Raw genomic sequence first — 72,089 nt, forward strand, 5'->3', positions numbered from 1 at the left:
AAGGGCTGGAAAATGAGATTTCTCTTAACTCTACTCCAGGGCTTTGAGGGGCTTTACTTATGAATGATTTAACATAGATAGAATTGACCAAATGTTGGATTTTTGATTATTTTTGCTTGATTCAGATTCTTGTGTAACCCCGTGATTTTGAACAGCTATTGTACTCCAAAAATGAGAATGGATTTAAAGGAATATTCATATTGATTTATTGTTGGTTGTTGAAATGTAAATAGCCCTGAATGTGCCACTCACTGGGAAAGGACAGTGCTTTTCATAATGGACAAAATAGCCTTGTTTCACTTTAATAACCTGCTTGTGGTCACACCAGTCATGGGGTCCCTTAAACATAGCAGAATGCCTGCTATTGTCATTTACATATCAATGAGCAGACATCTCTCTGCTAGTTGCTGTTACATAGCACTGCCTCTTCCCTAACTTGGGGACTGTGCTGAGTTTATATGTGAAATGAACAAACCTTTCATACAGACACGCATATCCCAAGCCTCGGCAACAGCTGCTAAGGCAGTTATACAACTTATCTATTGTTTATTTGTAGAAGTTGGAAGGGTAAGAAATAAATTGCCTACTCTAGAATTTTATGGACATATGTGTGTATTTCTTTTACAGAAGTATGCCATGAACAATCATTCTGGGTTTCCAAAGTTGAGTGCATCAGATGAAGTAGGCTTAAATAAGGAAAAACAAACAAACAAACACCCCGGAACACGGCATTGCTTACACAGGAAACTCTGACTTTAAAATTCAGAGGAGGAAAAAACCCAAATTTGTTTTCTCTACTTATTGCCTCATTCTCGCCAATGCATTTTCTGAGTTGGAAATAGCCCTTCTACTTCATCGACTTAGAAATAAATGGCATATTAGTCTCTCCCCCAAAGGCCACCCAGGGAATGGAGGTTGAATGCAGAGTTGTGTGATTCTAGAGTGATGCCCAGGGCAGCCCAGGAAGTCATGACTGTTAGCTTAGAAATCATCGCTAGCCCTCTTTAATGAGCCCTAGCATCATGCTCCTAATAATCTTTTTAGGTGACCTTAATCGCCACTGCAGCGTTAAAACAGCAGTTTTACCACAGAGCCACAATTTGGCCATGGATTTATTATTCAGACCAAGTCAGGAAGAACCCAAAGCTGAGGAAACAGAGTCTCCACGACCCTGTCATGGTAGTGGCAGCTGTACTTCCACATTGTGAAAGAACTGATTAGGTTCCATGTGTTCCCAGATTTTTTTTTAATTGAAAATTAGTTATCAATATCATACTCATCTTTAGAAAAACTGTGAGGAACACACACTCACACCCCCGCCCCCAACACACACATATATGAAATCACAATAATCATGCTTGTTATCTGCTTGGCACTGCTCTAGATTCTACCTGGGAATTAACTCATATAATTCTCTTCTCCAACAGTACAACGAGACACATCCTATTATTATCCAATTTTCCTGTTGAGCAACTGAGGTAGGGAGAGGTTCAGAAATTTGCCTGTGGTAGGAGTGCAGATATGAAATGCACATGTCTGTCTCTTTCGTGCAGACGTGTGTACTAACCAGAGGCAACCACTGCTGAGGCAGTTAACCAACTTCCTCACTGTGTATTTGTAGAAGTTGTGATGGCAGGAGATAAATTGCCCACCCCTTCTGTCTTACTACATAGATAGTATGTCAAGTAGATATTAAGGAAAATAATAATAATTAGCATTAATTGAGTGTTTCCTAGGCCAAGCTAGCATTTTTATACAGGCTTTATATGTATTGTCTTGTTTTATCCTCACATTAGCCCAAAGAGAGAGTTATGATGATGCTCATATCAGGGTGACAGTATCTAAAGCCTATGGGATTTAAATACTTTGCCTAAGTCATACATCTAAGAAGCAGGAGAGCAGGGATTTGAACTCCTGAGCTTGTGTGATTAATCGGTGGTGCCTCTAGATGGCAAAACTCTTCCTCCAGGTCCCGGGGAGAATGGTGGGGGCCTCCGTGCTGCGCTGGCTGGCAAGGACACGAGCACCTATTGGGTGCCTTCTCCCTCTGCCAAACCTCAGGATCTTTCTAGTCTCTCTTCTCGTATCTCATTTCCTCCATCCCATACTTTCCTTTCTAGCATTCCATTTCTTTAAGAGCTGGCTGGCCTTGTTGGCAGAGGTCCAGTCTGAGAACCTACTTCACAACCACATATAGTGGGAACAAATAAGTTAATATATTCCAGATACTTACATATTTTTGGCATAGACTCTAACCAACATAATCACAGCTTATTACCCTTCACAGGCAACAATCAGTCTTTTATTCGTTCAATAAACATTGAGTGACTATGATGGCCTGGGCCCTGTGCTAGGTCTGCATTAGCATCTGTGACAGGAGCATTTTGGAAATGCGATGTCTTATTCATCGGAGTGACTATAATGGTGGAGCCTTCGGCACCTTGGCAAGCCGGCTTTTAGGCCCCTCTCAAATCTCATTAACTCATTGGCCACGGATTCGGCTCATCTCAGCCACTAGTCTTGCTGTCTTGCAGGCACCACCTCTGAAAAAAGTGACAGAGTTTGGTTCCATTGTGAAAAAAAAGAAGAAAATGGCTTGTCTGGGTTTACGTGAATTTTTATTTTTTTTAGACCTAAAGGATGCCATTTTTGGACTGGGAACATAAAATTTATGGAATGGAACTTCAGTGACTTGGAATTAAGCTTCAGAAGAGAAGTTTACATCAATCTCCATGATGGGATTCAGACAATGTCTTTAGTATTATTATTATTATTATCATCATTATTACTTCTTTTTGGTTAGTTTATTTAAAAATAACTGAATTTTTCTTTGGTCTATTTCCAGCCTGTTAGCAAGCCTATTTCTGTGGCCAGGCCTTGCCACTGCTACACTGTTTTTGATTTTGTTTTTTTTTCTAATAGAACCTTGTCTTTATCTCTCATACAGGATGACCATCATCTGCAAGTTGTTTGTTGAGAGTCCCCTCTGACTTCAGAACAACCAATTTATGGTGACATGAACAAGTCAAGGGACTCAGAGCTAAAACAGGCACGATTTCCAGATCTAATGAAGGCTCTGTCAGGCCTCATTTGGATCTAGTTAATGAGGATCTGATTGAATTTGCCATCTTTATAACACTGTGAGGTCTTTGGGGCTAGTGAATGATTTCTCTTATTTTTCTACACAGAAGCAAGAGTGAGGTCGAGTTGTCAGTGTAAACATTTGTATGTTATACGTCATCAGACATCATGTCTTTGGTGGATGATTTGCTAGGTCATCTTAGACAGGCCACTTAATCTTTTTGTGTTTTAGCTTTTCTATCTGTCAAAGCATGGTCACACATATAGGACCTCTACAGAAAGTGCGATTAGGAAGAATAAATAAGGTGTGTTAACTTGAGGGGCTTTTGCAACAGAACCTTGTATCACTTTTTGCTAGAGGGAGTGTTACCTTGAGGTGATATAACATTTTTATGGCAAGATAGTCTGAGAAAAAGTGCTTGCCAAGCAAGCATCAGATCTGAGGGAAGGGACGGGTCATTCCTGCTGTTTCAGGCATTTGGAGGTAACTTCTGATGAGGGCTTTTCGGTCCTGTAATTTCTCCAAGGAAAAATTGAAATCATGAGACCACTGTTTGGCAGTCGAAATGAAATGTACTCACAATTTAAAAAGACAAATTCTTATGTGCTCAGCTTCAAATTATAAATTATCAATAACATCTTGTGGTTCTGTTGTTTTGCTGTGGAGGGACTTTGGTGCTGAAGGCAGTCCTGTAGCTGCTTTTCACACACAGTTTGCAAACCACGGCAAGCCTTGGACGGTGCCGTCAGTCTTTGAGGATGTGGCGGTCAGCACACTCTGATGTGGCTGTCTTCTGTTACGATCCAGATTGCCCCAGATCTCCCAGACCAGATATGCTTCTATAAATACACACAGAACCTATCAGCCTTTACTTTGGGGTCGCTATAACTGTTCCAGTAAATTCCTTAATAAAAACCCTGGATGAAAATACATCTGAAATCAGAGAACAGTTTTGCTTCCAGGACTTCCAATTGCTGTATTTTAAAAGACTGGTTTAAACTTTTTCATACGTACAAGGGAAACTCAGTGGAACCCTTTACTTCACGTCACCTTCTTGCATGCCCACTCCCTGCCCCCACTTCCCCCTTCTTGAAACTGCTAGCATGAGACCTGTTGCTTTCCTCTGTTTGAATTTCCCATTGGCCCTGCCCCAACTCTCAGAATCACTCTCTTTCCCCCAAGGGAATCGCCAGATGCTCAGTGTGTGATCAACGTGCCCTGTGCTGCTCAGCTTTGCCTGGGCTTGCCTGTATGTCCTCCAGAAATGTAAACAGAGACACCCAACTCTGCCTCAGGGTGGAGGGAAGGACTTCAAATCAGTCACAAACCCAAACAAACAAGGCAGGAAATGCTGCTTCTTCCCCCAGTGGGTGCAGGAGGATGGGCACTCTCATTATACAGGGCTAGTGGTGTCTGAAAATGAGGGTTCTGTGCGATAAAAAGCTACCTGTTAAGAGCTGTGACAAGTTGTCAATCTGTGTTACACCACACTTTAAACATTCCCAGCAATGTCATTTCTGCCAGTATCATAGGGAAATAGTTATGTAGTTAAAGCTTTAAGTCAATAGTTAAGTGCACTGCATATTGTTTGTAATAGCTCAAAACTGGAATGGACTTAAATGTCCAATAAGACGAATTTGATTAAATAAGTTGTACTATCTACCTGTCTGTCTGTCTCTCTTTTCCAAATATATCTATTTCTACCATTTAAAATGAGGGTGTAAATGGTCTATTTAAAATTTAGATTAGAGACACCCTTGGAGAGCTTAATAAAAGGTATAAACCAGGAGAAAATGTCTATTTGTTCAACATTATCATGTAATCAAGAGATTTCAACAAAAACTTGTCTATCACTTAAAGGTTAGGAATACTCAATCTAAAGAATTTACTAGAAATAATAATTCAGATGTAGGGAGTAGTAGAACAAGCAGGTTAGAGAAGAGTATAATCCCATTTTTGTAAAACAAAAACACACAAAGCAAAATATCCACTATATACGTAAAGCAAAGCCTTTGAAAGGATGAACAAGAAGGCCCTAACAATGGCTTCTCTGGGGGGTGGTATGTTTTCTCTGCAAGTCTTCCTTTCGCCTTCCCTTCCTCCCTCCCTCTCTTCTTCCTTCCTTTCTTCATTCTTCTCTCTCTCCCCCTCCTCCTTCTCTTCTTTTTTTTTGGCCTATTTGTATCTTCTGACTTTTCTACAACTAAACATAAATTGCTTTTATAAGAAGAAATATACCACACAAGTTTGTTTTAATTTTTTTTTAAAAGAGCTGTAATCAATTTTGGCAGGTATGTTAGAACACCTGGGGACATTTCTAGCACCTTTCTGATGAAATACCGGAAGAAGCAATAATTAGGATGAAGGGATATTATTTCTGAGTGAGAGGTAATTAGAGCCATATGAAAAGCAAATAGTTTGATGGACTTATTTTTCACATGAAATACAGATGAAACATGCTAAAACAATTCCAAATGAATCAGAATAAAGTCACTAGTGCCCAAACCATTCGTGGCAACCAGGAAAAGCCAGTCTACCTGTGCCCTTTAACTTGACATCAAGAATAGTATTTCCATTCTTGGAATGTCCTTTGGGGGTGTCTCTGGCAACTCAATGTCTTGAAGGATTATGAGTCTGACATTCCTATTTCTCTCGCCTAAGAAGGGGTCTGGGAGAAGTTGTTCTATCTTTGCAGACCTTGTTCTCTCAATTTGAAGGTGATGTTCGTATTTCTTCTATTTCCTGGCAAGTGTCTTTAAGGAAAGTGAAGTTAATTTTCAGACTCTGCGGATATCTGCTCAACATTCATGGCCCCTTTCTTGAGTAACAGGGTACCCCGTCTTCCTTCGGGGAACTTCCTTCTCCTACTCTCAACTGCTGTGGCTTTAGTGAAGCTGCCATCACCGTCCAGCTCCAGGCTGAGCATGCAACTCAAGCTTGGTCAATTACAGTCTCTCTCTGTCTCTCCCTTTCTGCCACAGGGAGAGGTGTAGGGATGGGCATGTGATCCAGTCAGTGAGATAGAGCCAAGGTTTCTCAGCTGGGAGAATATAAGCTTGGAATTGTTCTGGGAAAAGCCTGTAGAGAATAATGGCAAAAGAACAAAGTAGAGCCACAGGATAGAAGAAGATGGGAAATGGGGGGTTGATCATCACATCCTGGGGCTTCATTTGAGCTCCCAGGTCCCTATGTCCCTGAAACAAACTTGCCACTGAAGTTTTCAATTACCTGTGGCAATAATTTCCTTTTTGTTAAAAGCCAGTTTAAATTAGATCTGTTTTACTTACAACCAACTGAGTCCTTATTAATACACTGATTTAATAATCATAATACTTATTGAGTGCTTCTTAAGTGGCAGATCGTGTACAAATTCTTTATATGCATTCTCTTATTTAATTCTCACAACAGTTCTTTTTAAGAAAGGAAACAGGTTCAGAAAGATTAAGTAACTTCCATAAGATCTCTTGCCAAGTAGTAGTGGATCCAGATTCAAACCCAGATAAGCCTGATTCTAAAATTCCATGCTCAACCAGCATGCTATGAACTAGGCAGTGATACTTGATGAAAAGCATGACAGCTAGTGGACTGTACCTCTCAACCATTCATTTTTCATAGCAATTTACAAAGGGACACACTGAAGTTAATAAATGAGTATTTACTAAGCATGGCCAATTTTAGGGGTTAACTCTCTTCACCTCCCGTTTCCTTGTGGGTGCCTCCTGTCAGTATTTTATTTTGTTTTCAGTACCAGACAATGCTTAACAGAAGAATCCCAAATGACGTCTGTGCCTTCATTTTACAGTCTAAGAGTCTAGCAAAACCTCTAATTTATCTGATGCACACCCTACAACTTCTCAGGGGCTCACTTCGGCTGCAAACAAGCAAACGTGGAGGTAAAGCTTGGGTCCTTTCAGAATCAGTGAAGAGCAACAAGGCTGCTTTGGTGGTATGTTGGTATAAACCCAGAGTGAGCTTTCTTTTTGTTAATAAAATGAAAATAAGGAGGTTTATCCCTTCTGCACTCCTCCTCTCTCAGGTAGGGTTTGCTTACATTTTATAGAACAGCGCAGTTCTCTCTTGAAGACTGAAGAAAAAGGTAAACACTTGCCTGGGAGATACGGTTTTGAGTCTAGCTTTGAGGTTCGTGCTGTACTCATAACATCCTGTTCTTCTCAGCTGGCTGTGATGTGGTACATAGCGGTTCCTCCCCGGGCTGTTAACAGCTGAGCTCATTTTTCATACAGATGCTGCTCGGTGGGACTGAGGAAATGGGCCACTGCTGCCTCCTCCTTTGTCACTCTTATGGTTACGGACAGGTATTCCAGTTGCTTTGAGAATGCACTTTCCATCTGCTCTAAATTTAGGTCTTTAATTTCTTTGAGATATTTTGCCAACTTAGATGTTATTGGGAGCCCACAGAGTATTTAGTGAGCGGAAACGAAGTCTCAGAAAAAAAAAAATCATTTGTTTAGCATAGGAGAAAGCTACTCTGTTGAACTCGGCAGCGAGGGAGTCAGGAAAGGAAGAGTGGCTATTAGGGAAAGGTGTGATAAGCCTGATACTGAGAAAAAACAGTGTAAGTGAAATCATCTGCTTTCCTAGGCACAGGGATTTCTGACTTCTTATCTACCCCTTCAGTAGGAGCTGGAGGAGTGGGAAGTAGTTTTTTGTATAGTATATTTATTAGCTTTCAAATGAACTTGTGTCTAGAAATCACATCTATTGCAAAGATATAAATGAAATATAATAAGGAATAAAATCTTACTTCTGCCATCAGGGAGCCAACCCCAAATGAGTTTATTGCATTTGGAGAATCTGAAGGCATAAGTAGGTTAGGGATGACTTCTGCTTACCCGCAAAGGAAGATGTTTCCCTTCTGTCTTCTACACCAGGTTGCAAAGTCACTGCCTTGCCCAATTCAGAAGATGGACAACAGCAGGGGGTGTTGTTTGGATCACTTTTGTTAGAGAGTATAACGGGTGTCCTGTAATTGTGCTTCTCATAGGGTAGTTCCAAAACTTGCCTTATCACCGGGGTCACAAAAAGGCTCTAAAAGGATTATGGGATCCTTTGTCAAACCCAGACCTACTGAACAGGAATACATAAGAACAAGCCTTAGCCATCTATAATTTTACAAAGATTATTCCTATGGTCAACCAGGGAGCTACCACTCTAGTTTTCCCTCAGTGGGAGTAATTAATCAGATCGGCAACTCTTGCCACTCATTCATTGGGATCTGTAGACATGACCCCAGGGCAGTCTAGTCTTCAGTTAGGGTCGGGGGCAGGGAATGGAAGCAATGATTAGAGGGATCTAGCAGAAACGAAGGTGGGCTGATGCGGGCAGTATTGAGGCATCCTGTAGCAAGGCCCAACAGAAAGTGAAGAGGATTCCTGGAACCGTTGTCTGCAGGGGTTTTGAAGATTGAATTGTTAAAAGAACAGAGAGTGGCAAAGCCCTTACTGCCTCCTTCAAGGTAAAAAAAAAAAAAAAAAATCTTATTTCTTTCTGGCTGTAGTGCCTACCATTTTTATTTTATTCATCATGGCCAAAAGTCAGAGCTATGTGTTAAAACCAATTCCTTCTAAACAGAGACATGAAACAGGAAATCTGAATGCAGACACTTCAACACAACATACATGCAGGTGGTAGTGTAGTTTCCCTTTTACACCTAGGAGAGCACAGCACACGCTCATTTACTCATTCAGTCATTTAATGAACAATCATTTATTGAGCAAAACCAGCACTAATGAGGCATGGTGCCAGGTGGTGGGGGAGAAATAAACAAAACACAATCTTTGCCCTTTAGATAGTCACAGTTCCATGAGTATGTAAGAACTCATGTAGGAGAGGGAATGATCATTTCCCTCTGGGCAGGAGAAGGTGGACCAGGAGGTCTTCCTAGAGAAGGTGATGCCTGAACAAGGTGTTTAAGAATGAAAGGGAGATTCACGTGGAAAACAGGCACAGTCTTCTTAGACAGAGGCTAGTTTGAACAAAGTACAGAATGGCCTGGTGGGTCAGGGGAAGTCTGTGTAATCTGCTGTTACAGCGTAAGATGGAAAAGTGGTGAGGTGTGATCTGGGGATTTGGCGACATCCAAATCATGCAGGGTCTTGAATGTCTCTACTTCTAAGAAAAAGAACTTGGCATAACCCAAACACCTGAACTCATAAACATGCAGTAGAAGAGAACAGAGGCTGCTCAGGTAAAGACACAGATGAGTATGAACAAACTCTTGCTTTTCTTATGCACATGCCTTGGGATTGGGTTTGTAGGCGTCTACCTCTCAGATAAGCTGGGGATAATAATATAGCGACTCATAACTTTTAGAGAATTGCTATATTTTTTCCTTAACTTCAGAATGTTTTGAAAAAATGAAAACCACTTCTAGCTTCAGTTTTAAAATGCCTTAATTTGAGAGACCATTAGTCATGAAGGTGTTTCCATAGCAAATGTGTGTGGGATGTCCTAGCATTGTTGGCAGTGGTTCAAGGGAACTTATATCATTAAATTAGGACAAGGCCTGGCATGATGGCTAGAAAATTCATGGCACTCTTCCCATAGCACGAGGCCTCCATTTAAGGGCAAGATAAAGGCAAGGCAAAGACCAAGAGGAGAAATGCTGGAATGAAAACAAGTAACAAAGGGGAGATAAAAATGGAAATCACAGTTCAGTGTGAATAATAGGAATGCAAATGGTGCTACTAAAATAGGAAGGAACATTACTTTTCAAAAAGGCAAAGCAAAGGAAAATTGTAGTAGCAAAAGCGTTTTGCATGGTAAAATTGTACACTGTGTATGCCTTTCAGAAGCAAAGCCACCTACTCTAATTTTTCCCAGCACGATGCTGTGAATTTGGTGAGTCATTTTATGAAGGTTTACTACAAAGCCCCAATCTGCATATTTTTTTTTTTATAATACATTTGGATTAAATCTTCCTTTTCCCAGCAGCTGCCTACTAATGGTCACATTTTATAGCCAAAATTTTTCACCTGGGATAGAAAGTAACATACTTTTTAAAAAATCAAAAAGTTTATGGAATGATCTATAGGGTTTATTGTTAAGTTAAAAAAAATTATGATTAAAAAATTTATATAGTGTGCTACTAAGAAGAAGGTAATCTGAATATAATTTGCTTATATTAAAAAAATGCAGGAAAAGATTATTTATGGGGGAGTGAGGAAACAGGTTGGAGGAAGTAGGATTAGATGCTAAATGTCTCTGAATCTATTTTGTTTTTATGTTGAATTCAAAAGCATATAAATGTTTAACACGATTATAAAAAATTAGTCATGAAACAAAGCCATCTCTAGAAATTGAAAACAAAATGACCTAAATGAACTTAAGTCTCAAATTAGTGGCATAATCACAGAGAGGAATTATTTCAAGTGACACAGCCTGTAGATATACCGTAAGAAAAAAGAATTGCCAAAAAAAAAAAAAATTAAACTGTTTTTCCTAATCTTACTGTTTGGTGATAGTGTTGTTACTGCCTTGGTTTCCCTTTCTTCCTTCCTTCCCTCCTAACCACTTCCTTTCTTCCCTTCCTTCCTACCTCCCTCCCTCCCTTCCTTCCTTCCTTCTTCTCTCACTCTCTTTTTTTTTCTTTTTGGGACTGTTGTGTGTACTATGGGTTAAAGCAAGTGAAAAATTGTGTTGGTATTGGTAACTAGGTTTTTTGGCATAGAAGAAAGGTAATTCAGATTTAACATCAAAGAGGTTAAGTAAAAACCTTATTGTCTCAAATTTATATTGTCATTATCAATTGAAATTGTGATATATTTTAATATAAAAACAAAGATTCCCTAGGTTTATTCACTGAAAAGACTTACAAATAATGGCCAGTTAGGTAGAATGCATGCCCCTAGTGTTCACTTACTCAATTGAAAACCTAATGCTCAGACTGGTCTCTTAGTACTACCCCTGTTAAAAGAAACCTGGGCCTCTTAGGAGAGAACTGATCATAGGTCTGGGTTAGAAATTGTGTAAAATGAACTGGAATAATTTATCATACCAAAGAGTATGATAGTTATCAATGATTTTTGCTGTTATGAGGAAGGCTTTTGCTAGGCAAAGGTGGGACAATTTGAGCCTCAATAAAATAATGAGTACAATGATTGAAACACATCAATTATGTTTAAACCTATTGTGATACACAAACACACACACACACACATATGCACGCAGCCAAAAATATCCCCTTAAAACCCTAGGACCATTGGTTATCTTTGGATGATGGTAAGTAACCAACTCAAGATTTCAAAACTAGTAAATGAAGGGAAAAAAATCAAACATTTATCCTCTCTTTTCTATAAACACTATACCATTGGGTAACCAAATAGTAAATAGCTCCTGATTCAAACTATCAAAATTAAAACAAAATTATTAGACAGTTAAGGAAATGTGAATACCAATTGAATGGTTAGCAATACTATGTACTTACTGTTATTTGCCTTCAGTTATGATAATGAATTGTGGTTACATTTAAGAAAAAGCTCATATATATGAAGATGAAATGATATAATCTCTTGGTTTTACTTCAGAATAATCCAGTGGTGTGGAAGAGAGGGGAATTAGATGGTGGTATAAATAAAACGAGATTGGCCATGAGTTGATAATTATTGAAGCTGAGTGCATAAAGTTTATTGTATTATTATTCTTTTTCTTTTTGTATATATTTGAAGTTTGCCATATAAAAAATTTTAAATAAATCAATTGCTTTGCTCATCTCTCTTTCCCTGTAACCTCATCATCTCACTTTCCAATGTATTATTATGCTCACATGGCAAGTACGCCGTTAATGTTTGGAAACAATCACACTGCTGTTGTCCAAGGTGTCTTTCTAGCTTCATTCAAGTTTCTCACTCTTGATGAAAAAAATGAACAGATAGAGAAATAAATTCTAGGTGTTATTCAAGCGGGTTAGTGGGCAACTCCTTTTGGGCAGTCATGAGCTTTCAGACTTAATCATCTGATGTTTGGAGTTCTAAAGAGACTTGTCTCAAAGTGAAAGACATAGACTCTTTCATCTAGGAGCAATATTTCTCTGAACCACAAGAAAACAAAGTTTCTCAACTCAACTGCTCGTGAAAATTGGCATGATGTGGTCTCATGATGGATCAAATCCCCAACTGCAGAAAGATCTAATCGCTAATTATTTTACCTTAAAGTATTTGGGCTTATGACTATCTCTGTTCAGTTAGCGTGCATAATTCTTCGCCAGCAAAACCTATGTTTCAACGCATTGCATTAAGTCACTCTGGGATATTTGCTGTCATTCTGAAGGTTTTAATCTGTATAATCTTTCAATTATGTGCTAAATTTTCTTGTATTAGTTCATTGATATTTTTTCCCCTCACTTTATTTTTTCTGAAACAATAATTCAGATCTCTGACCTCTTGCATTGATCCTATAATTGTTTTTTTTTCCCCTCTCTTCTGTCCTATTTTCCATCTCTATTATTTTGATCTAGTTTCTGGGCAACTTGTAGAACTTCATGTTTCTGATCCTATTTACTTAAAAAAATGTCTGTTCATGCATAAAGAATTCTTTCTTATATTTCTAATGGTTTCTGTTAAAAAAATAGTATCCCACTCTTGTTTTCTGTCTTTCGTGGATACATTATCTTTTCATGTTTCTCTGAAAGTACAACTTTTTCAAAGTTTTCTTTTGCTCTCCAAATTATCTCTGTTTCCTTTCCAAGTTTTGTTTGTTTATTATTGTTTTTTGTCTTTGCTTTCCATGTTGGAGACTTCCTTTAAAACCGTGGCTGACTGTTCACATTTAAAGATGACGATGGAAATAGCTGATTGAATGTGCTATGCATAGGGCTAAGTCTCACCAAGTAGCTTCCTAGCAATTAAGAGTAGAAACAGTTATTGAATGGGGGCCTGCAAGGGTGATATTTACAATACTTAACAATTGATATGGCATGGGTGTCATAAATCAGAGAAAGTACCCAGACGCTCAGAATGTACCAGCCATGAACAACTCATTCAAGAACACTGTGTGTACAAGCCTGATTCAACCTCATTAGATCTTTCTCTTGGACAGGATGGTTTCCTCAGAGAGGACGTCCCCAGTCTCTTGTCTTAGGTGGGATAGGGATAATATTAATAATCCTGCTGCCAAGGTTGGAGGGGCCTGGGAGTTCTTTACATAGGCTTTCATTTAATCCAGCAGCTATGCTTATGTCCCTGGAGCTCAGAGCTTCTCAGATTTAATTTCTTCAGAATCATTACTTTCCTGTCTTCTCAAGTAGGTTAGAGGTAATCATCTAACTATTGATATAGGAGAGGACATTGGGAGTCTGATTGCTTCTTATTTAGATGTCCTTCTCAGAGTTCATTCTTCAGTGCCACTCTTTACCCTCACCTTCAGAGACACTTGGAACCTCCAATTCCTAACCCATTCTGGGTTTCTTCTACCTAAACTGTCTGGCTTTCTGTTGGCATCCCTCTCTTCAGGCATACAGTTTAGCCTTTTCTGGTCTATTAAATTAGCTACCACTTATCTAGCTGCTTTCTTTGTTCTTTCTTTTATTTTTTTATAAAATTGTTTTTTTTTGTTTGTTTGTTTGTTTTTTGAGATGCAGTCTCACTCTGTCACCTGGGCTAGGGTGCCGTGGTGTCAGCCTAGCTTATAGCAACCTCACAAACTTCTGGGCTCAAGGGATCCTCCTGCCTCAGCCTCCCAAGTAGCTGGGACTACAGGTGCATACCACCATGCCTGGCTAATTTTTCCTGTTTTTAGTAAAGACGGGGTCTTGCTCTTGCTCAGGCTGGTCTCGATCTGCTGACCTCAAGCGATCCTCTTGCGTCGGCCTCCCAGAGTGCTAGGATTACAGGCGTGAGCCACCAGCACGGCTCAGCCATATTTTTTTAAATACCTTTTGCTGTCATTCCCTTTCCAATTCTCTTTGCTCTATTGGTTTAAAATGTCTGTGTGTGCATGTCTGTGTACATGCTTAATTTCTTTTTAACTTTTTAGTAGCATTCTAAAATAAAATAAAATAAACATGTATACTTAATCCATTAAGTTTGACCAGAAGTTTTACTTTTAAATTCTTAAGATGTGTCTTTAAACATAATTAGTTTTTGACCACAATTAAAGTTCACCAGGATTTATATGTTCCCAGAATACAGCATGAGAGTGTTAATGTTTTTTCATTTCCTTGAGTTGTACCACCTCCCAATTTGGGATGATCTGAAATTTTAACTCCAAATTATAATAAAACTAATACTTTTTAATATTATGCATCAAAAATGATTTAAACTTGATAATACATTTTTATAGTTTTTTTTCCTTTCTCATGCTTTCTTATATCCTGTATCTTTCCTTATATTGGCTTCTTACTTTCATTGGTTTACATATTAGAATAACTTGCTCACATTTTAGTAGAGGGTGATTTGGATTATAGGAGCTTGTCTGCAGTGATTGTGAAGACAGGACACGACATCCTCCTAGGAGGAGGTTTGAGCTGGTTTCCCGGGTATCTCTAGCTACTGGTGACAATGAATTGTCTCATCTCTTTGGGCTTGGATTCCACACTCATCTGTTTTAGCCTCTGGGCAATCGCTGCTCTCTTGCTCAGCTTCCTCAGAAGGTCGGGGGCTATGTGACCAGCCAACTCCCTCTAAGTGCTCTGCCCCAAATACTCACTGTGACCATTGCTCCTTGACCTACTTCTACCTGGAGTTCCCATAATCATCTTCATCCCACACTACTTCTCTCCTATATATTTTCCTCTGGTCTTGTTTCACCAAGAATTCAGTCCTATCTTTTCTATATCTTTTATGATTATCTCCACATCTTTGATGTTGACATCACCCTTTCTCATTTTCCAGTGCTGTTACAAATGTATTTATTTATTTGATCATATCACAGTAATCTGGGTGGGAGAGAATGTGTGTTCAGTCTGACATTTTGCTCCTATTTCTGGATACACACACACACACACACACACACACACACACACACAGAGTATATAATGTCCCTGCTCACCAACTTGCCTACTGTTGTTTATTGTTGCAAAAAGAAAATTTGATTTGGTTTTCCTTCCTTCGGTCTTGTCTTTTATTTGCTAAATCTGCTTTATTTCACTTTTTGTTTAGTATAATCCAGTCTGAAGGTTAAAGGCTGTCTTTTTAGCCAGCCACAGATAAAACACCACCAACAAAATCCCAACTATGGTATTCATTTACTATGTATATTCTGTCAAGCGGCAAAGAATGCATTTCCAGTATAGATTTCCCCACTGGTACTAAAAGCATTTGTAAAGACATAGTAACATGAAAGAAAGCCAAAAACCTACAATGGAAGCAGTGTTGTCCTTAACAGTTTTCTTTAAATGTACTTATCTTAAAAGGACTCTGTATGTTCCTTCAGGGAGATGGATACTTTCTCTTCCCACATTTTTAACTGGCACAAAATCACCCTGTTTTCTGGAACTGCATTACAAAATTTCTTCTTCAATACTTTAATCAGTACAAAGAATAATTAACTTTTTATTAGAAATTTGTTTTCTATAAAATATATGATGTTTAGAGAGGTGTTTCTGTGCTTTTTAAGGTAAATTGTTGTCATTTATGGATGCCAATTATTGCTTTCACCATGAACTCCATTTCTTAAGTTATAATGTAAAACCTAAAAATATAAGTTAATTTATAAAATTTTATTTCAGGCATTTTCCACATTAGGGCTAAGGGTGGGTTTAGTATTATTACATTGCATGCAATAAATGCATGTCATAAAATATAGTTTACTTGCATTAATGCAGTGCTCTTAGATTGAAGGAATGATGACTCCTTTCTTTCAGACCCATCTGGAAGGAATCATATTCACAGTTCCAATATCGTTGCTCATGTAAATTTAGGAAAATGGATCAGTATATACACAATAATAATTTATAAAAAGAAAAAGATCGCTACATGTTTAATATTTTTAACAAGTTGAAATCTATATTTATTGGGAGGATGATTATACTGAGCTCTCAGGAAATATCTGATTTCTAGGCTCTCAGCTAGACCATTTCTCTCTTATCTTAATGCACATGATTTGCATACTAATACACATGTGAGTCATGCATACTTTTGGAGGTTATTAATACTCAGATCTTCCTTTGCTATGCATATCATCATCGTGACTGTCCCTGGAACTATGTTGGGTCTTATTTAGATTGTGGGGCAAGTAATAAAAACAGGAACCAAAAGGCACAGGGTAATTTGATGCTGCAATAGATTTACAGGGTAACTTATCCCATGTTTTTTATTGTTCACATGAGAAAACTTAGGCCTAGAAAAAGAAATGCCTAGTTAAAATTTCATAACCGGCTAGCACTATGCAGCAGCCAGGGAGGGCTGTATGTTGTTGGTAGGTGGAGTAGGTTTTCCAGCATCTGTCATGCTTGTCTCTGCTTCATGCCAGATGATTCAAGTTAAGATGATATCAAATTTCAGGAGATCTAAAAATATTCTTAGCTCTAGAACATAGATAGTACGTATCAAATTTCTGCCTTACTTTTGAAGAAATTTACACTTAAATTTCATTTTTTCATGTTTTTTTTCCTCAATCAACTATAACCTGAGCTTATGCTATTTAAGTGCATAAAATACATTAAGTTGCTCAAGTAAACCCTGAATAACCACAATGTGGAATGTACACGAATGTCATCTTGGAAAAAAGTGTTTATTGCCAAAGACTAAGTATAATAGTATAATATTTATTCTGAGTCCTTGAAAGAGTTCTAGTCTGCTCAGCTTGGGCTTTTATGTTTAAATATTAAACTGTTTTCTGGATAAAATCAACCCCACAAGTACACGGGGCAAAGTATATTGAGTAATCAATTGTGCTTTGTTTAAAAGCCTTTTTTAGAGATTCAATTAACAAACAACAGACATTTTTTTCTGGTTGCCATACAACAGTTAATAGTGGAAAGCTAGATTACTATATGGTTGATGCTTTTGTCTTAAGTATTTTCTTTTATTGCTTTTGTGTGTATATGTTTATGTGTGTGTGTGTGTGTCTGAAAGAGAGAGGGAAAAAGTTTAAAAGCAAACTGCGACCTCTTTTGTAAATTAGCATGCTTAAAAAAATTAAGGGCTCATTGCAACTTGATTTGGAGGAAAGAGCACTGAATTCAGAAACTTGAGTTCCACTTTCAGCTCTTACATTTCTACTTGTGTGATGTGAAGCAAGTCATTTGCCTTCTCTGGGTCTTGGTTTCCTCATCTGTAAGATGAGAGAGAATAAGGTTGCATTTCAAACCCTCTTTCCAACTCTAAAGCTTCATAATTCTCTGCAATCAAATGAGTATTCTTACTTCACTGATCCTCACAAAATAAATAGATATTGTTTAGTAGCCATAAGTGTCAGGATGATTTGTTGTCATTTTCTTTATCATTTTCTTCTCATACATCAAGTGCATGAAAAAGTGTTCCATCTTACAGGACACAGCCTACATTTAGAAATAATTTTTTCTTCAACGACCCAGCAAGCTTTATTTTTTGGGGAATTATTGGTAACTTTTTGATTATTATAGCCAAAATTTCAATTAGACCTCTTTACCAAAATCAGTACATTACGCAATAAAGATTTTTTTGATTGATTATTTTCTCTGAAAGGAATATTATACTTTATACTCAATCACATATTTCTGTAACTATTTGATTATCCGTCTTCACACCAGACTATAGGTTCCATGATGTAGGGACTATGTCTGTTTAGTTCGCAGTTTAACCCAAGAGTTTAGCACAGTGCCTGGCACCTGGTGTGTTTTCAATGAAAAAATAAGTTTGGTTAAATAGGCTGAGCGGGATGGTTCTACGTCTGATGCCATACATATACCATCTTGGAGTCATCCATGAAAACGTCCCTAAAGAACAGCTGTGGCTCACATACTGTTTTCCTGAGTTCTCTCAATTGTATTGCTCATGCGGAAGCTCTTTCTTAGCTATGAGTTTTCTCTTTTTGGAGGAGAAGAGAGATGGCATTGATCTGACAGGGTACATTTTCCACAGCCACTAGGTGTGAAGAGAATGTTCCGATGTTACCCGTTTTTGCTGTTTGTTATCTGTACAGAAAGGCTGTTTGTAAACCAGGCTCAAGAAGCCAATTTGTGAGGCCTCCTCAGCCACCTCCTTGTAAACTCTTAGGACTCTCCACATTGACCCTTAACCCTAATTTGCTGAAGTACTTGGCCTAGCATCTGACTCAGCATCCTCCACAGGGATGGCGTGACTCACACCGCAAGCCCCAGCAAGGCCAAGATCAGGACACAGCTAACGGATGCTGGACGTGACTGAGGCCACTGTGGCCAGAGGGGCGGTGTGGATGGAGCTTTTGTCTGGACAAGCTGTGGTGTCAAGTCCAGGTGATGTGGCAGCTTGATTGGACCAGAGATTTTGATTGTTTGCTTTTATAACTTTCTCTCGTGAATCATACCTATAACAGTTGAAGCTTGGATGCTATATGAAAAGCAATACAATGATACTTATTTGAAAAATTTTGCAAGAATTAGAGTTGAGAGAGTTGAAAGAAAAATAATCTCAATCCTCCTTCCTTTCTTCCTTTTTAAATTCCTCCTTCGTTCTATTCCTCCCTCTCTTCCTCCCTGCCCTCCCTCCATTCTTCTTTCTTCCCTTCCTTCCTTCCTTCCTTCCTTCCTTCCTCCTTCCTTCCTTCTCTTATTTCCTTCTTTCAGTCTTTTCTTTCATCCATTTTGCAGAGAGTCAGGGTGCTATAGTAAAAGAGCTTGGATTTTAGAGTCAAGCAGTTTTCATTTAGAATCTTGACTTTGCCATTTCCTATCAGATCACTTTAGCCTCTCTGAGGCTCAGTTTCCCCGTGTGTTAAAAGGCGGGTCATAATACTGACCTCACAGGGTTGTGGTGAGGCTTCAGTAAAACAGTAACATTAGCTGCTACATATTAAACACTAAATATGTGCACTGTCTAATCTTCACAGTAACTTTGCAGGTAAAGTGCATGGTACATGGGCTTACCACATGCAGGTAACACAAATAACAAGGTGATGGGAAGAGTGTGTGCTCTTTGTAGTGTGTTTTTGAGTATGTGTTTACTTACTGAATTATCAGATGTCATTTGCCTCCACAGTTCCTGCTACCAAAGTGAAATGGGTCATTCCTTCATATAATCATTCCACACATGTTTCTCAAGTACCTGCTATGTACCAGGTGTTGTATGTGTTACTCAGGGGAAAAGGGGGGACAAAGAACAAAAGATAGTTCCTAACTTCAAAGTGCTTATAATTTAGTAGGAGTTACAGGCAAGCAAACAGACGGTTATAACCGAATGTGATGAGTCCTTTGACAGCAGGAAATACAGAGTGGGTGTTTTAGGAGGGGCCCTAATTCCAACTTGGGGGTTCAGGGAAGATTCCCCAGAGGGAATAAATAATGGGCATTAGGGGTTGGACTGTGTCCTAAAGAACGACATGTGCTAAGCACTAAGATGACTAAGATGACGGTGACACATGAGAGAAACCAGTTCATTGTGGAACTTGGAGAGCTGAGGCTAGGAATAAACTGCACTGCTAAATCAGGAGAAGCCTTGGGACCCAACTAGTAGACATTGTTTAATCTCAAAATACTTATAGCTGTTAGTGAGTTCTCAGTCCCTCTCCTCCTCAGCTGGGCTTTGGAACAAGATACCTGCTCCACTGCTGAGCCCCTGGACTCCTGCCCTGAGTGGGCATACGCCTATGTTGCTCACCCCTAATCCTTGTGCAATCTATCGAGCCATGCTGTTGGTCCTGAAAGAGAAAGGCCTGTCTTTGACCAGGGCATCCTTGGTCAGTTGGCTGTTTCGGTATTATCCCTACCCTACTCTGAGGAGTACTGGGTGATGGGACAATGACACTCCTCTCAAAGGTCTCTTCTGGACACCACTTTGCAGTCTGGAAGGCCCTTCAGCAGGCCCAGGAATCAAAGGCCAGCCTCTTCCAAAGGCAGCTCTAATACCACTTGGCCTCTCTGAATCCAAAAGCCTTCTGGAAAACCTAAGCAAGCCAGACTGTTGACGTAACAGCGTAGTTACCATTCCACTCTTCTTGGGAGTGGGGAGAAAAATGATACACAGATCAATAAGCTGGGTGGAAGACTGATTCATTTATCAATGTGCAGATAATCATCTTTGAGCTTGTGCTACAGAAAAGACTGTCCTCGTAGCTAGGTCAGCCACAGAGTGCTGACAAAGGTCTGAGGTGTGCCTAAGGCTCGGAGACAGGAAAGCAAACAGCAGTTCCTGACAAATCTCTCTCTGTTCACCCACCTTTTGTGCAGGCAGTCCAATGCTAATTAACATGGAATAAGGTGATCATATACTCTATTGTCCAAACCTGGACATTTTGAGAGTGAGAGGGGCTGCTATTAATTAGTGTACTGGGACAGCAGGCATAAATCGAGAAGGTTCTAGGTAAACCCAGACATATAGTTGCTCTAACCATGAGCTCTGTGTTGGTTGAATGACTACTCGTAGCTAGGGGCATCTGTGCTTCCAGGGAGAACCTGGGGCTGAGTCATTTCAGACACTTTTTCTGGCATTTTTTTTTTTCATGCTCCAAAAAGCAATTTTTGGAACATTCTCCATTTTATGAGATCTTATGTTTCTAAACGATCAATATTAGCCATTTTAATACAACACAATTGATTTCTATTTAAAGCAAAGGCATGGAGTGGTAAAAATGGAAACTCTGAAAACATAATCCTAAGGAGGAAAACTTCAGCTGCATCTCTTGGCTCTTTATAATCCTTCATTAATTAGAATATGGAGGCCAAGATTTTATTTTCTTTCAAGCGTTGGCCTGTAAAATGTCTGTCATACCTTATTAGCTTCGCTGATACAAGACTAAATGGATAGGGATCATTATTTTTGTTATTATTGTTTGTTCAGAGAGGTGACAAAAAAGAAAATATTTCACATTCAATGAACAGACAAGAAGCCAAGGAGGCACCTTCTTGATTTATGAGCTGTTTCTTTCTAAACTTGTTTCTAAGTCAAACGATAAGTAAAATGTCAGTTTTCTGTGAAGCCAACACCCTCATAGCAGCAGTATTTTCCTCCAGCTCAAATTAAGCAGGTTGTGGAAGAATTTGGTGACCAAATGTTACTTTTGTTTTGTATTCCTTCTTCTGTTACAATAATATGAAAAACTACCATTTTTAGCACTGATTCTGCAGCAGAGGTTCTCAATCCAAGACAGCGTTGCCCCTCCGTGGGTCTTTGGCAACGTTTGGACACAAGTTGGCTTGTCACAACTGAGGGCAGGGTGCTGTGGGCACCGTGGTTAGAGGCCAGGGATGGTGCCAAGCATCCACAAGGTAAAGAACACCACATCCCTCCTCCCCCACCACCCAAACAAATTAATTATCCAATGTCTATAGTGCCAAAGCTGAGAAACTGAGAGCATCCTAATGATTAATTAATTAATTTATGCAGCAATTATTTATTGAGAATCTACTGTGTGCTAGGCACTGTAATGCTGAGGATATAGCAGTGAACAAAACAGGAAAACATCCTATCTTACTCTTGCTTGGTTTGCATTCTAATAGGAGAGACAGATCCTAAATGAGATAAATAACTAAAATATTGAGAGCGTCAGAAAGTTATAGGTGCTGGGGGAAAAGTAAATCTGGGAAGGGAGCAGGGATGTCAGCAGGGAGCAGTGAGATAGAAACCTTCACATTACTCCTTAAGGCAGGTGGATTTATCACTATTTACGGATGAGGAAACAGCCTTAGAGAGGTGAGGCACTGGCCAGGGAGGACGCTGCTGCTGCGAGATAAGCCTGGGATTTGACTTTGGATGTGTCTGACTCCTTAGGGTCTAGTCTTATGTCCACTGTGCTATTTCATACGTGACAACCAGAAACGTGATGCAATTCTCCTTTCTCAACTCGCTGGTAACCACCTCCCTCCCCACCCAAGCGATCATTTCAAGCTTCTGTGTTTCCATTGGTCAGATATCCCCAGGCTAAATCCTTATCTTAGGCTCATTACCATCATTAAACATGCTCAAAGCTCTCTACTGTTTAAAAAAGAACATGAAAAAGTTCCTACCTTCATTCTACATGCCCCTCCGGCTCCAGCCCCTCTCTTTCCTTCCTTTTATAGCTCAACTTCTTAAAAAGATGCTCCATACCTGCCATTTCTCCCCCTTATCCTCCCCGATTTACTTATAACAGGATCTCTGGACTCTTCCTCCGTATGAACTGTTCTGTTAGGATCAACAATGGCCCCCAAACTCTGTTTTTATAGACTTTGTTCTGTTTGTCTCCAGTTTCTCACTTGGCCTCCTCCCAGCATTTGTTGCCTGTGTCCTTTCGTTCCCTGCGTCTGATCTGCTTCTCTTCTCGTGACTTCCACCTTTCGGCTCTCTGGGATTTCCTTCTTCTTTGGCTTTTCCTTCTGAGAAGCCTCAATGGATTTCTCTTCTCTGTCAGCCTTTTATTAACAGGTGTCCTCCAGGACCCTGTTGTCAGCTTTCCTTTCCGATCATGGCTCGTACAGACCTGTCATTTAGAGTAGTCCCAAAGATACATGACATCTTTGTAATCTGCTGAGACATGAACGTGATTTAGATGCGGGAAGAGTGGGACGTGCAGTGTGAGGACCACCTCTGAGGATCATTTCCAGAGTCCACATGGCTCGACTCAGTTGAATGACTGTTACAGCACGGACTCCCTCTACCCCCTTGATGATGATAAGAGCCCCCATCTGGTCTCTTTGGTCCCTATTTTAGCTCCATCCTTTACTCTTCCCATATGCATCTTTCCAATAGGCAAACTTGATCATGACCTAACTTCTAGCACCTTTATCATTCACAGCTTAACCTGTCTACACTCATATTTTCATGCCAAGTCACAGTCTGCCATCTGCCTGGAATGCCTTCCCCCAAACCCCTGTTCCATGGCATTGACCTTGGAAAGCCCAACTTGTTCTGGAAGGCTCAACCTTAAGCATCACTTCTGTGCCCCTTCCCAGATTTCTAGGCCCAGTTCCATTTTACATATGCACCACTGCCTCCCACATCCAGTTAGGTTGTGCATTCCTTCAGGGCAGAGAGGAACACTCAAAAAAAAGCAAGGTTTCTGTCCTCAAACAAGCTGCTCTTCCCAGAACATTATCTATTGTTTTCTCTTTTTAAAGTTTCACCGCTCTCTCGATTTCAAATTTTAAAATTTCTGACATTGCTTTGCTGTGTGACTCTGTGTGTTCTACTCAACCTCTCTGAGCTGCCATTTTATCAACTCAAATTCTGTGAAATCTTCTCACTCTAACTCTAGAAAATACATCAAATTCTTTGTGTTCTCTAGGGAAAAAGATGTCATAAACCAAAGATGAAATAAACTGTCATTTATTAAAGAATATCATATATAACTTTTTGTCATCAAACATTTCATTATAACAGAGTTTTGCCATGCAATTTTTTTGTGTGTGCATGAGATCACCCTTTGTCTTTTTCTCCAATTTCTTCTGAAATTTTTGAAAAGCTTAAAGATTTGCCTTTTGCTGTTTTTTTTAAATCTCGGTTTCCCCTAAAGTGAAAGGAAATTTTCATGTCAGAGGAATGAAAAGATAAAAGTTTAAAGTTGTATGTCCTTGACCTTGATCCAAAGTGTTCTTAGACTATCAGCAGCACTTACTGTCACAACCCGGAAAAAAGAAGCGCAGCAATAAAGGAGGAATTAGAAGAAAAGAGACACAGAGATGAATGCCGGGTACCTTCATTCACATCATTATTCCAAGTTTTTTAATTAAAATCATCTTTTAAATATATCATTTTGGTGATATGGGTAAATGTGTGGCAATGAATAACTGTAAGAGAAAACACAAGAGGAAGCGTTTCAGTCTGGCCATCTTTTGTTCAAAATGCTTTAGTGTTTTATTTGACACTATTGTCACTTCCATGGAATAGCTCCATGCATGGAGAATTGATGCTTAAATACTGGAGGTGGAATAGGTGGGAGAGAAAGAGAACTGGAATTTATTGATTACTTTACCTGTGCAATGTGTTTATATAATTTATTTCATCTGATGTCTTTGACACCTCTATGAAGTATATTTACCCACTTTTGTGTTAAGCAAACTAGAGCTCACTACTGTTAGTGGTAAGTAGAGCCAAGATTGTAACTTAAAATTTCTTGAGTCAAACATTATAGCACACTGATGTCCTGTTATGTAGAAAATAAATGTTCTGGCTTCAAGCACTTTATAATCCAGAGAACTGCAAATGTCTCTGTAAAAGGCAGAATTGGTAGACTACTTATTTATCCTATCTTAAGTACTGTAAAAATAACTTCATCTACACGAGTGTGAATGTTTGGCCTTACTGCTAGTAGAGTATCCACTTTGAGTTGTTTATCCCTTGACAGTAATGCAGAAACAGACACTATTGTGCTAACACGTATTTTCAGCAGATAATGCAACATGCCACACAGATTTTGAAGTTATTCAGACGCAAGCTATTCACTTGCTGTGCAAATTTGGCAAGATATATAATCTCTAGTAGACTCAGTTTCCACCTGTAAAATAAGGATGATGATAACTACCTTGGAGGGTTGCTAGAAGGATTAAAGACACACCTGAATCATACTCTTTGAGGACAGAAACCACTCCATTTGCTGGGTGGTCTGGCTGAGACACTAGGTAGGGCCTCTGCACTCACTGGCCACTGCTGCAGGTCCCCGTGGTACGTGCACCAAAGCGCTGAGTACTTGGGTGTGGGAGGAGGGATGCCAGGGTAGGGGAGGTACTGAAAAGAAGGAACCAAGAGCTTTACTAAAAGCACTTTGCAAAATCAAGGCAAGGAAATGGCAGGACTCTACAGAAAGAAAGCAGGGAAAGGCCTGGGGCTGGGGTGGGTGATGAATATTTGTTTCTCTCCAGTGAAACACTTCCTAGGCTGGAATCACAACACTCTACTCTTAGTGGGGAATTCTCTTCTGAAAGACTAGCCTCACAAACACAAGTTGGAAAATGATGGCGCACATTTCCTCTCCCTTATTTCATTCTGTAATGCAATACATTTAAAAAAGAAGTTGTTTCACATAAACCCGATTAACTCTGAAGAGAGTCGTAATCCATCCAAACCAATCCAAATGAAGGTAACAGGAATAATCAGGCTCTCATTATGCATCATGCTGCTCCGTTAATTTATTGTGCCGCACTAAATAATAAGCTGGTAGGCTGCACATTGCTTTTTCCACGTTAGATCGAATAGCTTATTGCTCCTGGAGCTTATTTCATATCGCATAAAATTTGGATATATTATAATGGAGTAGATATTAGTCCATTATAAGAGACAGGCTTAAGCACTTCATTTATAGGATCTCTCCATTTGGAAAATGGTGAGGGAGAAGACGAAATGCAAACAGGATAATGGACGGAGGGGATTTGCTTGCATCGCCCGATGGGCTGGCCCTGCCGCGGTGCCAGCTGGTTGCCACGCACAGGGCCGGGTGCCTTGGAGAAAAGCAACATTTCCAGTGGGAAGAAAATCCAAAGAGAGTTTATGTTCTTTTTCAGGGAAGTGTTGACATTTTAATTACTTTCTGTTTTCTTTGGAGCTACATTTGAGAATTGGAAACGAGTTAGAAAAATAAGAATTGGCTTTATTAGAAATAAGATGAATTGACGGGCAGACATGGGCTGGAGAGAGTCCAGGTTCAGCTCTTGAAGTCTCCAGCAGGACCCAGGGAGCCAAAAAAACTCAGCCATTGAAAAACTAACCAGAAGAATAACTCTTCGGGGCTTATCATCTCTGAGAGCAGACTGTGTCTCAGCAATCTAATCTTTTCTGGCCTCGGGGTCCCCGGACTTTACTTTTGAATTTTTTTTCTTTTAAACGTTGATCTTTTGTAAACAGGGGGTTGTGAGCATAAGTAGCACAGGAATGCGAAGGAAAAAGAGAACAATTAGGGAAAGTTGGAATGACTTGAGGAAATTGGCAAGTCTAGAATTATTTAGTTTTGAAGATAATCTGATACTGTTGGTATTTCATAAAAGAAAAATGCCTGTGGAAGTGAGGGAGGGGCCGGAGTAAATGGCTTTGGCAGATATAATATATCTGTACCTTCTCTCCCTGCACCTGCAGTTGCCTGGACTTGAATAAATATTTAGCAAATCCAGGGTGCCTACATTCATGTTCCAGGATCAGGAAATCTAAAAATAGTGAGTAAATCTTGCAAGATTGAAATTTAAGAAAAAATAAACAAAACCAAACCAAAACAAAAAACCCCAAATCTCCAACCAGCATCTTTGAGGTGCCTGAAAGGGTGACACCTGTGGATGTAAGCCCTCCTTGTCCCTTGACTGCTTCCCAGCCTGGCTATGACCCAGGGACAGTGCAGAAACTCCACTGACTTCAGACCAGTCAATTCAGTAATAAGAGGATCAAACTGAATCCCTAAGAGATTATCTAATACCTACTGTGTGTCAGGTTCTTTAAATACATTATTTAAGTTTTCAGACAAACCTATAAGGAGATATTATCTCTACTGCGGATATTATTATTTCTGTTTTACAAATGAGGAAACTGAGGCTCAGGCAGGTTAAGTAAATTTCCAAGTCATATACACTTTTATTGTAAAACATTTCAGATATATACAAAAGAAGATGAAGTTAGTGTAATGAACTTCCATGCTCATTTTACTGCACTTATTTAGGGTCAGTTTGATTCATTTACACCTACCTGCCCATTATGAATTTTTATTTAAAAAACAACTTTTAAAAAATGTAATTAACACAATAATTGTATGTGGTGAACAATTATATCATTATGGGGTATATAGTCATATTTTGATAAATATGATGTGTGATGTTGTGATACATATAATGTATAGTGACCGGATCAGGGTAATTGAGATATCTATCATCTCAAATATTTATCATTTCTTTGTGTTGAAAACAGTCAATATCCTCCTTCTAGCTATTTGAAACCATATAATATATTATTGTTAACTACAGCCGTGGTACAGTGCTTAGAACTGCGGTTCCCAAGCCCTGGGCCGGGAACCCGACCGCGCAGCAGGAGGCCAGAGGCAAGCAAAGCCTCACCTGCACCCACATCCATTCCCCATCGCTCACATTACCATCCCCCATCAGATCAGTAGTGGCATCAGATCCTCGTAGGAGCAGCAACCCCACTGCAAACTGTGTTTGTGAGGGATCCAGGTTGCACGCCTCCCATGAGAATCCAACACCCACTGATCTGATGTGGAGCCCAGGCGGGGACATGGCTGCCCCCTCCCCACCCCCAGGTCCATGGAAAGACTGTCTTCCAGGAAACTAGTCCCTGATGTCAAAAAGGTTGGGGACCGCTGCTATGGAACACTAAAATTTATTCTTCCTATCTGTCTGTAAGTTTGTGTTATTCAACAAATCTCTCCCTGTGTCTCCCTCCCACTACCCTTCCCAGCCTCTAGTACCCTCTGTCCTACTTTTTACTTTTATGAGATCAACTTTTTTTTAGCTTTCACATATGAGAGAGAACAGGGGGTGTTTAACTTTCTGTGTCTGGCTTATTTCACTTAATATAGTGTCCTCTAGTTCCATCCATGTTGCTGCAAATAATAGGGTTTTATTCTTTTTTATGGCTGAATACGGTTCCATTGCATGTATGCATTAAGACCACCTTGTCTATATTCATTCATCTGGAGTTGGATATCTACGTTGATTCCATGTCTTAGCTATTGTGAATAGTGCTGCAATAAACATGGGGGTGCAGGTGTCTCTTCAATATACTGATTTTCTTTCCTTTGGATAAATGCCCAGTAGTGGCATAGCTGGATCATATGGTACTTCTATTTGTAGTTTTTTGAGGAACCTCATACTGTTCTACATAATGGCTGTACTAATTTAAATTCCCACCAACAGTGTATATGTTTCTTTTTCTTCACATCCTTACCAATATTTATTTTTTTTCTTTTTGATAATAGCTATCTTGGGCTGAGATGATGCTTCATTGTGGTTTTGATTTGCATTTCCCTGATTATTGATGTTGAGCATTTTTTAATCTATTTTTTGGCCATTTGTATGTCTTCTTTTGAGAAATGTCTGTTCAGATCATTTGCCCAGTTTTTAATTGGATTTTTTTTCTTTTTTGCTGTTGAGATGTTTGAGTTCCTTATATATTCTGGTTGTTAATCCCCTGTTGAATGGATAGTTTGCAAATATTTTCTCCCATTCTGCAGGTTGTCTTTTTCTCTGTTGATTGTTTCCTTTGCTGTTCAGGAGCTCTTTAGTTTAATATAATTACAATCCCATTTGTTTATTTTTGCTTTTGTTGCCTGAAGTACTTCTATGTTTTCTTCTAGTAGTTTTATCATTTTGGGTCTTATATTTAGGTCTTTGACCCATTTTGAGTCGATTTTTATATAGACTGAGAGGTAGAGGTCTAATTTCATTCTTCTGCATTTAGATATTCAATATTTCCAGCACCATTTGTTGAAGAGAATATCCTTTCCCAAATGTATGTTCTTGGCACATTTGTCAAAAATCAGTTGGCTATAGACACATGGATTAATTTCTGTCTTCTGTATTCTGTTCCATTGGTCTGTGTTTCTGGTTTTATGCCAATATCCTGATGTTTTGGTTACTACAGGTTTGTAGTATATTTTGAAGTTTGGTAGTGTGATGCCTCCAGCATTGTTCTTTCTACTAAGGATTGCTTTGGCTATTCTGGGTCTTTTGATTCCATACAAATTTTAGGATTTTTTTTTCTGTTTCCATGAAAAATGTCATTAGTGTTTTGATAGGGATTGCATTGAATCTGTAGATTGCTTTAGGTACTATGGTCATTTTAATAATATTATTAATAATTCTTCTGAACCGTGAGCATGGATGTTTTCTATTTGTATCCTCTTCAATTTCTTCATCAGTGTTTTGTAGTTTTCCTTGTAGAGATCTTTTATCTCCTTGGTTAAATTTTTTCCTAGGTTGGTTGCTTATTTATTTATTTGTTGCTACCTTAAATGGGATTGCCCTCTTGATTTTTGTTCAGCTAGTTCATCCTTTGTGTATAGAAATGCTAGTTATTTTTTAATATTGAGTTTATATTCTGCAACTTTACTGAATTCACTTATCAGTTCTAAGAGTTTTTTCATAGAGTTGTTAGACTTTTCTATATAAAAGATCATGTCATATGCAAACAGGGAAAATCCTTTCTAATTTGTGTGCCTTTCATTTCTTTTTCGTGCCTAATCAGTCTGGATAGAACTTCTAGTACTATGTTGAAAAAGAGTGGTAAGAGTGGACATCCCTTTCTTGTTCCAATTTTGGAGGAAAAGCTTTCATCTTTTTCCCCATTCAGTATGATGTTAGCTGTGAATTTGTCAAATATATGGTCTTTATTATGTTGAGGTACTTTTCTTCCATACCTAATTTATTAAGGTTTTTATCATGAAGGGATGTTGAACTTTATCAAATGTTTTTTCTGCATCTATTGAGAAGATCATATGGGTTTTTGTCCTTTATTCTGTTGATATGATGTATCTTGTTTATTGATTTGCATATGTTGAACCATCCTTGCACTCCTGAGATAAATCTCACTTGTTCATGGTATATTATAATTTTGATGGGTTGTTGGATTCTGTTTGCTAATATTTTGTTGAGAATTTCTGTATCCATGTTCATCAGGAATATTGGCCTGTGGTTTTCTTTTTTGCTGTATCCTTGTCTGATTTTGGTATTACGATTATGCTGGCCTCATAAAGTGATTTAGACAGAATTCTCTCTGCTTCATTTTTTTTTTTTTGGAGTAGTTTGATAAGAATTGGTATTTATTCTTCTTCAAAGGTTCAGTAAAATTCAGTGGTGAAGTCACCCAGGTCTGGACTTTTCTTTTTTAGAGACAATTTTTGTTACTGATTTAATCTCTTTTCTTGTTATTGGTCTGTTCAAGTTTTCTGTTTCTTCTTGGTTCAATCTTAGTAGGTTGTATGTGTCCAGGAATTTATCCATTTCCTGTAGGTTTTTTAATTTATTGGCATATGGTGTTCACAGTAGTCTCTAATGATCCTTTGTATTTCTGTGGCATCTGTTCTGACATCTCATTTTTCCTTTCTGATTTTATATTTGAGCCTTCTCAATTTTTTCTTAGTTTGGCTAACATTTTCTTAATTTTATTTATCTTTCCAGAAAACCAACTTTTTGTTTTGTTGATCTTTTGTATTTTTTTAGTCTCAATATCATTTATTTCTGCTCTAATGTTATTGTTTCTTTTCTTATACTAATTTTGGGGTTGGCTTGTTCTTGCTTTTCTAGTTCCTTGAGAATTATTAGGTTACTTATTTGAAATCTTTCTAGTTTTTTATGTAGGTATTTATTGCTGTAAAATGCCTACTAATACTGCTTTTGCTGTGTCTCATAGGTTTTGATATGTTATGTTTCTATTTTCATTTGTTTCAAGGAATTTTTAAAATTTAATTATCAATACCTTGCTTCACCTATTGGTCTCTCAGGAGTAAGTTGCTTAATTTCCATGTATTTGTATAGTTTCAAATGTTACTCTTGTTACTGATTTCTAGTTTTATTGGTGTCCGATAAGATATTTGGTATGATTTTGATTTTCTGAGATTTGTTTTTTGTTCTAACATATGACCAAGCTTGAAGAATATTTCATGTGCTGATGAAAAGAATGTATATTCTTCAACTGCTGAGTGAAATGTTCTGTAAATGTTCATTAGGTCCATTTGGTCTATGGTGTAGTTTAAATCTTGTGTTTATTTGTTGATTTTCTGTCTAGATGATTTTTCCAGTGCTGAGAGTGGGGTGTTGAATTCCTCAACTACTTTTGTATTGGAGTCTACCTCTTCCTTTAGATCTAATAATATTTGCTTAATAAATTTGGGTGCTCTGGTGTTATGGGTATATATATTTACAATTATTATGTTCTCTTGCTTAATTAATCCTTTTATCATTATAAAATGTCCTTCTTTGTCTCTTTTTACTGCTTTTAACTCAAAATCTATCTTATCTGATATAAAATATAGCTACTCCTGCTCACTTTTGGTTTCCATTTGAATGGAATATCTTTTTCCAGCCCTTTTCTTCAGCCTTTACATATGAGATAAATTTCCTGTAGTCAGCATATATTTGGGTCTTCTTCCCATTATTTTCAAACAAATCTCAGGCATCAATTTTTTTTCCTCTATATATCCTTCAATATGTGTTTCTAAGAGATAGGGATTCTTTAAAATAAAATAGTCACATTATCTTCACTAAACCTAAAAACATTACCAATAATTCCTAATATCAAGAAATGTACAGTCAGTATTTTCTTATCTTCAATTGTCTTACAATCTATTTTTTTTAAACAGTTGAATCCAAATCTAAACAAGGTCCACACATTGTGATTGCTTGATGTGTCTTTAGGATCTCTTTTTATCTGTAGCTTCCTTCTTCATCTGTATTGTTTTTCTTAGAATTTTTGATTGAAGAAATGGGATTGCTTTCCCTGAAGATTTTCTAACAATATGAATTTTCTTTATTTCATTCCTGAGATGTTCTCAGACATATTTATCATCTTGTACTTTGTGCTTCCTATAAACTAACAGTTAAGGCTAGAGATTTTATCAGATTCTGTTTCCATGTTTTTGGCAAAACTACTTCATAAATAATGGTATATATTTCCATAAGTGGAAATTTGCATGTATGTAATGTTACTAACTTCTAAAGACTTTTGCCTGGATCTGTTAATTAATTAGTTATTTCAAAGTGGTGATATATTAATTTTATGATTTTTAAAAAGACTTTATTTTTTAGAGCAGTTTTTGTTTCAAAACAAATTTTAGTGGAAAGTACTCAAAATTCCCATATACCTCCTCCTCTCCCACACACATAGCCTCCCCCATTATCAATAACCCTCACCAGAGTGGTATTGGTTACAATTGGTGAACCTACATTGACACATCATGATCACCCAAAGTCCATCCTTTCATTAGGATTCACTCTTAATGTTGTACATTCTATGGGTTTTGACAAATGTATAATGACATGTATACACCAATGATTTCTTTTTCATTTACTGAGCAGGATACTTCTATAAGAAGAAACTTTTCCCCCTCCCAATTACCGATTTGGATATCTAAAGTAAGGAAACACAAAATAAATGCTTTGTTCTTTTCCTCATCTACCAGATTGCAGAATAATGAGTTGGTTCTCTCCTCTAAAGTGAACATGAATTGTTGTTTTTGTTATTATTGTTGATATTACCAAGAACTCACATATTTAAACATATTTTATGTGTTCCAAAGCTCTATTTTACAGAGATATATGTATGTGTATATATATGCATATACATATCTATATACACACACATATATATATGCTAAGAACTCAATAGTAAACTTCTGTGTCACCAAGGTCTATATATCTACATTATTTTGCTTTCTTGATTTTAAGAAAGTAATTCTTTTTATTTATTTTTTTCTAAGACTATTATAAAACAGCAAGACAATTTAAAATTTTATCTTAAAACACTCTTTTCTACTTACTGACTCTCATAAAGATTCCTCTGAGTCTCTGAGGATGGTAGAAAACCTTGATTTATTGCTAGAAAAATAGAAGCAGCTATTTGTGTAGACATAAGAACAGGAATGAAAGAAGGAATGAGGGAGAAAGGAAGGAGGAAGAAAGGAAAAAAGAGTAAACAAATGAGTATTGAAAGATAAGCCAATTAATCAATGGGCTTTGGCACAGTTGAGAAAAGTTATTGCAATTAATTTACTTATATGGTCTCATGTGACATTATTATTGGGAAGTGGTTAATCTTGAGGGCTTGAGATTCAGACTGCTTCGGTCAAATCTCCAGTTCTGATGCTTCCTGGTTGTATCAGTGTGGGCAAGGTACTTCTCTAGGCCTTATCTTCCTAAACAGTACAACAGTGATAAAAAGCATAGGTTTGTAAGGATAAAATAAATGAATACATATAAAGTGCTTAGATGATCGATAGTAAATGCTTAATATTAATAAATGTTAGTTGATTTTTTTGTCATTGTTATGATGATGATGATGATGATGAAATGGTGTAAATCTCTGGATGGCAAAGTAGTGTCTTTCTGGACATAGAAAAAGAGTAAAAATGATATTTGTCGAGTAACTGCTAGGAACAGGTACTGAACTAGTATCTGTTTTGTATTATGTAATTTTTTATAAATTTTAATATTTCTAAAATCTATCATCATTATATATTATTTATTTTAGCATAGTAGCTGGCAAAGGGAAGGGGTACAATATACTTTTTTTTTTTTATAAATTGAGTGATATTGTTAGGTGTGTTTGACATATATTAGGTTTTGCTATACCTGCAAAGAACTTTTATAAGACAAAGAATGATACAGCCCCAGCAAATAATGGAACTTGGCAATTCTATAAGTAGAAGTTAAAGGAAAAATCCCAGTAAATGTGATCAAGTACTAATGTGATAGCAAGGCACTCGTGGATCACAGAATTATACCATTGCCCATAGCAAATCCATATCAATATTCACCAAAGTATTTTTTTCCTCTGTATAAGAAAGAAAGAAAAGAGGAACAATTTCCAAATCACTCCTCCAACCAGGGAAATGATTTTAATTACCAATTCATCTGTTGGCAGACTCTTCTGGCAGATGTACCTGCAACTTGGAAAGATAACAAATGAACCAGTTCCTTGCTCCAGAGTTGACACTGATAGTGCTTACTGAATTTGCTCTCGGAAAAGAATCCTGGGCAACAATACATCTGGCACTCTGCTCGAGGAATTTGTCATGTCATTGACATGTTCAGCCTCCATTGTCCATACCACCCCGACAGCAGGTCCTTTATATTTCAAAGAAATTGCAGTCTGAATTAATATAATTAGAATGTAACTGCTATGCACTGCACAAACTCCTTATTTCCAAGAGTACAGATCTGATAGCATGTCTGTGCTTAAAATCTTTCCAGTGATGGCTAGGGGGTAGCAAGCAGATAATAAAATGACAGAACACACACCATTTCATCATCTTTTTAAAGTATTAACTAATGGAAATATAGGAGAAGAAAACTGTCCTATCCTTAGTATGTCTAAATAGAAATACCTCTCAAGTTTACTAGCCCATATAGCACTTTTATAAAATATGTACTGTAGAGTATCTGAATTAAGAGAAAGAAATGAAATAGGCAAGCTTACGTATCTTTTAAAAGATATGCAATGAAGTATAAAGTAGAGTGACTGATTCGCAGATTGAATTACAGAATTAAAAGGTGGTTAGATAACATCAGTAAATCTTTCCTGCTTCACTTTGAATAGTTATATCACTAACCAAGACATTGTCATCAAGTTAAAAACTTGGGTGCTAGATTCTTGAATTTCATTCTTTGTTATTTTTCTGTTTCTGCAAATACTTGATTATGGATATAGTGAAAGCTGAAATCAGCATCTTTCTTTTAAAAATAAGATTAATTTACATTCTCTCAAATAAGTTAAGCTTCTCATTTGGAATAACTCACTTGAGGAGAATAGTGGCCTGACGTGTCAATGTGTGGGCTGGTACTTGTGGCCTCTGCTTTGAAGAATATAAAGTTTGTCCTTGTGTATGTTACAGACTGTTTTTGTCCTCCCAAAATTTATATATTGAAGCCCCAACTCCCAATATAGTGGGATTTGAAGGTGGGGACTGTGGAAGGTAATTAAATTTAGATGAATCCTTGAGGGTGGGGCTCCCATGATGGGATTAGTGTTCTATAAGAAGAGGAAGAGACCAGAGTGCTTTCTCTTTCCTCCTCCTCTCCCCACCCCACCCCCTGACCCCAACCCCATGGTGGTCACGTGAGGACACAGGGAGAAGGTGGTTGCTTGCAAGCCAGGAAGAGAGCCTTCGCTGAGGAACTGAATCAGCTGGCACCTTAATCTTGGATTTTCCAACCTTGAGAACACTGAGAAATAAATGTCTGTTGCTTAGGCCACTCAGTCTATGGTATTTTACTGGACAGCCCAACTTGACTGAGATAGCGCCTATGAGCAAGCTGATTTCATGAGTATTAAGAAGAGATACTGTTGTACATTTTTTAATTTTTCATAGAAGCATCTATTGATCTCCATCTGAAATTCTGTGTCAGAAATTGCTGTAATAGAAATACAGATAATGGGCAGGGTGGTGCAAGAAGAGGGCCAAGGTTGTGCACATGAGAGATGGTTTCAAGACATGAATTCCAGTGGCCCTTTTAATTTTAAACCAAATACACTTTATGAACCAAACGCATTATGTTAAAGAGCTGCAGCCTTTAGTTTCTCCTTATAAAGGTTGGGTACCCCTTCCAGTTAGCATCTTGAACAAGTCAGGAATAGTTCCCTGCCTCCTTGACGTCCTGTTGAGTGTCTTCCTTGTCTCCTTCAGCCTGGGGAAACTGTGCACCATTTTCCAGTGTTTTTCAGAATTGGGTGTTTCAGAGTCACATGTATGTGTGTGTGTGGTGGTCAGAGTTGGGCGTTCGGGGAATTGGAAAAGGACTTTTAAAAATGCTGTTGCCTGAATTTCCCCCAGACCCACTAAATCATCACTTTCAGCTGTGGTGTCCAAATTACATATGTTGAAACCCACTCCAAGTGCTTCTGATGCATACCAAACTTGACACCTATGGACCAGTGCTCTCTTTCACTGATGCAAATATTCAAGTTTACTATCTAGGCAGATCTTTCTATAGGTGACGTATGTGATTTAATTCAAGACATTTTGCGCCATAGGTTTTGAGAGGGGCATATCAGAACACTTGCTGGGCTTCTCTGCCCCTCATTGCACACTTTTCCTCCCCACTTTGCCATGGGTTGTTTAGTTCCCCAGTCTGCATGTCTGGTCTGGGTTAGAAAGAAAAATTGTCATCTCACGGTTTCAGGAAATTTATTTTTGCAAATGAAGGCAAAGAGATTTATATTCTGATGTGAAAATATCCTTTAAGAGAGCAAATTATTGTCCCTCCTTCCAATATATTTGCCTTATTATTCTGGATGTTTAATAATAGGATTATATATTATAAACACATGTTTAGAAATCCAAATATATGCACAGATGGAATACATCAAGCTTGCCAAAAGGGTCCATTCCCCCAAACACAGACACACAAGGGATTTTGCCTCTGTTTTCTCTAAGGAATATGAAAGTCAGACTGGAACAAAGGAGGTTTAGGGAATTCTTGTCACTAGTCTCCTAGCTCCCACCAAATGCTAGCTCTGATGTTGTCTTTTTTATTTTTAGTGGCCATCAGAGAATTCTCAGGGGGTTAAGTAGGAAGTAGACTGAGGATGACGGAGAATTTCTATCCACTGTTTGAGCAATTAAGTGTTGGATAAACTAATCTTGTAGAAGACAGCTTGATTTATCCACAAGAGGTAATAGTCACTCCCAGAACCCAGCCTGCCCCATAACACCCAAGAGAACTTTATTCTGAGTTTTACAGAATAAACTGATTGGGGAAACAACTGGATGTAGGAAACATATAACAATTACAGCCCACAAAAGAGTTTTTTTTTAATTGTGAAAGAAGAATATACTCCTAGAAGAAAATATGGGGGAAAAGATGAACATAGGGGTCATAAGGAATAGAGAAAGTATGAGCTAGAGTGCTGATTTTAGAATCAGAGACATGGGGATTAGTCCATGAGAGCATATGGGTTGTATGCTTTTGGGTAAACCTGTCTTCTCACCTATAAAATGGGAATAATATTTTTCTTACACTACTATGGTAAGGGTTTGCTAAAGTACATTCTTTAACAGCACTTAGCAAAATGCCTGGTATAGAAGAACAATTAACACAATACACCTGAGATAACAGTATTGTTATTTCTGGTAGCTGAAAGCGGTGGTTACTAAGTACATTCTTTCTCAGCAAGCAGACTTTGAACTCCTTTTGCTTTTAGGCAGAATTACTACTATTGTCATTTCTAGCACTAAGCCTACATCATATTTTTAGGAATTTGTTGAGATCTCTTAAATTAATACTATTATTATCAAAAAATAGGTTTCACTTAGCCTGTTTTCATGATTTATTAACTGAAATCCTGTAATCCTTGCCTTAAGCTTACAAACATTCTTCCTAGTTTCTAAGAATAATTAAAAAAAAATACCCTCAGAAACAATTGATGTTCACAAGAAAGTAAGAAATATTTGCAGTAATGTTTCATTTTACCATATTTTTTTCTTTCCTGAAAAACCAATGAAGAATGGCAGTTTTATATGTAAAACACTAGTTAGCCTTTATATGGATGACATTTTCCTAAAAGCCTAGAAATATTTCACATTTGCAGAAAAACACCCTGTTCCTACGTTGGATCTGATTAAAATTCAAATCTATATTAACATCTCATTACTTTTTGAAAAAAGCGAATGCCACGCTTAATGGAAAATGCTCAGTGCCTGCCAGCTCTGCTTCTGCCAGTTCCCTAGCAAGGCTGTCCTGGGACCCGGGAGGGCTGGACCACAGCTACATCCTTGTTAAAACAGTCCCCCAGTGTGAATGCTGGCCCTTATAGTCTTTCCTTCCTTTTACCTTTCCCATCCCTAGATTGTTTCAGCTGCCAATCCCTTAATATTTTCTCTGAACTAAGGGAAAGGGAAGGGCAAAAATGACTTTGAAAGAATAACATTTCTTTTTATGGACTTAAATAGAACTCTCAACACAAAACATCCTGTGTTTTCTTTTAATTGATGACACACTGACTGTAGGAATGAGTGAACTAAAAAGTAGACTTGATGTTCAAATGGACATTGTTTCAGCTGCGCACTGTTTGATTGAGGGAAAGTTGTTCCATTATTTTAAATTACAACCTTCCCTCTTACCCTAGACACTCCGGATCTCCTTATACTCCTACTGTGCCTTTTCTTTTCTCCATTGTGTGTATCACCTTCTAACATGTGTTTATCATGTGTTTGGCTTATTCTCTGACTTTCCTGGTCCTAATGGGAGTCCATGAGAGCAAGCATCTTTGTCTATTTTGCTCACCATTGGATTCCTGATCTAAAAAGAGTACCTAGCACAGAGGAGGTGCTCAATAAATATTTGCAGGCCCGGCGCGGTGGCTCACGCCTGTAATCCTAGCCCTCTGGGAGGCCGAGGTGGGTGGATCACTGGAGGTCAGGAGTTCAAGACCAGCCTGAGTGAGACCCCGTCTCTACTAAAAATAGAAATAAAAATTATCTGGACAACTAAAAATATATATAGAAAAAATTAGCCGGGCATGGTAGCGCATGCCTGTAGTCCCAGCTACTCGGGAGGCTGAGGTGGTAGGTAGGATCGCTTAAGTCCAGGAGTTTGAGGTTGCTGTGAGCTAGGCTGACGCCACGGCACTCTAGCCTGGGCAACAGAGTGAGACTCTGTCTCAAAAAATAAATAAATAAATAAATAGATAGATAGATAGATAAATAAATAAATATTTGCAGCATGTTCTTTCCTATATAGTTATGGAGGAAATAACTGGTAAAAATATGGTAGAAAAATATTCTATAGATATACACTTATACCTAGTAGGTGCATTTGAAAGTGTAGCTCTATTTGGAGTTTACATATCTTAGTTGGTGAAGAAGAGATAAAAGAGTTGAATGAAAGAGAATTATCTCCTTGTTTCTCTCTATTCTCTTGCTCTGCTTTATTTTTCTTCAAACCCTGACTCCCATATAACCAACATAACACATATTTATTTTGTTTTCTGCTTATTTATTTATTTATTATTTCAGAGTATTATGGGGGTACAAATGCTTTGGTTACATAAATTGCCTTTGCACCAACCAAAAAGCATGCCCATCTCCCAGATAACATGCACCGTTTCCATTAGGTGTGGATTTACCCATCCCCTCCTCCCCGCTCCCACCTGCCTAACACCCTATGAATGTTACTTCCCATATGTGCACATCAGTACCAATCTAATGCTGCACATTAGTACCAATTTAATGGTGAGTATATGTGGTGTTTGTTTTTCCATTCCTATGATACTTCACTTAGAAGAATGGACTCCAGCTTGACCCAGGATAACACAATAGGTAGTTCATCATTTTTTATGGCTGAGTAGTACTCTATGGTTTACATATACCACATTTTATTAATCCACTAATGTATTGATGGGCACTTAGGTTGTTTCCACATCTTTGCAGTTGTAAATTGTGCTGCTATAAACATTCAAGTGCAGATGTACCCAAAGTGATCTACAGATTGAATGCAATCCCTATTAAAATACCAACATCATTTTTCACAGATCTAGAAACAATAATTCTATGCTTCCTATGGAAACAGAGAAGACCCTGTATAGCTAAAGCAACCTTGAGCAAAAAGAACAAATTGGGAGGCATCAATTTACCATACTTCAAGCTATACTACAAAGATATAGTAACTGAAACAGCACGGTACTGGCACAAGAACAGAGACATAGACCAATGGAACAGGACTGAGAACCCAGATATAAAACCATCTTCATATAGCCATCAGATTCTTGACAAAACAGATAAAAACATACACTGGGGAAAAGAATTCCTATTCAATAAATGGTGCTGGGAAAATTGGGTAGCCACATGTAGAAGACTGAAACAGGATCTGCACCTTTCACCTCTCACACAAATCAACTCATGGTGGGTAATAGACTTAAACCTAAGGCATGAAACCATAAGAATTGTAGAAGAAAATGTTGGAAAAACTCTTATAGACATTGGCCTGGGCAAAGGATTTATGAAGAAGACCCCAAAAGCAATCACAGCAGCAACAAAAATAAATGAGACCTGATCAAATTAAAAAGTTTCTGCACAGCCAAAGAAACTATCACTAGAGAGAACAGACAGCATACAGAATGGGAGAAAATATATATTTCTTTGCTTATTGTCTACCTCCCCTTGCTAGAATATAAGTTTTGTAAGAATAGGATCTTGTGTGTTTTGTTCACTGCTTTAGGCTCATTGCTTAGACTAGTGTCTGACACAGAGTAAGCTCTCAACACATATTTGTCGAATAAGTAAACATTTGCATTAATATGGATATATTTGTGCCTGACCTTGACTCCACAAGGACCCTTGAGCAGGACTGTTCGCTAAGACCTTGGTACTGCTGAGGTTGATGATGGGTGGAGAAATGAGAAAGGGAAGAAGATGGCCAAGATGACACTAATATTTTAATATTTTTGTTCATGGTGAAAAATATACCCCCCTTGTTTTATATTTATGCTATGGTATGAGCCTAGGGATTGCAGTTTTCAGAATAAACTGAAATAATGTCTTAATTTCTTGATGTCACATTTTCATTATCTGAAAAATTAAAAGAGTGTTACCTAACCCATGGGTATAGTGGGAAAATAGGGAGGGATTGACAGGTTGTAGCTGGTCAGTAAATGTTAGCTACAATTATCATCAACATCATCATCCAAGGGTTGGCAAACCACAGCTTGTGGGCCAAATCCAACCTGTGATCTGTTTTTATAAATAAAGTTTTTTGAACATAGCCCATTCATTTTTTTGTATTGCCTATGGTTGCTTTCACACTGCAATAACAGAATTGAGTAGTTACAAGAGGCTGTATGGTTTGCAAAACCTAAAATATTTATCTCCTGCTTCTTTACAGAGACAGTTTGTGAACCTTCATCTAGACTGTGATCTACTAGCAATATGACTAAACCTGTGGTCCAGCAAAGTGTGGTCCATGGACCAGTTTGATCCACAAACTGCTTGTTACTGGTTCATGACAAGGTAAGTACAGAACTAAGAGTAAATATTTAGACACGTCTATAAAAATTTGTTGTGCTATTGACATCTAAGTGAATGATTTTTGGTTTATACAAAAGTGTTGTTTCATGACAGATTGGAAATAAAAATAAAACCTGTCCTTTCCCACTGGAATAGAATCTGATGTTTTGTAAAGGGATTCTGTTGTATTGGTAACTTAGACACATTCATGTGGTTTCGGATGGAAACATCTGGGGGCCCATCAGGTGGGAGTGACAAGCATGTCCTGAGATTGCAAGTGACCTAGGAAGGTTGATGAGCAAGCGCATTAATAACGTCATGCAAATGGATTTTATATGCAGATGGATGGGCCAGCCACAGTTCACTTATCAGCTAATACAGTTGTAATGTGTTGCTTCGTATCTGAGACAAGGCAGCCGCCTTAGGATATTAAGTGGGTCTCACGTACATACATAAATGAATTCCCTTTTGAGGTAAATGTATTTTAAGTTGATAAGTCATCTTCTCTGAATAGTAAGCCAACAACTTTCCTGGAAATCTGGCAAAACAACAGTTCTATGGCCAGCCTTATGTTTTGTTGCATGTGTGCGTAAAAAAAAAAAAAAATGCAGATTGATTTTTTCCTTTTCTGTTTTAGAATCAGTTCCAAACAGTAAAGCCTGCCAGAAAAAACAGACAAACTCTCAGGAACAACAATGCCCATTATATGTGGGGTAGAAGCTGCCAGACTTTGATTACTGGCCAGACATTAACCCCTTTGGTGTCTTATGGGGGAAATGCCAAGTCTGAATCCAGACATTTCCAGGGTTTTACAGTCACTGGTGGTGTGAGACCAGGTGATTTATAATGACTTGTGCACAAGAGGACTATTGGGAGAAGGAAGTGCAAGTTAAAGGCCACATCTCCTTACTTTCTGAATTCTGCCGTGACTCATTCTGGCAAGTGAACATAGACTCTATCATCTCTGCTTTTCCCTTTGAGGGCCTGACTGGTGGTGGTTGAAAAGCACCCTGCTCTTGCCACCTGCCCCCCACCTGTGTTATGCAGATGGATGTGTTTCTGTCTTGATGGCAGAAGGAGATGGCAAATTTGGCACTCGCAGAGGAAAACTTTTGGATTCTCTGAGGCCCCCACTTACAGTAAAGCTGCTAGAAAGAAGAATCTCTGCAAACCCTTTTGTGATCAGTTTCTTCCCCTCTCATATACCCTCTGTAAGTCAACAGATTGTCTTGCATTTTGAGAGCTCATCTAAGCAGAGAGCAATGTAATTTATAGTGGGAGGGTGATAGTGTGTGTATATGTACTGTCATGTGTATGTATATACAGTATGTGCCTATGTACTGTAGATATGTGTGTGTATTTCTTTTGTTCTTTTGCTGTACTCTTCATATACATTTATTGATGGTCTACTGTGGGAGGGGCTGAGGATACCAAGTTCATGATAATTAACTATTAATATAATAATAGATACCATTTATCAAGAGCTTATTGCATGTCAGCAGCGTGCTAAACATTTTACATACACATACTTTAATTCACTTAATCCTTTAAGAAAACTTTGTGAAAATAGCTCCATTTTATATGTCAGTATACTGAGTCCCAGAAAACTCAAGGGCATGCAGCTAGTTACCCTCAGAGCTAGAATTCATGCCCAGAGCTGTCCGATGCAAAACCTATTTCCTTACTCATTTTGCTAAATTGCCTTTCCAAAGATGAATGAATAGATAAAAAAGCATTTACCTACTTTCTTGGAGTTTGCATTCTGGTTGGCAAGAAAGACGTGATGTGGAACAAAAAAGGGTATAATATAGCTATGTACAAAATACCATGATTAGCTCATTCTGTTGGAGGGCGGGAGAAGGTAGAGGAGGCCTAGAGAAAGCAGTATTTGATTATGGCCCTGGGCAATGGGACATGCACTCAGCAAAGAGAGAGAAGGCGAGGGGAGAGAGGAAGAAAGAGAGAAACAGAAGGAGGGAGGGAGAGATCCTTTAGCTGGGCGTGCCTTTGTTGTGTAGAAAGAGACCTGGGGTTGTTCAGATGCAGAGACATCTGGCTCACAGAGTAATCCTATCGTACAAAACGGAGGAACCAGTCAGTGCGAAACACTTGAAGGTTGTTTCTCCACTTACCACGTCCATATCTTTTCCCTCTTTGTTCTTTGGCCATTGCCATGCCTGACTAAAAGGGGACACAGGAAGAAAGGGAGCTCAGCCTGGGTAAATTGGAGGTGATGATGACTTCTGGGGAAGTCACAGAAAAGAGAGGCAAAGGCAACCCTGACCTTCTGCTCCCTGCAATGGTGGGACCCTTACAGTACAATTGTTTCAGGGATGAAGGGGTCTGTTCTCTCTGGAAATGAACAGGCAAATTTTGACTATGGTTTTACACTGCATGGAGGGGAAAAAGGAATTGCCCTATTTGGTTCTGTTTTATTGTTTACTTCACCCTGAAGGCCGTGGCTGTCTAGTTCTTCCCCCAGAAATAGGTGGGCAGATAATGAAAGAAAAGTAACATCCACAGAGACCCCTACGTGAAGATGACAGCAATAAAGAGAAAGCTCGATCTGAATGCTGGTAAATAAAGTGACCACATATTCAGTTAAGGGAGATCTTTCTCCAGCCACGAGAACAATCTGGTGCAAAGCAAAGGAGAACAATGACGTTATTGCCAGGCTACTGCTAAGCCTGTGGCTGTTCTGTTCAGGACAAATGAAAAGCAGTGAACATAGATGTGACCTTCATTGTTGGCGACCGCTATATCACAGTTCTCTGGGGTTTCACTTTGAGAAATGGAGACCTACTTTTCAAAATTTAGGGGTTAAGATTTCAGACCGGAATGATTACTGAACTACTCATTTGCAGTAATTCTGGGTTTTGTGCATATTTTAAAAAGGAATACTGGGCTTTCCTATATTCATTACAAAGTCCTCCCAGGCTTCAAATCTTCCTATGAAATGCCTCTTCTCTAGTCCTTTTAAGTATATCCTGTGACTGAATATGATTATGGGATATTTATGTGCATCCTTGTCTATTGTATCAAAAGATCAGGGGAAAAATGCCCATCATTAAAGCCCCAAAGTGATTGGGTTGGCATGAGGAACAGGGATGGGGCTGGCTTGGGAGAGAGGATCTGACACTGAGATTTCATGAAATCCAGAACAATAGGACAGCTGCTCTTCCATAAACAGATTATTATTATTATTTCTACCTAGACAGCTTGATAGCAGCCATTATCTTCTTTCTGGGTGTCTTATCAAGTTCCGGCTGTGTGCAGCATGGGTGATAAGGAATGAGAAATGTCACCCATGGGATTGCCAAGGATTATTTCTATGCACTGCTGTTCAGCATCAGCCAATCCCTCAGAACTGAGAAGTGGTCCTATTGTTCCCGCTGGGCAGCTGCAATTCTAACTACACCAAGAGAGCAGGAAAAGGATGTAGTCACCATTGTGTGCAAGATTGAAATTTCATTACTCTCAGCTAAAGTTCAAGCAGTCTTGATTTTGAAAAGCAGAATCATCACGGAATATCTTTGAAGACAAGGAAAGGAAAGAAGAATGAAATGAGTTCAGAGCTTTTCAGAAGTATGAGGGAGTGTGAAAAAAGAAAGGTATAGAACTTTCAAACACTGGGACTTAAAATTCCAGGCATAGAAACCTCAGAGGAATTGAGTTGCATCACCTAACCACGACTTGGGATCCAATTGCTTAATGTAAAGACTCCAGCTCACATTAGTCATCTGAAAATCATTGATTTACTGGATTTATGTTTAATTTTCTGTTTCATGCTAAGTTTGTGAATGAAAATAATCTGTTGATATTGAACATTTTTCCTTTTCTCTTCAATGAAAAATGTAAACGTTTTATTATGGCTGTAGATGTGCCAGCTTTACAAATTTCAGAAAAAAAATACAATTTCTTTGTATTTTTGTGCTAGCAACCTTTTATCTTTCTAGAGAAAAGACTGAGTTAGGAAATAATGAAAACTAAAGTGTATGACTAACGTGTACTGTATTCACAGAGAATTCCCCCCAAAGTGTTCTGAGTGCTTTTGTCTTCTTTATACACAGTTTTAGGGTCGTGCTGATATTATAATGTAAGCTGCTTGGAAGTGAGCCAAATCAAATTTTTCCAACATTTGAAATCACTATTCTGAAATTGGAATTTCAAATGAATCAAATACTTTGCTCTTAAAGCAACGATTTCAGAAATGAGATCCTAGTCATGGAATTATTAAGATGGGGAGTGGGAGGAGGTTGGGAAGGTAAAGAGCAAGGAGAGGGCAGAGAGGGAGAAAAGGACATGGGAAAAGAGAAAGGGGCTTTGTGAGCTCGAGGAGGGCAAGGACCTGCTATCTCTGTTTCTACAACACCACACAAAGGGTGAGTGCTCAGGAGGTATTTGTTAAATGAATTAGCGAGAGGTGTGTCGAAGAAATGGTTTCAGTGTTAAGATATCCAAAGGAACATTTCCTTAACTAAACAGATTATTTTACTTTTTCAGCCCTTAAGAATTTATTAGGAAGCCTAGAAATTCTTCAACTTTAATGCACATATGAATTATCTGGAGGTCTTGTTAAAAATCCAGATTCTGATTTAGTAGGCGTGGGATAGGGTCTGAGATTCTGCATTTCTGTCAAGCTCCCAGGGGATATGATACCGATGCTAGTGGTTCATGGAATATTCTTGAAGTAGCAATGTGCTCCAGTAACCCACAGGGGCTGAGCTGGGAGTCATGAGCTCTGAGTTCCACGCTCTGACATTAATCATGTATACTTCTAAGCCCTGTGGTCAGCTTTCCTAGCCTCAGTCTCCCCATATATCTAATGGGTGTGTTGAATCTACACATGTTCTCAAGTTCGTAGAGCCTTAATATTTTAAAATTAAAGAAGAAAAGAAAGAACCTAGAGAATGCCCAGTTTAACTCTGTCTTTTGAAATCCCAGGGAGGCACAATCACTCCTTTCCACATTATACAGGTAATTTGGCATAACCGAATTATGCTCCAGCTGATTCTCTGATTTCTAGTAATTTTTCCACTATTTTTTCTTTTATCATTATTATAATCTTTGTGGAATACCTACAGTTTGCCTGATGTAATGCTAAGTACTGGGAACATGAAGATGAGTAAATTATTACTATTTATTACGAAATCCCTTCCTTGCTTAACATGCTGTAAGATGTAAGATGACAACCAACTAAGCCATGCAAATGTATAATATGTATATAGATATGCTAGGCTTCCTTCTTATGATATAACATGATAATGACTACAGTAAAATGCTTGCAGAGGTGATCTCAATTCTCCAACTCTTCCCATATCTATATATCCCCTTATCATATTGGAAGGTGGAGTTTCTTTCCTCAACCCTTTACTCTAGGCTAGTTTTGTGACTTGCTTTGGCCACTAGAATGCAGTGGGGAGAAAAAGATGCCAGCTCTAAGCCCAGGTCTCAAGAGGCCTTGCCCACTTTTGTTTCTTCTCTCAGACTCCTTCTGCTTCCATAAGAACAGCCCTGGAATAGCCTCCTGGAGGATGAAGGATCACAAGAAATGACCAATTGTCCCAGCTGGGGCCAACCCAGACCAGCCTACAGCTGGCCATCCCCAAATGTGTGTGAAATCCAACCCAAAGTCACAGAGTTGCTAACCCAATCCATAGCTGACCACAGATGCACAAGTGAGCTCAGCTGAGACCAGAACTGCCCAGCTGAACCACAAACTTGTGAGCAATAATAAATGCTTATTAGAGCCACTTAGTTTCGGGGTGCTTTGTTATGCAGCATAGCTTAATTGGTATCATGGCCTTCTGGATACAAAGCTTGAATCCAATAAACGGTTCTAGTTTGGGTTCTCCCTGGAAGATAGTAGATGAGATATTATGGGGGTGGCATAGGCTTTGCTACCTCTTCCATATTTTTGAGCTGTTTACCTCTCACAAAAGAGGAAGATTAACTTATATTATTTTTATTTTACTGATAAAAGAAAGATGTGCACAATAAAGGGAGGAAATGCTAAGTTGAGAGAATAAAGCTCAAGGTAGCATACATGCATATTCCTTTTCTAAAGAAGTATAAAAGACAAGAGCCAAGATATGAGATCACAAAGGAAAATGAACATTCAAGTCCTGGTTTTGTCACGTGTGTATGTTCTCTTGATCTTCAGTCTTATTCTTGGTAAATAGATATAACTATGGCTGCCTGCATTCCTTCAAAGATGGTATGAGAATGAACAGATGTAGTAAATATAAAAATATTCTGTAAAATCTTAAGTGGCATACAAATATTACTTCTTTTGAATGTTGGGCTATATTTTATTTTTACATAATAGCATCTAGTATTTATCTAGAAGTTATAACTCCTTTTATAAGTATAGTAATAGCTACTATATATACATTTAACAGTTTTCAAATTGCTTTTATATAAATTATCTCATTTTTATTCTTCAATATGCCTTTCAAAATGTATTTTGATTTTCTCATTTCACAGTCACAGAACCTTTGCTGTCTTTTACATGGTGGAATTTATAAAACTGAGATCACGGATGGGTTTTGGAAAGATAGGAGCCGTATTGCGTTAGAGGGTTTTTTTTCTTTTTTAAACAGTCAAACTTAGTAAATAAATCAGATCTTCATCTTTTAGTATCTAGTATAAGCCCAAGCTAGCATTACAAATTTTAATTTATCCCAATTCTTTTCATAACAGCTATTGTCTATGAGGTATATTCTTTTTCTCCCCAAGACATTTTTAAAATGAGAAAAAAATAATGGTTACTCTGAAATTGCATCTTGGCCGGCTATTTATATTCTTAAGCAATCAGATTGTCTATTTGATGATGTTAATGGACTAAACATGTAATTAAGTTATTGTCATCAGAGGCTTGAGCCAAGAATTTTTATTTATGAGTATGTAGTTGCCTTGGCTGATGACGTAGAGATTAGCAACAGGCAGTTTTTATCTGAAATATGTACAGCGGCATAAATGTCTGATGAATATTGCCTGGCCCCTGACCAATGATTTAAGCTTCGTCCAATGGTTGAAATGAGTCTTGCAAGCAAAGCATTTCCTTTCTTGTACTTAATTTTAAGTGCTGTACCTTTTAAAAGCATATCTTGTAACTGTCCCACTTGTATCACATTTTGATAGTGTGAAAGACAGTTGCTGTTGTGACAATACTATAATAGCTGCTATTTATTGAGTGCTTACCATGTGAGAGCCAGCATTCTAAGTGTTTTACTTGATTCAACTCCTTTAATTTTCACAATAGTCCATTGAGATGAGATCTATTATTATCCCCACTTAACAGACAAGGAAACTGAGGCACAGAAAGATCAAATAAATTTCCCAAAGACATACAACTAGTAAATGCTAGAGTTAGATTTTTAGCTCAAGCCATTTGAGCAGAAAATTTCTATACTGTACAACATTTATACAATATAGTGTATTTCCTGTACTACCAGTCTTTCTTTAAGTCAGATGCCAAGGAAATTATACGTATCAATCAGCCATTGCAGTGCTACATCATCGAAAATTGTGTTTTCACAAGCAGTCCAGGCACTGTGAACTCCCCTGAAGAAATCTTCTAGTAATCAGTGTCCAGGAAGCTATTTCCTTATGTGCTAGACATATTGAAGGATGTAAAAGAAGTAGTAGAAATACTCCCTTTTAATGGACCTAAAGATTTACAAGAGTAGCTGATTTTTTTAGGAGGTTGAGAGGATAGAGTTGGTTCTATACAGTCTTAAGGTGATAGTGGAGAATCAATTGATAGTGGCCCTTGCATTTACTTTATTTCAAGACATTGTTATCCAGAGTTTAGCTGCATCTGTCCATTTTGTGCTGCTACAACAGAATGCCTGAGACTAGGTAATTTATAAAGAACATAAATTTATTTGTCATAGTTCTGGGGTCTGGGAAGTCTAAGATCAAGGCACTGGTAGGTTTGGTGTCAAGTGAGAGTCCAGTCTTCACTTTCAAGATGGCATCTTGAATGTTGCATCCTGTGTGTGTGAGACTGTGTGTGTGCGTGTGTGTATAGAGGGACAGATGCTGTTTCTTACATGGCAGAAGTGCAGGAAGGGAGAAAACTCTCTACCCAAAGCCATTTTTATTGCAGCATGACCTAAACAACCCCCATTAGGCTCTACCTCCCTGTTGCATTGGGGATTAAGTTTCCAGTGCATGAGTTTTAGAGGAGACAAACATTCAAACCGTAGCAGTCTCTCCCCTTGAGCCATGGGTATACTTGTTTGTAATCACAATTTCTCAACTTGATAAAGCTCTAGGCCACTTCACTTATCTCACAGGACTCACAGCCCTGTTGTCCACATCTACTGGTAGATAAATGGTCTCTGTTTGTTACCACATCAACTCAGATATAGAAACCAAGTCCTTCACAGATTTCCTTAAAATACTCCAATCTGCATTGGTTATGAACTGAATTGTGCACCACAACAATTTATATGGTGAGGTCCTAACTTCCAGTGCCTAAGAATATAACCTTCTTTGGAAATAAAGTTGTTTCAGATGTAAGTAGTTAGGATGAATTCATACTAGGATAGTATAGGCTTCTAATCCAGAAAGACTATTGTCTTTTTATAAGGAGTGGAAATTTGGACACAGGGACAGACTCAGGGAGAATGCCATCTGAAGGTAAATGCAGAGATCACACCAAGGAGTATGAAAGATTGCCAGGAAACCACCAGAAGCTAGAAGAGAGGCATGAAACTGATTCTTCCCTCACCACCTTCAGAAGGACCAACCTTGCCAACACCTTGGTCTTGAACTTCTAGCCTCTAGAACTGTGGCAATAATTTTTCATTGTTTAAGCCACTTTGTAGTACTTTGTTATGGCATCCCAAACAAGTGAATACAATGTCAAACATTTTCTGACTTGGGTAGATTTTACTGAAGATATTTGGGGGGGATGCATGTCATAGGAAGGAATCATATCACGCAACCCACAACATTCCCCCAATTAAATTGCCCCACCTCTCACCTCTTCCTTCACTCTCTCTCTTTCTCCTCTCCTTCATCCTCTCCTCCCCAAATACCCAGACTCAAATTTGTCCTGCTTTTTTTTTGTTTTTATTTTTCAGAGTAGTTTTTCCCTTTCTTTGAAGTTGTAGCAGCAACCAACATCCAGGTGCTGAAGCTCAGCTTCTCGTCCAGCCATTAATCAAACAACACATCTGACACAAACAGTCTGTTCACTTAGTGCCGAATGTTATGGTAAAAAGATTTTCTGGATGGCCTGGCCTCAAGTCTTGGCTCTGCTATTTCCTAGCTGCATGAACTCTAGGAAATTACTTCACTTCTTAAAAATGGGGCTAATAATACTAATACTAATACTCTATAGTATCCATCTTAAATTCAGTGTTCCCCAAACAGGCTCTGAGACAGACATTTGTGTAAGGTGGTTCACCAGGGAGGGTTCTTGGGAATAGCACTGTGAGGGGTGAGAGGAGCAGGATGGGGCAGAGGAGAAGCTGGGCTGTGACGCAGGTGCAGCAGAGGCCTCAGCCCACCCACCGGGACCGGAGGAGCTGGATGGCCCTTCAGAGAGCAGTCCCCCTTAAGGTAAAGGGGGCTGAGCCTTTGTCCCCTCTCATGCAGAACAACTAGTCACTGGAACTGGGTCACCCACAGGGAGGGGTGGTAACCTTGGGTGACACAGTTTCCACTGGCTGAACGTAATTTCCGGAGAGCAACTTAGCTTGGAGTGGTTGTTCACCCAACACTGTCCTGGGTAGCTGGGGAAATGAGGGTCTTGACCCTGCAGTCAGTTTTCAGGTGACATATCACAGAATGTGCTGCAGGGTTATTGTGAGCATGAAATAAGTTAATACACAAAAGATGCTTAGCGCAGTACCTGGATATGGTAAGTGCTGTATAAACGAGAGCTGTCACCAAACTTAAGATCCATGTCAGCAATTCTTGGGTTTGTGTAGTTACACAGAGTTTATGAAAGAAGTTCACATGGATTTTGATCTTTATAAAGACCCTGTAGGTGAATGAAGTAGGTATTTAATCTACAACGCTTAAATGAAGAAATTTTGGCTCCGAGCAATTAAATGACTTGTCCAATGTCACCCAGTTAGTAGGGACAAATTCTTCCTTTGTTCTTAATTTCTCTTGTCCATTTGCCCCACAGCTAATTTTTGAAGCCACAAGTGCCCATGTGTAGGCATAGCCCCATCAACCCTAATTTTAGAATGTACCATTTAAGGATTTACAGTGCTCTAGTTCAACAGCAGGATGCAGCATCACCCGGGGCCATATTGAAGTTGTCAAGATGGCCTATGGGGCTGAAGGCATTTCACCAGGCAGCCTCGCCCAGCTGACTGTGAGAGCCCTTGTTAAGCAGCCTTTACGTTAGTGGACTCTGTGTGTTGTTATGTCTGTCTAGCCCTCTACTTTGAAGACTGGATATTATATTGTCTGAGAGCAAAGTAGATTTTCAAAGGAAGAGCACGCTAAATAAACACAGAAGAGACTGGTGTTTAAGCCAGAATTGTACTTTTATTATTATTTTTTTAATGGCTTTTATTTTTCAGAATAGTCTTTGATTTACAAAAAAAAAAAAAGAAAGAAAGAAAAGAAAACTGGAGCCAGCACAGGGAGTTCCCACATATTCCACACCCATCTTCCCCTATTATTAACGTCTTACATTGGTATGGCACATTTGTTACCATCAATGAAACAATATTGGTGCATTATCATTAATTAAAGCCCATATTTTATTCAGAGAATCCTACTTTATTAAGTTTAAAAAAATCCTTGAAGCCCCAGAGTCTCTCTAAGAGGCAAACTAATGAGACACTTCCTTGGTGAGCATAAATCTGAGCGAAGGGAGTTGGTAGATCTTAAGAAATATAACTCAACTAAGATAACTGGTTAATTTTTTTTTTTTCCTCTTCTATATATGTATCCACCAAGCCTGCCCTTATGTTTTTGTCTGGTGACTGATCTTCTCTTCCCTGGTTAGGGCTGCACATGCACTGTTAGTTTTTGTCTCTGAGACTCTCATTTTTCTGTGTTCCATGGTTGACCAACTACCCTTTTAAGATCGTTACATTAATAACTCTAATGAGTTTACAGGGAAAGCCTCCTCTAGCCAGATGGCCACTCTGCCTCCTTCGAGAGATTTTGCATATCTCTGTGCTGAGTTCATAGCTTGACTCTCCAAGGGCAATACTATGCCCCCTATTTAGGTAGGCAGCAGAGTAAACAGAGTGTTCAGAGCCCTGGCTCTGACGTTAGGTTGCCTGGGTTTGCATCTCAGTTTGCCTTTTGCTAACCATGTGATGCTTTAACTTGATGTGCCTCAGCCTCTTTACACATGGAGGTGGGAGTAGTGCAGACTTGATAGGGTTAAGGATTTAAGGAAGCAATTCATATAAGGCACTTGGAAGAGTGGCTGGGAAAAAATTAAATCTTTATTATTATTGCTTATAAGCTAATAATCAGAGTGAACATTTACTGAGTGTTTTTACATTCCACGCATTGTTATAAACCTTTTACCTGAATATCATTTAACCTTTCCAAAGCTCTGTGGGAGGGAAACTACTTTGAGTTTGTTTTATAGATAAGCAAATGGAGACAGAGAGGTTAGAAATCACAGCAAAGAGGTGGAGCAGGTGACCTGGGACAATGAAGCCAGTTGCCTCCATGTGTCTCCCACAAGGTCCAATCCTGTGAGGAAGCTTCAGCATTGCTCCCTGAGTGGGGGTCCTTTCTGTAGTAACATGGGTCCTCCAAATGGGGCCCTACAGTGCTTTTTCCAATCCCACAAAGAAGAAACTAGAACTTTTTATGTCACCGGGAAGCTGGAGCTCAGCTACCTACAGATCTATTTTTCTGTTCCTCCAGGCTGCCTGTCTCCCTATCTGAGCACTCCTGTGTCCTGGATTCTCCCCTAACTGAGGCTTCTTCAAGCTGCTGGGGCCCTTCTGACTCTGCATTAAAGTGCTCCGATGGCAACTGCTGTGTAAGCCCCCATCTGCCCCCTGCTACTGCTCCTCAGGGTGCCATACTCTGCCCGCTTAGCTGGACTTTCTTCAAGCACAGGCAATTAGTTAGGGTTCCCTCTCTTGGGCCTCAGTGTCTACCACACTCCAAGGGGATGTTTCACAGGTCTTCTAGGTTGCCTGTTGCATAGTTCTTAACCAGAGAAAGCACATATAAGCTTGTGCAATACAACTATAAAAATCTTAACTGAAATGGCGCCTGTGTCTCCTGACTACATTCTTCACTGTGGGCGAAGATGAAGAGCCGTTGCTAGTGCTAATTGTTTAGCTGTAGACTGCCCAGACAGAGGTGGGGCCTGGAGTCAGAGGCCTGAGGCTCCAGCAAAGTGCATTTGTCCAATTTAGGAAATGATGCTGGGAGCCGAAGAACTAAGCCTAGGTCCCCTTAAACAAGGAAGGCCTAAATCCCAGTAGTAGTTTATGAGATTGCAAGTCAGAGAAGCAAGAGGTAGGGATGAAGATTGAACTGCATGATGAGAACTCCGAGTTCGCTAAGACAGTTCAGAGGGCAAGCAGGTCAAGAATGACAAGGAATGCAGACAACTCTGAATATCATATTATTATTGTTACTACATCTCTCAGCTATGCGTACATGGGTAGGGGTTAGGGGTTCCAGCAAGCTTAAAGGACCTAGGGCCATGGGACAGATTCACATGCTTTCTCTTTTACCACCCTCCTATCAGCTCATCATCTTAAGTCTTAAAAGTAGAAAAGTCTGGTGTTTTACTATAGAAAGTATTCTACTAGACTTTCCCAATCTGTTAAATATTGCTGGGTCTTATTGTTGAAGATAGAAGATAGAATTTTCTTTTTGTGATAGATGAACATATGTTGTGAGGTTCTGATAATGTCACATGTCTATATTGCTCTTGGACAGCTTTGCATGATGTGTCATTCTGTATTGCTGCCCCAGGTTCTTTCTGTATTTAGTGTCTAATTGTTTCATGACCATATACTTTGTACATAGTGTGCCCTGTGTGGGTTGTAACCTTCTCTTTCTTTAAGTCACAGTTAGAGTGTTCTCTGGCTTTGTGCTTCCTTGTGTTGTACTATGCTTGTATGGTGCTAATAATACCTGATACTTATTGAATGCTAGTTATGCATCAGGTACCATCAATTTATGAACTAAGTGTTAATATCTCCATATAACAGATGAGAAAACTGAGTCTTTAGGTAAGTTAATAATTCTCCCAAGGTAACCTATGCAAACAAAATTCAAACCCAGATGTCTGACTTCAGAGCCCAAGTTTTAACCACTGTGTAACTGCCGGCAGCACATGAATCCATCATGCGTCTATCCTGCAGATATTTAGTGAGAGCTTCCTGTACATAAAGAACCACTCTCAGCCTTAGGGGTACAATAGTCCACAAAAAATACATTCTCTGCCTTCATGGAGTTTACATTGTATTGTGGGAGGCTGACAATAAACAAGTGTACACATATTTAACATAATTCCAGGAAATTATAAGTGCAGTGAAGAAAAGCAGAAGAAGATTGAGGGAGTCAGGGAGTTGCCATTTTAAATAAGAGAGTGATGGAAAGCTGCTCTGAGGAGGGGACATACAGGCAGAGACTGACTAAATGACATTATTTTCTGCACCACGCACACACAAAAATGTGATCTGTTTTTGAAGGCAGGGCTTAGTTTTATTTATGTCTCCCCAACATACTTCTGGATTTACAGTACCCAAAAGGTGATTGTGTGATGAAAAGAGGAATGTGAGCATCAAACCATGAGCTAGAAAGTCACATCTGAGGTGGCAAGTGATGAATGAGCGTGTTGCCTAAGGGTTTAATTGGAAGAGGCTTCAGTGAAGGTTTCCTCTTATTTCCTTGCATTTCAAGGCCTCAGGATTTCCTGGCCAAGAAATACACACTGTCTTCTCTACAGTGTTTTTCATGGCCTGCATTTTCATTGGCTAAATACATTTCAGTGCACAATCCACAGCAGGGAGCCTCAGTCTGCTTTCTTTTCCTCTAGGAACTTTACAAATAGGAATGATTGCATCTGTCTACTGAATATTCCTGTAACTACAGCACCAAAGATCTCAAAAGCCAAAATGATCCAAAGGGGATTGAATTCTGAAACTGTATTTAAATCAGGTACAGTTCAATGATTTCACCACCTCACACCAACGTCTAAAAAGAATTTGCTTTTGTTCATGAATGCCAAGTAAGCGGGAAGCAAATGGAGGCTCTTGCAGTTTATTGGTGATGGAAAGGAAAAGGGGGGCTTGACTATTCATTCAGCTTTTCATTTATGTTGTTTTTCTTCTAGGTATTAGGATACCACAAATAAATTACCAACTCTCTGGCCACACCAATAAGAACACTAAAGGCTAACACTGTGCAAATGTAGGCAGTTTCAGAAAAGTAGACCAATACCGAATGGACTTAATGAAATGACTGTAAGGAAAAAATAAAAGAATACTATTTGCAATTTTTATTTAATTAAGCTATTTTACATTTAAATATTAATTCCTGAACTTCATGCTGAGTCTCGGTCATCTAACAGGGCCACAAATGAATTGGAGAGAGATCCCAGGGACAGATGGCAGGGACGGGGGTGGGGGTGGAGCAGTGATACTAGACACTTGGTCTGACCAGATGTGTTCAACTTTGATGTGGCAGCACCCAGGTCAGAGGTTGTCGATGTTTAGCGCCCTTCTAAATAGCCTGGCCAGTCTTGAAGTAAAATATTTTCCCTTCCTTTTTCTCTTCCCAGACATCTCTGCTTTACTACCCGTGTACTGAAACACTGAAACACACCCAGTCAGATGCCAGACGGGGCTGTCTGAGGCTCTAAAATTACCCAATGTGCCATTGATTAAACCCATCACTCGGGGCCCATCCAGAAGTCCAACTCATGGAGTTAGAAATAAGTACCCGGTTCTCTTTATAGACTGACATGTAAATTATGGATTTGCCTTTTAATGAAAGACATGTTAATATTTTATTTCATAGTCTGGCAAGATATAATAACTTCAGGATGGGAAGTAAGAGACACTCTCCACTCCTGAAGCCATGACAGACACTGTTAATCAACTTCCGTGCTTCCTTCCATTGGTCCTAATCTTGGCCTCAGAATTCTTTACAACATGGTACTCTGGGCAACCACCAACTGGTCAGAGTAGCCTTGGAATTGAAACTTCCTTGTCGTCTTTATTATTATTTTTTTTGACATAGGGTCTTGCTCTGTTGCCTGGGCTGGAGTGCAGTGGTGTTATCATAGCTCACTGCAACCTCAAACTCCTGGGCTCAAGCAGTCTTCCTGGTTCAGCCTCCAAAGGAGCTAGGGCTACACAGGTATATGCCACCACCCCTGGCTAATTTTTCTATTTTTTGTAGAGATGAGGTCTCGCGCTTGCTCAGGCTCCTCCTTGCCATCTTCCCACTACATGGCACTGTTGCTCTGTTTTAACTCACTACATATATAACAGCGGAATACCCTGACACCTTGTTTCATGCATACGATATACCTTAAAAATAATGTATTTTAAATTATTGAAAATATTACACCTACATAGTTGTCTTTGCTTCGGTAAACCAGTATTAAAATGCACAATTTTTTCACCAGAAACTTATGTATTAGAACAGATAACAGCAAAAACTCTTCAATGTCAAGGGCTACCATTTTATGGATTTCAGAAATGCTAACTAATTGGCTTTGGAATTTGGCAAAGGTATGGGTAGCTCTAAGACATAAAAATGGTTAAACAAACATTGCGAGAATGTGCAGAGAAAGACATGAGGGATGGAATAACGTCATTGTTTCCTCCCTCGTGAGTCTCCCCCTTGTATACATACATAAAACAGATGTAACTAGTATTTATGACCATGAAATATGCCTTTGTGTTCGGGGACACTCTTCACTCACCAGTTCTATTTGTATCAAATTATGTTTTGAGGTTTCACTCTGCCTTTGAATAAGGCAGAATGGGAAAGTTGAAATGAACTTTGGTATCAAGACCTTTTGTGTGACTCTTGGTGCTGCCATTGGTGCCTGCCTATAGAAATCTGGGAAAATAATTGACCATTTCTGAGTCTTGGTTTCCTCAGCAAAATGCTTGACATGGTACTAATACTTACCTCTCAAGGTTTTTATGGAGATTAAATAAGTGAACTTCTCTGGCAACAATTTAAATCTATAAACCACTGACAAATGTGGGCTATTTTTGACAAATGGTATGTAGAATAGTTATAAAAATATTATTAAACACTCAGTATTGATTGCGATGCATCAATATTGTTATGAACCTTCATTTTAAATTTTGAATTAAAGTTTTATAATACAGAACGTTCTGTATTTTCTGTTTCTTATAGAGGCAATATCCTTGAACTTAGGTAATGTTTTATAATATTTCTATTTCTTTTAATTTTTCTGAGTATTGACAACCTTATATGCTAATCAATGCAGAGTCAGCAGCAACTTCTACTGGACTTTTCTCCATAGATATGAGAAGGACGGTGGTCACTATTGGCTGGCCCATGTCTGGGACAGTTATAGGTGACATTCTGTGAACTTCAGGAAATAAGCAGTGTCTTATCTCCTTGTTTGTCTACAGTTAAATTTGGATTTTGACTCAGTGCTTTTGTGGTTCAGCAAGAGCCAGATAAACTACAATCTGTTTATTTAATATTTAGTCCAGGCTAGTGGGCTGAATTGACTGAATACTCAAGATCCTCCCACAGAAAAACTGGGTCCTTGGCTAAATTCTTTCTCAGTTCTTTTTTCTTTAGAACAGTTAACACAGCTGACTTTCACTGTTTGTACTAATGAAAGCAGAGCTCAGGTGCAGATTATTCAAACTGAATGCACTCAGTCCTAAGAAGCTGCTTTAAGCTCCATAGCGTTAGAATTAAGAAAGAGCTTTCTCAGCCTTTTAAAAGGATCCTCAGCAAAATATTCTTTCCCTGAGAACTAAGAAGGCTGCCCTCTTGAATCCCCACCCCTGTCTTCATCATTTTGCTGGTAGATCTTGACTGCACTCATATTTATCATCGTGAATTTTTGCGGTCTGCAAGTTAACATCTTGCCTGTACTTCTTAACCACACTGAGCTATTGTATGACTGGCTAGAGTCCGTGCTCCTGGGGAAAGACCCCTGAGGCTTCTTGTGGTTGCATTCTATCATGTTCCAGTGTGTGGCCAGAGGATCAGGGGTCAGGTGGATTATGCTGGTCTCAGACGATAAGGAAGCATTTCCAGTCTTTGTCTTCCCCTGTAGACTTCTCCTGAAAGTAACCTTGGGTGACTAGGACTAGCCAATGTGAGAGAAGTCACTGGCCACCATCTAGACTGGTTCAAGGCTTTGGGTCACTTGTTAAAAGCCTCAAGTGTTCATGCTGGCCTCTGCCTCAGCGTTAGCCTTCTGCTCCCCCAGGGCTGGTGCCAGACTCCAGTTTCACTGTACTCCACTTTGTGGACCTAGATTAACAGCTCATGCATAAGATAATGCAAGGACTATTTCAGAACTTTTGGCTTTTGTTCTTTTCATCCTTAAGACACAAGAGGAAATTAGAATGAGCAGAGGAGGTGGGTCTGAACTCTCCTATCTTCCATCCCCTGTTCGGCTTCTTCCCTGCTCCCAAGTGCATTATTTCCCATGTTGATGACAAATGGCACCTCAGAGCTCAGCTGCCCCTTATCGCACTGAGTGATTTACATCTATCTTAGGCAAGAGGCAACTGATTTGGACTAGTATAAACTTATTGTTATTTTAGTATAATAAATGTTTAGTATTTACAAAGTGTACATAGATTGGTAACCACTTCCTCCTGGTACCAAAGCCATTCGCTAAGCATGACAATAGCAATAGGAACTTGATCAGAGGATTTGTGCTTATGTGAAAAATCCAGTTACAAGTACAGGAGAGGTGGAATTCAACATTCTAAACAGTCAGTAAGTTGTGTATGTCATCACACCCAGAACAAATAACTGGCACTGGTTTAAATATTGAAAACCATGCACACAGCTCCTCAGGCCTCTTGCTGATCCCCAAACAGACTTCTGCATCATGGCCTTCTCTCTGCTCTTCCCCCACCTGGAATACTTTCCATCCAACTATTTCTCTGCATAACTCCTTCTTTGTGCTTTTTTAGGTTTCTGTTCAAATGTCCTGTTAGTAGACCAGCTGCTATTAATACTAAGCAACCTATATAAATGGCAACTTCCTAATCATTCTCTTTTACTGTGTTAATGATTTTTCTTGGTGTGGATTGTTTCCTAACACATTGTACATGTATTGGCTTATTGATTTACTATCCCCACTGCACTCTCACACCTGTAATCTCAGTGCTTTAGGAGGCTGAGGCAGGAAGATTGCTTGAGGCCAGGTGTTTAAGACCAGCCTGGGGAACATAGACCCCATCCTTGTACACACACGCACACACACAAAGCTGCTCTAAACTTTCATGTGCAAGTCTTTGTGTGGATATAAGTTTTTATTTCTCTTGGGTGAAGACTTAAGAATGAAATTACTAGGTTCCCCATATAAACATGGTTAAGTCCAGGGTTAACTTTGTTAAAACTGCCAAAATGTTTTCAAAAGTAGTTGCTCATTGAGACATCTCTTAGTGTTGGGTTGCTCATTTGTAAAACAAAGGGGTTTGACAAGATAATCTCTAGATTCCTGTCCAGTGTTTTGTGGCTCTAGGATCTATTATGGTAGACTTGTTCTAGACCTTATTATTCTTCCTTTTCTTTTTGCCTATCTTAGTTTCTATACCTTTATCTCGTTCCTGTTAATGCCAATTGATGATGATGATGATGACGATACAAAGCCATGTGTGTCAGATACAATGCTAAATAAGCGTTTTACCTGAATTTTTTCTTTTAATCTTCACAATAAGCACTTGCAATAGATACTGCTCTTATAATTTATCTTTGCAATGAAGAAACTGAAGCTCAGAAAAGTTACATAACTTCCCTAAGTTAGCAAAGCTGTTAAATGGTAGAGTTGGGAAGCAACATTGAGTCTCCCTGGATCCTTCTAAATTACTGACTTCCTGGTCCTTGCTCTGAAAGTCTAGTTTTTACTTCTTCATCTTTTATATGACTCTAAGATCTGCCTGGATGTATTCTGGACATATTTCACCTTCTCAGTGTTGTTCATCAGTTTTTCTTCCATACCCTAGCATGACAATAGTGTTCAATGACCCAGCAACTTTCCAGAAGGCAACAAAAAAAAGGCAATTTAGAGAGTGAGGCAGGCTAAGATCATCTTACTTATGTCAGCTCCATTAAGTTTTCATTAACAGTCAGAATGGGGTTTCTCAAATCAGCATAATGCCAGTAAGCATTGCTTTGAAAAAGAAATGCTTAACTAATAAGGTATCTTGCCTACACTTTATCTGAATCTAGAGAGCTGTCATTTCAAAGCATCATAGAGGTCATTGCCAATTTTGCACTGAACAATCAGCATCCCCTTTCTCATCAAGTGCTGAAATTGCCATGTTAGCTCTTTGCAGGGATCGGGACATGTTACCGGCTCTTCATGCTTTTCTCTGCAGTCATCATTAGGCACAACACGGACTCAGACATTGAGCATTATCATTTAGATTAGTAAAATATTGTGTGAATATTCTGAACGTTTCCTACTTAATTATTCTTTGGTGTAGTCTTATAAGGCATAAGTCAAGACTGTGTCAATCTCATTCCTCACATGCCAATATGAAGCCTATGCTTGCGGGTGAACCAGTTCTCGCTTCCACATTATTTATCCTGCTAATCAGCCAAAAACATTTAAAAAATGATTACTGACTTTTAAAAAGTCCTTGTGAGAGTTCCGAAATTGCTTTCCCTGAAATTACCTCTGTTCCACTCTTTACTTCTAGATCTGAGGAGTTAACAAATCCCAACTCTTTTATGAGTCTACTCTATTTTATTTTCACAGTTTTCATTATTTGAATTTCTAGATCATTTATCATCACTCCCAGACATTTTAAATTTAATTCTACATTGTATTTTATCACCCCTGTTTCGCTTGTAGAGAGGCATTGTGGCATACGAGGAAGAGTATGAACACCTAATCAGACAAATGTTGGCTTTACCACTTAAAAACAACGTGACCCTGGACAAGTTCCATGTCTGCTGTAGGCCTCAATTCTCTCATCTTAAAAAGCAGATAGTAGTGCTCAAAATTATGGCAATAAGGACTGTCTCAGGAGGTCATTCATTGCAAGCAATCAATGATAGAATGTTTGAATACTGGTGTGTGGTAGATGCTAACAAAATGGTAGCCCTTCATTCTTCATCTTCCTACGTAGATCTTAAATTCCCCAAGGTGGAGCTGAGTCTTACTCCTCTGAACGTATCACATCCTCTCATTCACTTCATAAAAGTGTATTTGGCACCAGCTATGTACTAAGCAATGCACTTGGCACTGTGAATAGTTGTGAACAAATCAACTATCCCTTTCTGTACGGACTTGTAATTTAGCAGAGGATATAGACATGTGGTAAATAAATACTCTTAAATACTCTGTGACCTTCGTATTTGTGCTTATTTCTTTCTCATTTGCCAATAATATGAAAATATTTTGGAATTGTATATAAATATTTTGGAATTGAATAGAGGCATATTATAGATAGAATCTAGATTCTCTATTTTGTTCCAATCATAGTTGTTTCAAAGAATTTCATGGTAAGAAATCTCATATTTAAGAGTTAATGTTTGCATGGATGTGAGAGATACAAACACTCATACACTGCTGGTGGGACTGCAAACTAGTACAACCTCTGTGGAAAGCAATATGGAGATACCTCAAAGAGATACAAGTAGAACTACCATTTGATCCAGCAATCCCATTACTGGGCACCTACCCAAAAGAACAAAAGACATTCTGTAAAAAAGACATCTGCACTCAAATGTTTATAGCAGCACAGTTCACAATTGCACAGATGTGGAAACAACCTAAGTGCCCATCAATCCATGACTGGATTAATAAAATGTGGTTTATGTATACCATGGAGTTCTACTCAGCCCTAAAAAACAATGGTGATCTAGCACCTCTTGTATTATCTTGGATAGAGCTGGAACCCATTCTACTAAGTGAAATATCCCAAAAATGGAAAAATAAGCACCACATGTATTCACCATCAAATTCATATTAACTTATCAATACTTAAGTGCATATATAGTAATAACATTCACCAGGTGTCAGGCAGATGGGAGGCAGGATGAGGGGATGGATATATACACACCTAATGGGTGCGGTGTGTACTGTCTGGGGGATGGACACACTTGAAGCTCTGACTCTGGTGGGGAAAGGGCAATATACATAACCTAAACATTTATACCCCTGTAATTTGCTGAAATAAAAAAAAGTTAATGTTTTAGAGTTATTTGGCCATTTTTGCAATCTGAAGCTTTCTGATTTTCTGACATCATCATTACTATCTCTATAATTAGTCATGTATCGCTTAACAACAGGGATGCATTCCCAGAAATGCATTGTTAGGTGATTTTGTCTAAAGTGTACTTACACAAACCTAGATAGTATAGCCTACTACACACCTAGGCTCTGTGGTATAACCTATTGCTCCTAGGCTACAAACCTGTATAGCATGTTACTATACTGAATATTTGCAGGCAATTGTAACACAATGGTTAATATTTGTATATCTAAACATAGAAGAGTTACAATAAAAATACAATATTATAATCTCATGGGACCTCTGTCATACATGTTGTCCATCATTGACTGAAACATCATTATGTGGCACATGACTGCAAATATTGTTTGAGTGTCTACTGTGGGTTAAGAAGTCCACTAGGTACCTAGGATGATTCTGTCTTAAAGAAACATAATTTAGGTAGGTAATCAATACATGTGCATTTAATTGAAATGATAAATTGTAATGCAGAGTGAGTCTATATCTAGTAAGGGAAGGCCGAAAAGAATGAAAATCATAAGATAAAATGTAAAATGCTTTCATAAAAGCACTGAAGATTTAACAAGGAATAGTCAGACATTATTTAAGAGCTAGGATTTAGAGAGGTAAGCACATCGTTGCTTTGACCTTGAAGATCTCTGCCAATCGAGATTAAGTTAGGCTGTCAAACAGAGCTGTAGGTTTGAAAGACTCACAGCACAGAAGAGAAGGGAAGTAAAAGTCCAGAGCTGCCAAAGGTTGCCAGGTCAGTAATCAACACCATAATGTCTGATCTCTCTCTGAGAGCACCAAATTTGGGCACCACCACATGTGCTGTGGGGAAGATTGGTCAGTAGAAGCCAAGTGGAGTCAGAAACCTAGGATGTAACCAAAGTTAAACCAAAGTGCTACTTGTGGGGAAGGAAGGAAATTTCAGTGTGAGGCAGTGGACTGTTGCCAAGTGCTCAGCCCAGAGGAGCAGTGTCAGAATGGAAAGCGGCAGGTAGAACCTAGATTTTTGTAGTTGGGGTTTGAGCAACTGGATCTTATACAAGGTCAATGAGTCAAAGTGAACATGTAGTATAAATTAATAATGAAGGAAAGGGTTATTCAATATGTGGGATTTGTAAGCAATGTTTGTTAAAAAATGAAATTTGGGTCCTGCTTCATACCCTCACCCTACAATTCCAGCTGTACTAAAGAGTTAAATGTAAAATGTCCAGCAATTACCAAAAAAAAAAAAAAATTAAAAAGAAAGACAAAAAAAGCATAAAGAAAAAAATCTCACATAAACATATGTTACCATGTATTTCTGGAGCAGGGAAGATTTTCTACATTTCAAAAAGCCATGATAAATATCAAGATGAAAAGCTACAGAGAAATAAAACCATCCAAAGCTAAAACATTTTAAAAATTTGAAAGGTGAAAAAAAATTGGGAATGAATTTGCAGCAAATATAAGAAAAGTTAATATTTTAAGACACAAAGAACACACTAAATTTGAATTAAAATATTAAGATCCTATTAAGGATTGAACATGGAGTGATAATAAAAAGTGAATATAACCAGATAGTAGATGAGAGGGATGTAATAATATAATCATATTAGGTAATATTTATTTAATATTTACTATGTGCTAGGCACCCTCTATGTACTTTGTACATATTATTTCATCTAATCCCCACAATCCTAAAAGCTAGGTTCTATTATGAGCCCTAGTTTATAGATGAATGAATGGGCAGAGACAGGTCAAGAGGCCTTAGGGCTGAATTTTAGATCTCAATTCCTTTTGTATTTATTGAATTTAGCCTGTTGTTATTCTCATTATCTCCATCAAAGAGAGTGTCAGTGACTGTTTATTGTTCATGATAATATGGAGAAACAGCCTCAAACTCATTTCACTTATACCGTGTTACCTTTAGCAGACTCTAGCATATTAGAAATGACGTGAACAAATAAACGTCTCACATTATTGAATTAGAAAACACAATTACAAGAATGCCAAGCTTTCTTATGTAATTTATAAAGTCTGATAAAAAAATCCTACAGGATCTTTTTATGAAAATTATTCTAAGATTTATGTGGAACCTTAGGCAAAAATGTTTGTAAAATTTAGAGAGGTAGCTATAAGAAAAAATTCTTTTATTGTTGTATGTGTGAGTTTTGTGTGTGTGTGTGTGTGTGTGTGTGTGTGTATACTCTTTTGCAATTTTTAAAGCTTTTAAAAAAATTTTGTGTCCATATTTTCTTTTTATTTCTTTAAGGCCAAGAGTTTGATTTTCAATTAACTTTATAGAGGTACATATGCATTTTGAAGATTTGGTAAACGTATTTGCTGGAAGATAAATTAAGATTTTGTTTATTGAAGCTGAGAAAAAAAATAAGCCGAAAAAAAAAAATTGCAAACCAATTGATTCCAACATCTGTCATGTTTGGACAGAGTGTTTAAACCACAGTTTGAACACAAATTGAGTTTTGGCTGGTGAACAAGTTCTTATTTCAGAAATGGTTTACCTCAGAAACATTTTGAGGATAAGTGCTTTTTTACCTTTTCCAAACATTTATGCTAATTCAAGCATGGGCAAGCTTAAAAGCAGAAAGGAGAAAGCGCTTGGAAAAGGAAGGATTGAAGATACAAGTGAGAAAATTGGGCCCTATTATCCCAGCATGGACCCTGGCGTGTCTGATTTCTCCTTTCCCTTCATCACGCTTATCAAATCAGTCAACCAGTCTTATAAATCCTTTGTCTACAAGGGCTCCCAAATTGTCTCTGTTTCCTCCTATTTGTATTGCTTGCATCCAAATGCAGGCTTTGACTTCTAACTCCTAGGCTATTATACTAATTTAATATTTCACTTCCTTGTTTCTGGTTTCTCTTACCTTCCATCTGTCTCTAACGGGCCACCAGACACATTTTCTTAAAGGATCACTTTCTCCATATTACTCTCCCACACAAAATTTTTATCGCGTTCTCGTTGCCTCTAAGTTTGAGCTCCCTAGTGGTGGGTGGAGACTTCTTTATCTGATCTGATTGACAACTCCACACATCTGGTCTAATTTGCCTGCCTTTCTGGCCTTGTTTCCAGTATCCCTGGATGCTGAGACATAACAAATTACTGCCTCCTTACTATTCTTCAAGTACATTGTACATTTTTCTGGCTGCATGGTTTTGTTTGGGTAATTATCAGTTTTTTTTAAATTTGGTTTTCCATGTTTATAACATGTAGTATGAAGGTAAAGGGACTGTTATAAAGTGTGTCTAGATTCTCAGGTCTAGGTGTTGCATTTCTTCCTCCTACTCCCTTTAAACAGACTTTATTTTTTGGAATATTTTTAGGTTCACAGAATAACTGAGCAGAAAGTACAGAGTTCTGTATGCTCCTCCACTGGCAACATCTCCCACTAAGGTGGAGGCTAAGAAGTCCCATGACGGGCTGTCTGCAAGCTGCAAAGCTGGGGAAGCAGGAGCATGGCTCAGTACATGTGCACAGGCTCGGAACCAAGGAAGCAAATGGTCTAACTCTACGTGCAACAAAAAGGCCTGGGAACCCACCTAGGGGGCTGCTGGTGCAAGTCCTGCAGACCAAAGCCCCGAGAACCCAGACCAAAGCTCTGATGTCTGAGGAGAAGAATTGTATCACAGCTCCCAAAGAGAGAGAAATTTGCCTTTCCTCTGCCTTTTTGTTCTATTCAGGGCCTCAGCCAATTGGATGATGCCCACCCATATTGGGTGAGGGTGGATCTCCACTCAGTCCACTGATCCAAATGCCTATCTCTTTCAGAAACACCCTCATGGATACACTTAAAAATAATGCTTTATCAGCTATCTGGGAATCCCTTAACCCAGTCCAGGTGACAATTCAAATTAGCCATCACATGGGTCTACTACAAACTCTTTCATGCCTTTAAATAATAAGAAGGTGTAGATATGACAATAAACTATAGTATTGTACATTTAGTTAGATCAGAAATACCTCTAGTCAGCGTGTAGAAAGCTAGAATGTTGCTTCTACACTAACAAAAATAAAAAGCCAGATAATCTTCAAAATCATAATTTTTTTTCAACTCATCAGAGAACTGATAATGCATGGCAACGAATTAGCCAAAAATTTGAAGAAAGACAGGCACCTCCGAGGAGAAGTAGGGATGTGAATACTAGATAACCTGGACACTGGATTACCTGGAGCAGAGGATGGGAGGAAAACAGAGTTATCAGAAAAGTGAATACAAAGATTTCAGATAAAATTTTAATTGAATTATTAAAAGCCAAAGGCAGTTTTCTGATTATAGAACCCATGGGAGCTGCAGATACAAGAGGAGTTTATATCTATAGACTTCTCATCTGAAGCCATCCAAGCCAGAAGACTAGATTGACATCTTTAAAATACGGAAAAAAAAAAAAATACATCAATCCAGATTTTTTACCCAGCAAAATATCTTTCAAAAACAAAGAAGAAATAAAAACTTTTTCATACAAACAAAAACTGAATTTATTCCCAGGATAGCTGTATCACCAAAAAAAAAAAAAAAATGTTAAAGGAAGTCCTTCAGACATGCAGGGCTACACCACCACCTGGAAACTTCAATCTACAGAGAAATAAAGGGTGTTGAAAATAGTAAAAATAAAGTTAAATATCAAAATTATTTTTCATTATTTTAATAACTCTGAGAGATAATTATTTGCTAAAGCAAATAAAGTGGCAATCAGGCAGGGAACAGTGGCTCACACCTACAATTCCAACATTTTGGGGGGCCAAGGCAGGAGGATTGCTTGAGGCCAGGAGTTTGAGACCAGCCTGGGCAGGATAGTGAGACCCTGTCTCTACAAAAATAAAAAAAATCATCTGGGCCTGGCGGTGCATGTCTGTAGTCCTAGCTACTCAGGAGACTGAGGCAAGAGGATCACTTTATCCCAGGAATTCAAGGTTGCAATGAGCTATGAATGTACTACTGTATCCAGCCTGAGTGACAGAGCGACAGAGCAAGACCCTGTTTCTAAAAATAAAAAAAATAGTGGCAATCTATTCTGGGTATATAGCATATGTAAAAGTGAAATATCTGACAACACTACCATAAACAATGGAAGGGAGGACTTGGTAATATACTTTTGTAAGGTTATCACACTATGAGCAAAGTGTTACTATTTAAAGCTAGACTCTGACTAATTAAAGTGTTATATTTTAAACTTTAGGACAACCACTAGAAAGTTTTAAAAAAGAGGTTTAAATAATAATACAATCAGAAATACAGGCATATCTCAGAGCTATTGAGGGTTCAGTTCCAGATCTTGCAATAAAATGAATAAATAAAACAAGTAACACAATTTTTTTAGTTTCCCAGTGAATACTGAAGTTATATTTATACTCTATTGCAGCAGTCTTCAACCTTTTTGGCACCAGAGACTATTTTCATGGAAGACAATTTTTCCATGGACCAGGGAGAGGGGGGATGATTTTGGGATGATTCAAACACATTACATTTATTGGGCACCTTATTTCTCTTATTATTACATTGTAATATATAATGAAATAATTATATAACTTGGTTAGGGTCCCTTGCTCTACTGTAGTCTATTAAGTGTGCAATAGCATTATGTCTACAAAAGTACATACTTTAATATAAAAATACTTTATTGCTAAAAAAATGCTAATGATTATCTGAGCCTTCAGCAAGTTGTAATCTTTTTGCTCGTGGTGTTAGGTTGTTAATTTGTGACCTTTCCACTCTTTCAGTGTAGGCATTTAATGCTATAAACGTCCCTCTTAGCACTGCTTTTGCTCTATCCCACAGTTTTGGTACATTGTGTTTTCATTTTCATTCATTTAAAAAAAATTCTTAATTTCTGTCTTCTTCATTGACTCAGTGACCATTCATGAGCAGGTTGTTTAATTTTCTCGTATTTGTATAGTTTCTGAAGTTACTCTTCATACTGATATCTATCTTTATTCCACTGTGGTCTGAGAAGATGTTTGACATGACTTCTTTTCTCTAGCTGTAAAAGTCCTAGATGGCATCTCTTCCAATATAAGTCTTTTTCATCTATGTTGAAATCTGTTGTTTAGTGTAGCCACCTTCATCAATGATCTTAGTAGATCTTCTGTACAACTCGCTGCAGCTTCTCCATCAGCACTTGCCAAATCGGCTTGCACTTTTATGCTACAGAGATGGCTTTTTTCCTTAAATCTCATGAACCAACTCTGCTAGCTTCCAACTATTCTTCTGCAGTTCCTTATTTCTCTCAGCCTTCATAGAATTGAAGAGAGTTAAGTCCTTGCTCTGGATTAGCCTTTGGCTTAAAGAAATGTTGTTGCTGGTTTAATTTATTATCCAGATCACTAAAACTTTCTCCATGTCAGCAATAAGACTGTTTTGCTTTCTTATCATTCGCGTGTTCGCTGGAATAGCACTTTGAATTTCCTTCAAGAACTTTTCCTTTGCATTCACAACTTGGCTAATTGTTTGACACAAGAGGCCTAGCTTTTGGCCTATCTTGGCTTTCCACATGCCATCCTCTCTAAGCTGAATCATTTCTAGCTTTTCACTTAATGTGAGGGATGTGTGACTATTCCTTTCATTTGAATACTTGGCGGCCATTGCAGGGTTATAATTGGTCTAATTTCAATATCACTGTGTCTCAGGGAATAGGGAGGCCTGAGAAGAGGGAGAGAAATGGGGGAATAGCCAGTTGGTGGAGCAGCCAGAACACACACATTTATGGATTGTTGTCTTATATGGGTGTCGTATGTGGCTTCCTCAAACAATTACAATAGTAGCATCAAAGATCACTGACCACAGACCACCATAACAGATATGATAATAATGACAAAGGTTGAAATATTTTGAGAATTACCAAAACCATGAAACAGAGACAGGAAGTGAGCACATGCTGTTGGAAAAATAGTGCCAGTAGACTTACAGGGTTGCCACCAACCTTCACTTTGTATAAAAATGCAATATCTGGGAAGTACAATAAAGCAAAACAAATAAAACGAGGTATGCAGGTATCTTCTTTCTGGTTACCTTACCAGAAATATACCTCACCAGGATGAAATTATTGTCATTCTGTTTTTAAATTTGATTTTCATTTACAGATCACTTTTTCTTTTATAGTCTCCTTTTAGAAGTGTCTGAAATAGTTTCATAGTATAGAGATTTTTAAAGATTATATATATATTTTTACCTTGACATTCTGTATAAATGAAATGCAGATTTACATTTGAAGAAAGATAAAATAGAACAAAAATGGAGTTATGTCATAATTATACTGCAAACTGCATTATTTACCTGTGTTAGAGGATACATGAGGCAAAGAAACCTGGCTCAAACATGAAACCTGAAAAATGGTAATGCCGGTGGAAAAGATCTTTGCAATATCCCCCTTCTATGAGTACTTGCACAAATTTTATTTGCAATGTAAGCAGCAGACCTCTTGAACAAGGAAAGAAATTAATATGTACACACACATGTCACTGATACATCAAAGACTGGAAAAGCCACATGCTTATTCTAATAAAATATAGTATCAACATAAAATAAGAGGTGGTTATTGATAATCCCCAGGCCAGAAAAAGATGAAAGCAATTCTCAAATAAGGTTTTCATTTGGAGTTTCTATATCTATATTCATTGTGCCTCGATTTTAATAAAGAGCACATAAAAAGTAGAGTTAAAATTTGGCAATTAACTATATAGCATTCACTGTTTGTCCCTCTGGGTCACCTTCTGATGATCTGCTGTTTTGATAGCCAACAGGAAACAGTTAAGTTTAACCTAACTTGGCAAATACAAGTTCAGGATCTGCAAAGAGACTGGATTTGTATGGTAGGCTTGTGCACATTCCTTACTATTCTTGAACTTCATCTTCAAATGTACGAAATATTTGGAGATTTTGCTGGATTCATTGGTAAATACAGGTAGAACACCAACTATGGTGTTTGACATTAAATTCATGATAGAGATTAATCTTAACAAAAGAGCGATCTGGTGGAAAAGGCCTGGATCGAGAGTCTGTGCAACCTTTTTCTGCTCCTGATTTGAGGACTGATTTTTGAAGGAATCTTAGTGACTTGTACTGCTTCTCTGGGCTTCAAGTTCCTCATTTCTAAAATGAGGAAGTTGGAATAGATCAGCTATTTAAACATTTTTATAGTAACCAAACCCTTTGTGCAAATGTAATCTTAGATAAAAGGTCAGTGTTTGAAAGTGATAAAGGCAGTGCTGGTACACTTGAACTGAGGAAGTGGAGCAGGAGCTAAGCTCCCCTCCCACCACCTCCCGGGGCTGCCTAAGGCGCCGCAGAGGACGTCTTGGACTCAGCAGAGCATAGAATAAATGATTGCCAAGAAGCTTTGGAACAAGTCTTTCTGTTCTTTTGATGTTTGCACAGTGTATTAGCTAGATGATTTTTTATTAAACCAATTGTTTATCACATTTCTCTCAGTGTGGGTCCAAACAGTAGTCTTTGTAACAAAAGCAACAGACTAATGCAACCCATTTTCATGATTAAATAAACTTAGTGACCCAATCTATTGCTCAGAACTCATTTTATTAAAGATTGAGTCAATATGTCATAACAGCTTGGTGTATTTATATAGAAGCTTCTAGTCAGGTCCTATACAACCGTGACTATCATACGTGGGGACCATATAAAATTCTTTAACCTGTCACTTCATTTCCATCAGAAAGGTGTCATCAGCTTCATACTGGTCAGAATAGAATTCCCAAAGTGATTAAGTTTAATTAATATTTTTGTGGAATATTCTCACTTCTAAATCAGATTTATTTATATAATAGGCTCTGTTCTCATTTTATCTTCAAATAATGCTCTGCAAGTGTATCATTATTGTTATTTTATAGATGTAAAAAATGTAACTCATGTTTAAGGAATTTACCTGAAATTTAATTGGCTATTAAAAGGCAAGGCCAATATTTGAGCCCGCATCTCTTGATTACATATTCAGCTCCCTTTTTCCTAAGCTAGAAGAGCCAGTGGAAATTCAGAAAGAACAATGCACGAGCTTTTTTAAAATTGAGAATGTGTTTTACTGTTTTGCTTGAAAATTCTAAGTAGTTCGGAGAAGTTCTCTGAATCATCTGATGACACACAGTTAATACGTATTCAGGGCAGCCTGGATTTTTCAAAGCCATAATGGGTAAATATTCTCCGTGTTTTAAATTATAGTGAAAACATTTGCATTCTGATATTAATATTTATTGATTTTTTTGGAGGTTCAATGAATAATTCTCATGATAATTTCTAAATCTTCAGAGAAAACCTGCATTCATAAATAACAAATCATGTCATTATCTACATCTGTTCTCATTTTCTATAGGCTTAAAAATTCTCTATTTTTATGGGAGCCAAAAGAAATGGCCACCAACCAATGTCTCTATCAAATTCTGGCCCATTTTCTCACTTAATTCTTTATTTGAGAATGAAATGCTTATCCAAAATAAATAAGAGACCAACTAAACTGCAGTGATTAGCATGCAATGAGTGTCAGATTTCATTTACTTATTTTAGCAATACTATTGTGATGTCAGCTGCCCGATTAGGCTGTTAAAACTGCAGGAATTACTACTTTAATATCACATTAGCACATCATTAGCTTAAACCATGCCACAGCAGTATGAAAATTAGCAATTTTCATGTTTTAAAAGAGACAATATGAACTTTTCATGCTGGTTAAATTTGTTTTATGTGTGTGTGTTGGGGTAGGAGTGGTGACAAAAGATAAATGAAGCAAAGTTATGTTTTAAATTAATAACAAGTTGCTTTTGCAAAGTGTGTATTACATATTTAGAAATTAAATCTAAGTTATATTCTTAAAATGAAAAATAAGATGAACCTTTTTATATATATTTTTTGTATGTATGCCCTTGTTAGCTCCCTAAAAATCTTTTCTGAAATAAG

The 72,089-nt window shown here is 38.3% G+C and overlaps 1 long non-coding RNA gene across 3 annotated transcripts; it reads left to right on the forward strand.

Moving 5' to 3' along the window:
- The first annotated feature begins 6,927 nt into the window (after window positions 1-6,927).
- On the forward strand, window positions 6,928-52,841 carry LOC123639454. 3 transcript variants are annotated; one of them, XR_006735732.1, is made up of 3 exons: window positions 6,928-6,975; window positions 40,656-40,780; window positions 52,646-52,841. It is a non-coding gene; the product is annotated as an uncharacterized LOC123639454 (long non-coding RNA). The 3 variants fall into 3 exon arrangements; XR_006735733.1 differs by lacking the exon at window positions 6,928-6,975 and adding an exon at window positions 7,010-7,028; XR_006735731.1 differs by lacking the exon at window positions 6,928-6,975 and adding an exon at window positions 39,665-39,676.
- Window positions 52,842-72,089: the final 19,248 nt, after the last annotated feature.

This window comes from Lemur catta, chromosome 6 (assembly GCF_020740605.2).
Source record: "Lemur catta isolate mLemCat1 chromosome 6, mLemCat1.pri, whole genome shotgun sequence".
Lineage (NCBI taxonomy): Eukaryota > Metazoa > Chordata > Mammalia > Primates > Lemuridae > Lemur > Lemur catta.